Source organism: Hermetia illucens, chromosome 3 (genome assembly GCF_905115235.1).
Source record: "Hermetia illucens chromosome 3, iHerIll2.2.curated.20191125, whole genome shotgun sequence".
Lineage (NCBI taxonomy): Eukaryota > Metazoa > Arthropoda > Insecta > Diptera > Stratiomyidae > Hermetia > Hermetia illucens.
In genome coordinates, this window is record NC_051851.1 from 157,311,261 (window position 1) to 157,383,349 (window position 72,089).

At 42.8% G+C, this 72,089-nt stretch overlaps 3 protein-coding genes across 5 annotated transcripts in view; 1 reads left to right on the top strand and 2 right to left on the bottom strand.

Moving 5' to 3' along the window:
- Positions 1–15,656: 15,656 nt before the first annotated feature.
- Positions 15,657–43,420, top strand: LOC119650592 (aromatic-L-amino-acid decarboxylase). 2 transcript variants are annotated; one of them, XM_038053439.1, is made up of 7 exons: positions 15,657–15,936; positions 29,877–29,949; positions 30,104–30,189; positions 41,487–41,721; positions 41,870–42,119; positions 42,183–42,331; positions 42,390–43,420. In XM_038053439.1, exons 2-7 carry the CDS (start codon positions 29,884–29,886, stop codon positions 43,110–43,112), a joined length of 1,509 nt encoding a protein of 502 aa, XP_037909367.1. In that variant the 5' UTR covers positions 15,657–15,936; positions 29,877–29,883; the 3' UTR covers positions 43,113–43,420. The 2 variants fall into 2 exon arrangements, with proteins under 2 accessions (XP_037909367.1, XP_037909369.1); XM_038053441.1 differs by lacking the exon at positions 29,877–29,949.
- Positions 43,421–49,699: 6,279 nt separating this feature from the next.
- Positions 49,700–59,486, bottom strand: LOC119651697. Of its 2 annotated transcripts, XM_038055408.1 has the most exons (4): positions 59,091–59,486; positions 58,923–59,018; positions 50,732–50,922; positions 50,493–50,658 (listed from the first exon to the last, which is right to left on the bottom strand). In XM_038055408.1, the coding sequence occupies exons 1-4, from the start codon at positions 59,358–59,360 to the stop codon at positions 50,538–50,540; spliced, it is 678 nt and encodes a 225-aa protein (XP_037911336.1). In that variant the 5' UTR covers positions 59,361–59,486; the 3' UTR covers positions 50,493–50,537. The 2 variants fall into 2 exon arrangements, with proteins under 2 accessions (XP_037911337.1, XP_037911336.1); XM_038055409.1 differs by lacking the exons at positions 58,923–59,018; positions 59,091–59,486 and having other exon boundaries at positions 49,700–50,658; positions 50,732–51,048.
- Positions 59,487–59,837: 351 nt separating this feature from the next.
- The window catches only part of LOC119652978 (pre-mRNA-splicing factor ATP-dependent RNA helicase DHX16), a 15,259-nt gene continuing 3,007 nt past the window's right edge, over positions 59,838–72,089 (bottom strand). The window contains exons 2-8 of the mRNA XM_038057388.1: positions 68,008–68,144; positions 67,621–67,934; positions 67,341–67,557; positions 67,009–67,277; positions 66,395–66,941; positions 66,121–66,337; positions 59,838–60,532 (exon numbers count right to left, since the gene is read on the bottom strand). Coding sequence (XP_037913316.1) covers positions 59,905–60,532; positions 66,121–66,337; positions 66,395–66,941; positions 67,009–67,277; positions 67,341–67,557; positions 67,621–67,934; positions 68,008–68,144 — 2,329 coding nt within the window. The 3' untranslated portion in view covers positions 59,838–59,904. The remainder of the gene's footprint in view (positions 60,533–66,120; positions 66,338–66,394; positions 66,942–67,008; positions 67,278–67,340; positions 67,558–67,620; positions 67,935–68,007; positions 68,145–72,089) is intronic.

The window sequence follows — 72,089 nt, forward strand, 5'->3', positions numbered from 1 at the left end:
GCCACGTGATAAGTCTTTTTATCGAGAAGTTGCCAGAACGCATCTTCCTCGGCATGAGGTCGACCCGTCTGTGATGCCTACGTGGTGAAGAAGTAAATAGTGTGATCAACTGATATAAAGGTGAGCTTCATCAGCCGGTCATCAAATCGTTCGACTCCTTTAATGGCATCACAGAAACCCTCTGAGATGGCAATGCCAACACCGTATTGAGTGCGTGGGCTACCAAAATAGAGAAGTTTATAGACATTTTTACCGCGTTCGCGTTCAATGTCGCAGCTTTTGGTACCAGATCATCGGGTTTCTTGTAGAGCGCAGATATCAATGCGCCTTTTCCGAAAAGCTCTTGCGAGCTCCTCGGTTTTTCCAGTTAGGGTGCCATCATTTAGCGTGCAGACACGTATTTGTTTTATTCATTTTGTTCGAACTAACTTGCATACGTCCTGACACCGTCCATGCGTTAAGAATCCTTGCCCATTTCTCGACAGGACCGGGGCTCGTCCAGCCGTGTCGACTGAGGTGGACGCACTAGCATTTTTCCGAGGCTTATTACTCGATCCGATCATCTTGTTTCTAACGACATTGCATGCATTTTCTTGGTCGGCCTGTCGCGGGATCCGTCACCAAGAGAGATCAGGTAGGATTTAGCATAGTGGTATTAAGGAAAACTTTCACATCAAAATCTTGATTCAAAAAGGTCTCAGATCAGGACTTTCTCAACGTTTAGCTGTACTAGCCTACATCCAATAAACAAATCAGATAAAACTATGGACTATCTTATAGTTCACAATTAGGTCCACCTACTGTAAACATAATCATCCTTCGAAAAATGACCTTCTAGATGGTACACCAGAGTTAAACACAAGCTATATCTCAAGTTTGTAATGCGGCATCTTGTTTGGATAGTTTGACAAGTTTCCATCTTTTATTTGCTTCATTTTCTTTTGGATTTTTTATAGTTAACTTTTATTTATAGTAAAAAAAGTTTGTAAACAAAATCCAAACTTATATGAATTTCCCCTGAAAACAACCTACACATTGCATCAAACAAAGCTTAAATTATTGTTTGCCTTCGTTTGTATTGTGAAGTGATTCAAGGTGGAAAAATTTATGAGGCAAAATACTTTATCATAACAACTAAGATCGGACGTCATTTCCTCACGAAAAACTCCCTTACGATTGACGCCAACCGAAGTCTACCTCAGCCAAACTTACTAAGAACTTACAAGGTCTTCGCAAAACTCAAAGCTCCACATAACTGGTTTTCTGTTTTGCTCACTGTTAGCTTGGAGCGCGGTGACGATGGTATCAAACCAGCACGAGATACAGGTAACGTGGATTGTGTTTTTGTTTATATGTTACCTGTTGCGATCACTGATACTTGGAACCTTTTGCAACAGTCGCCATTTGACTTTGACCAGGTGGATTTTTGCACAAAAAATTTGGTTAGTCATATATCGACGGCAGCATCAGCGATGACCAGGGGTCATTGCGTTTTTGGGAAGGTCCATGAATCCACCTTTTTGTTGCATCTTCGATATCAAACTGGTTCAGTGGTTTGATCTCTCGCAACTTTGTTTGCTTGAACACTTATCGGGTGTTGTTGTCTATGCAGATTACTATGGATAGCTTTGCCATTTCTCTTAGCTCTGGGATTCCCTGACGTAGGTGATTTTTTATGTTTTCTAGTGAAACTATGAATGGTGTATCATTCGGACATAATAGGGTCGTTAAGACTAGTCACATGGCGCAAGCATGCCGTAAAAATACCAATTTGTTTATAGAGTTGAGTTAGAAAAGGTAGAGCATGTCATTATTGAGTATTGGAAGTGAATATGAATATATAATACATAGGAGACTCGGGACTTCTCCATAACGGAATAACACAAGTCAATGTCTGCTTTTGTTTGTAAAAAAACACTGAATATAATTTGCAAAAATAGGCGGCCATGAATAATTCTTTTGATCACATGTACCAACGTCGAAGTATTGAAATGAGTCAGTAGAACCAGAATCCCACTGATACTGATACAACTATCTCAAAAAAGACACCCACTATCGATGCAGTCAAGCTATTTTCCGAACAGTAAGAATTGATAAAAGACTTTGCAAAATGCAAAAATGCTTCTAAGAGAGGAACTGCACACATCAAACTATCTCGGATATCACATCACCGTATCTTCTTTTGACCCAAAAAGCATCTGACATATATGTCCAGTATCTATCATCGAAACGATCGGATTGTCTCCATCGACATCGCCTTCCCATCAGTCAGAGATTATTCGTAAATTAGCCACGTTATTAGGAGATCTCCATTGCTTCGACCCCTATCAGAACTGCATGTAGAATTAGCGACTAATACTTCATAAGAAGGCTAGGATATCGGGCCAGCAGAGAAGATTCCCTCTGTTTTTACACTGCTTACGTATTTTACATGCGTTTCAAAGTCTATTATCAGGGACAACTCTAGTTCCAATTTATTAGGGGTAATCACAATAAGAAAAGCTGTTAGACTTCATACCTATTTCTCCCGCTTTCTCGTAATTCGGCAAATGTTTTTCCGACGGCTTTCCACTACTATGGGATCTGTGTATATGTCCATATATGGCTGCCAGAGACCCTTATGTTCAGCATACCGCGCCAATCATAGCTACACGCCATTACTGCTGGTTCCTGGCAATGGACTGCAACTTACCCCACGATTTTCTGAGAAGCTTACAATCCATCTCCGTTGTTCTCTACCACTCGTGGGCCATCTTGGATTAAGAAGTTCCATTGCATAACATAATCTACAAATGTGCTGTCGCACTTACTTATTGCGTCACCAGTCCACTGCCACTTTCACCTACTCATCAGCACGTCGCCATGTATCTGGTCCATATGCCAACAAACCTCCTGATGAATTATTGTCTTAGGATAAAATACTACGACGACAATGTGAAGACATAAACTGATGAAAACTTTCAGCTTTTAAATAACAGGAACAGTTACTTGCCATATACTACTCCTATATATCAACCCTAACGCTGACCAGCCCCAATTTGATATTGGAGTTCAGATATTTGCACTTCCAAACATTGGATTTCCGGCAGTAAACCAGAACAAACAGCATTGGACTAGTGAAAAGACATGTGAGGGAGCGATACCGGGCGCAAGCTGCCACGAGACCGATTTGAAAGACTGGGACTATTTCGTGTATCGTGTCAAGTAGGCGAACTCGCTCAACGACCACCTCGAGAAATAGTCATTCGGATAGCCGCACGTCCCGGTCCACATTAAAATCCGGCATGTGGTAGTACCACCGTAACTTGGCGAATCAAGCCACGAAATGTACCATCCCTTGCAATTTTAACGCGACTACAAAAAACTGAGTCTTCCAGATACAAAAAAAAGTTGAATACCCCGAGCAGTAGATCCGCCAATGTGAAAATAGCAACTTATATAGCCCTGTCGGAATACCGTTGTATTCCAAATAATAATAATAATCATTGGCCACCAATCCATATTGGATCAGGGCCTTGAAGTGTGTTAGAGCACTTCATGCAAGACCGTAACCTCTAACCACTTAGCTATCCGGGCACGTATTCCAAGTGCTTCGAGGAGTCTCCCAACGTTCACCTACGCAACTTTCCAACCAGTTCAAACGCGATGAATTGGTCGTCTGCTAAGGAATCTGCCAGAAGTCGCCAATATATATTGTCTGTTCTGGAAATAATAGTACAAACGATTAGCATTTTCGGAAGTAGCACCCTTTTGCACCTATACACTGCTGCTAGTAAGCTTTCCAGTTTTCGTACGCCATTGCGCGCATGGAACATCTGGCGAGCCAACTTCAAAAGATCGTGGTCCTCATTCAAATTACGAAGAACATTCTGGCAAATCACTGTTCGATTGGCCTGACAACACTCTCGGCACCAACTTGGCGCAAGTTTGCTTATGACTGAGTTTTCTGTCGCGACCTCAAAAACTCAAGTCTGTGAACTAGAAAAGTACAGGGAGCAACCGTACCAGGCGCGCAAGTTTTACCAACAAGTCAGCAGGATGAAGCCTTATACACATCGATGCTCATCCTGCCGAGACAAAGAGGGAAATCTGATTTCCGACAGAATGGGCATATTAGAGCGATGGGTTGAGTACTTTGATGAGCTACTGAACAACCAGAACATCGGCGAGTTGGAGGTCCCGCCAACTGAAAACGACGGACAAATACTGCCACCACCAAGTTTAGGAGAAACAGTCCGTGCAATTCATCGGCTAAAAAATCATAAGTCGCCAGGAGCCGATGGAATTACAGCCGAATTGGTTAAATATGGAGGCGACCAGTTACACCAAGTGGTTCATCAACTTGTGCTCAAGGTATGGGACAGCGAATCAATGCCTGACGATTGGCAACGAGGCATTATCTGTCTCATACATAAAAAGGGAGATATCACACAGTGCAGCAATTATAGAGGTACCACGTTGCTGAGTACCATCTATAAGATATTCTCCACTATCTTGCTAGGCCGGATAGCCCCATACGCCCAGAACATAATTGGCCCATACCAAAGAGGCTTCACTCCAGGCAAATCAGCAACAGATCAGATTTTCTCTCTGCGGCAGGCGATGGAAAAACTGTTGGAATATGGACAACAGTTGTACCATCTGTTCATCGACTTTAAAGCCGCCTATGATAGCATAGCCAGGGTAAAACTGTACACGGCCATGAGAGAATTCGCTATCCCGACGAAATTAATAAGACTGACTAGGCTGACCCTGACCAATGTGCGAGGCCAGCTAAAAGCAGCAGGATCACTCTCAAGACCATTCGACATCAACAACGGTCTACGACAAGCGGATACGCTATCATGCGTCCTCTTTAACCTGGACCTCGAGAAAGTGATCCGTGATGCTGAGGTGAATGCAAGAGGTACGATCCTCTTCAAGTCCACCCAACTACTGGCCTATGCTGACGATATCGATATCATGGGAAGAACCACGCGAGACTTATAAACTGCCTTCATCCAGATCGAGCAGGCGGTGGTTGGCGCGAGATCTTGGGCTGCACATCAATGAAGGCAAGACAAAATATATGGTGGCAACGTCAGCACCGAAGACGAATCAACCAACAACATCAAACCGCACTGGTCAAACACAAACACGAACAAGAATAAGGATAGGGGAATACAACTTTGAGACCGTTGACAATTTCTCCTATCTAGGGTCGAAAATCACAACCGATAACAACTACGATGGTGAAATCCGCGCACGGTTGTTGTCAGCCAACAGAGCCTATTTCAGCTTGCAAAGACTGTCCCGCTCGAAACGTCTCACCATAGGGTCAAAGCTCTTACTGTACAAGACTATGGTCTTGCCAGTCCTCATGTATTCCTCGGAAACTTGGGTTCTTAGCAAGAAAAATTCCGAACTCTTGGCCGCGTTCGAGAGAAGAATCCTCCGTAGAATTTTTGGCCCCCTACATGAGGATGGACGATTCCGTAGCCTACACAATGAGGAAATCTATGAGCGATACCATGACCGTCCGGTTATGGATAAAATCCGGCTCAATAGGTTACGGTGGATGAAGATGATCCCACCCGGAAAGTCTATAAGGGCAATATCTATGGTAGAAAAAGAAGACGAGGCAGACCCTGCCTAAGATGGAGCGATGGCGTGGGCCAGGACGCCAGACAGCTTTTAGGGATATCGAATTGGTGGACCTCGGCCCAAAACCGGGATGTCTGGAGTTCCTTATTAAGGCAGGCCTAGACCGGATACCAGTTGTTGCGCCGTTGATGATGATGATGATGATGACCTCAAAAACTTGAATTTAAAAAATGCGCAAGTCATCAGCAATCATTCTGATACTCATCGAAAATTTTTCACGTGTGTCATATTTTCGTCAGTTTTGCTGGTCGAAAATCGTCCGTATTCTTCTTTCTCTACGCTCTCAGAAGAGCTTGTGCCACTCAAAAATACACGATCTACTCATGGGAGCATCACCGTAGTTCTCCTTGATCATGTGCTGAGTCTGCCCGTTTAACCTTTACACAAAATTTAACCACGTATCGCTACTCCAGTAAACTTTCCATGATTCTCCGTAACAAGACTTTTCAACAGGGGTTCAATATTCAAACGAGTTACTCTCTTCAATGGCCGAGAGCAGACTGCCGATTTTTTCCAGCGTTCCCAATATACCCCGCACCTATCCTGTGCGCGTAGACTGCCCCTTGTCCGGTCCTTCGCCCGGAAGAAAACAGTTCTGCTACTTTCACGTACGTTGAAGACTAACTTTCGTCTTATTTCGAACACTCATTGTAAAACAATAACATGTGAGGGGAATCCATGGGTTTCAACGAAGCCGCTTGATTGTGGCCAACTTCTTAGAATCCAACAACTTCACCAAGAAGTCGCTGTGTAAATGTCCATACCATTTGTATTGACTTCTGCAAAGTTTTCAATTTTACTGACCAGTCCTTGCTTCCCATCAAGGTCTGGTCGTATGGTCTACCATAGACTACTTTCTCCTCATTAAAATTCCACCTTAGTGGTAGAGTGGGTTGAGCCTACTTTGAGTGGCAGTATACCATCTTCATTCTTTCCCGCCATCGGAGGTCACCAAATATAAATCGCTTCCTTTTGTATGGTCACGAACTTGACGTGGATGAGCATTTTATTCAACTTGAAAGGCCCAAAAGTGGGTACGTGGATCAAAACAAGTGATAGCAAGATGCTCTCCATTAGCTCTAGTCCGAGATTAACTTGATATGGACTTAGTATCCCTCATCCCTCAACAATATGTTCGGTTGTTGATTCGCTTGAACTAAAATGCTTTCAATCAAACATCGAGACACTATCATGCTGGGGACGCCCAAAGTAAGTTATCATTTGATATTATTCATCGAAAGCCTTGATCATCCTAGTTGACTATTATTATCTACGAGGATAGAACTATTCCACAAACCAAAAGAGGGAAACAACTCCAAGAAAGCATTCGCAAGCATACACTTGTATTATATATTCCTTCGCTAGATAGTTCGGGGAGGTGCGTCAGGTCCTGTTGGGCTTCTTCCTTCCGTTACGTCATAAACAGAATCACTTTTATTTAATCTAGAGTATCGACCTTTCTATTAAGCTGAACCTAAACTCTCAAGCCTTTACTAATATTATGTCAACATTTATCTGACACGGCTGGAGGATACAAACATAAAGAGATGAGATTCGACTCCGCACACTGGACTGAACTATGCTGAAACCAAAATGTCGCAGTCTTGGGTGGAAATATCAATACGACGAATTATATCCGGAACTGATTCTTTTTCTCTCGCCTGAAATGTTAGTGAGGTGCAACCTATGGGATTTCCACTAGGCTAGCATAATAGTAGAGCTACATGCTCTTAATTTCATGGGTTGGACCCACGTTGGGCGCCATTACCAACAATATTCGGATATGGTCATCCCACCCATCATAGTCATTAGAACTTCTCCCCCATTTACTATCTGAATAATGAGCCTTTGACAGTGATTGTCTTTTACAAAAATCTTGGTGCGACGTTTGATAAGATATTAATTATATCGACATTCTCAGTCAAACTTCCACAATGTCTGGGTTTGCCATTCGTTCCTTCTGTCGATTTGTGAATGCCCATTTTACAACAATCCTTCGTCTATAATATTCTTAAGTGTACTTCAATAATATGGTCCCCTTACCATAATCATAATTCCCATGCTATTGAATCAGTTTAAGCGGAAGTTTGCTCCTTCCCTAAACTTTACAAAAATATCCTTATTCTAGTTATCCTGATTTGGTTTCTCTTTATCTGCTACCTCTACACACATTTTTAGGTACAAATAAGTATAATGAACCTTATATTCTTCTTCTTTAGCCTTATTCCCGTGTAATAATGGGGTCAGCTAGTTTAGATAGGATTCGCCACTTTTCTGGTCATAGGCTTGGTCCTTGTAGAATTGAGAAGCCCGCAGTGTATCATAACATATGCATATATAATATATATGTACCTTCATTATTCCTACATAATGATGCGCACTCCAGCTCCGCCACATGAAAGTCCCAGCTTCAGCAGACGCATGTGAGATTAGCATATACTATAAACCATTCTCAGTCTCTCCAGCTTTTGTGTCAATCTTATGAATATCTTGTCAATTATATACTTTTCTCGCTCACGTTCGCCTTTAGCACCTTGTTAAGGTTTCTTCTCTTGCTCACGAATCACATGTTCAGGATCTTCTGATATGCTACCGCTTTCAGAATAGTTCGGTAAATTATCCAACCCAAAGACGTGCAAGTGGTGAACTAATAGACAAGAAAGACGGGTATCGAACCCATTATGTTACCTTAGTACACAAGAGGGACATCTCGCGGAAACTGCTTTGAGGTTAATCTTTCCTCCGTCCCGTTAATAACACCAGCTATGAAATTGGCAGTACAGGCCCAGTTGAGAGGAAGTCCTGACTAGCGCCTGATCTCTTTCGATGGAAGGGCATCTTGCGACCCCGGACACCTTAATTATAGCCATGCTACAGTTCGCGGACATGTGGAGCCGAGGTTACATTCAAGGCATTCTTAAAGCGAAAAAGAGGGACATGGATAGGAGAGAGATGCTAGGGTAGCTGAGGCTCCCTGAATCCACGGGTTTACTGAATAAGCCTGGCCCGAAGTAATGTGTCAAACGATTCCGGCTTAAAGTTCTAGACGCTGCAGGGGAACGTTTTAGCCGGTTGTCTGAGACAGGAGCGCGGCACTTTGTGCGTAAAGGGATTTCACCTCCCTACCCAAAAAACCGGTTACCGGTATTTTTCTCTTCTTATCAAGACTGATTCAGTTGCCTCGTCAGCCAGAGGTAACCTGGCTTTTTCCAACCCGGAATTCGTTCTTCTCATTGTCTCCCTCTCGTAGAAATCCACATCCTTAACATCAACCACTGCAAAATCATCCACAGAGCAGACAATTGCACCTTATTCGAAGACAAGAATCATAAACACTCCATAATACATCACATTCAACAGCACAACATCCAGTACCGAGCCTAAGATATATGGTGAGGCTGTAGTGAAGTACTGTCTGGGACATTATCGGTTGCGTGAGGTAATTTTCGCCTGACTTAGCGAGGATCCAGGAGCAACCATTTTAAGCCAACGTGCATTTAATTTGACTTCAATTGAAGAAGTTGAATGCGTTTTGACAACCGATGCTTTTCCCCTATTGTATCAGCAGCAGCAAATCAGGTGATGTTAAGTCTCAAAATACATCTAGGAAGCAATACCAACTTTCCCTCCCTTTCCCTTTCATGAAACGACACGGCATAGAAGTTAAACAAAAAACAGAGATCAAATATGTGGGATTCACACTAAATCAAATCTACTCTAGAAGACGCGAAAATGAAAGGAAGAGAAAACTTTTCGGGAAGAAGTTGAAACCTCAACAGAGACAGCAAGTGCGAAGGAGAGTGTCTGGACTGAACTTCAGTGGACCTCTGCTTCTTAGTTGGTTTCTGGTGGCCAACATTCTTGTCGGTACTTGCTTTTCAAGGATGTCCCGACGTCGACGGCTTCGAGTTAGAAGTACTAGGGCTAGTATTCACTACACCCAACTCAACGGCAGCGGATTCTAAGCTGGTAACCACTAGTTTATATGCCGCCTTGCTCCGGAAGGTCCCTGCAGTTGGTTTCAGCATGGCGGTACTAAGGCTGACTGTACTGCCCTCGAAGACTACTATCCACTAGATGAATGCCAGCAGTTCGTCCACTCCAAAGATGCGCCTGGCATTACTGCCTCTTCTTACATCGTCTGTTTTCTTTGGTTTTTATTTGAGTCTATGGCTTGGTCTCACGAGTAGTCCGGGAAGAATGTCCACCTTGGCTAGCCCGGTCACCAAGGTAAAGGTCTTATTTCAAACTGAAAGTGTCCAATGTATTCAAAGTTCGCATACTGAAGACCAAGGTCCCCATTGCCAGAGCAGCCTTCGGCGTATGCTACTCCAGCTTGTCTTGCTAGCACCTTCAGTGCATGGAGGATGATCGTCGGGCTGTTATTTCGGCTCATCCCCCCGCCAGATCCACTTGTCCTTAACTCTCTAACTCTAACCCGCCTGAAAACGGTTTCTAGAGGCCACGTGTGTCGTGTGAGAACTTGCCAAATTATGCAACCTGAACCTGAAGCATAATCAGACCAGTGGGTGGAAAATTTAATGAGGGTGGGGTACGGAAGAGATTCCCCCCCCCCCCCCTTCCGTCCCAATGAAAACTCTTCCCGCAGGCAAAAAGGAAAATAGTATAAAGAGAGTATCCCATGATCTTGCCTCTAGAAAATCGCGGAATGACAGCGAACACCCCTCCCCCTCTTAAAAATTTATTATGTTTCAAGGGGGGTCTTTGGTATCATCATGTAAAGTTCAATTTGTCAGTGCCATCTACGGAGAGGGAAGAGGTAAAGAGGGGCAGTAAGAGGAAGGAAAAGGTTCCACCCTTTCACCTCCGCAAAACTCACTACTTTTTAAAAAGTTACAACCCCCGGAAAAGGGGCTACTTTCGTATCATTAATAAGCTTATTAGTAGGGCGATGCGGCTTCAAAGGGTGACCAACAATTCCTGCTTCTCCCTTCATACTCCCCACTTCGCCTGCGGGGATAGGATTCGAAGTTAAACCTCACCCTTTTGACATGAAAACAGCCGCATTCTGGGGCGATCCAACTGGCGGCCACAATTATTTTTAGCGATGTTAGAGATGGGTGACCTTCCTTTTCCTATTGCACATTTTCTACATCCTCTCTCTTTAACGGGTTAGAGTTCAAAATTCAAGCTTTATCATGATGATATATAAAAACATTTGGGGGGGGGGGGGTCCATTACTTTTCAAAAGAAGCTACCGCTACGGGTTATCACTCTCCATAAACTCCTTAACCCCTCTGTAAATGGGTTTTGAAGATTCACACTTCAGGGAAATCGAAAGAATCTCCTCACCAGCTCCACACAATGCAATGGAGGTGTCTCCAAGTTTAAATATTCGGAAATGGTTTTCCACAGAAATGCAAACCAAGTTATCAGCCTATTAAATTCAAAGTGGGCCTGTAAAAAATTAAGCCCAAAATATATCATAGTATCATAAAACTAATACTTATCTATGGAGTTGAAAACTGTGTTCACAAAAGTGATAGCACCTTAGAGTGTGATATTGCATTACCATCACCGGCCGTCATCTAAACATTACAACATCACCTAACATTACCAAACATCACCGCATTTCCTAGCATTATCACACTATACAGGCGATGTTATAATTATATCATATTTCAAAACATCACCTAATATTACCACTGTCCGTAGTATAAGTCCCGGCGGCAGTTCTGCATGCCGACACCAATATTCGGCTGGCTTTGATTTCGAGTGCATGTGAATATGGGGATACTGATTCTTAGCTTTAAGTATGTAATCATTCAATCAAATATTTTATTTATTTCTAACCAAGACCTAAACCTTAATAAAATTTTTTTTTTTTTAAATATGACAAAGAGAGTATTTCATACTTTCTAGTGAATGCTGGTTTCATTATTAGAATCTACCCCGACTAAAGTACATATAGTTCTTGCAAGGCCAATTGTTGCCACCTAGAATAATGTAGGATCCATGTATGTTGTCCAATTCTGTATCACAGGGATTACCTTACCTTGGAAACTTCGCCCGTCTGTTCTACATCCAAGAATTTCGAAACTAATCTTGCGTTGTAGTGTCCACCTCTTTATCCGCTTTAATAATATTTTGCCTCTCTGAATTGCACATTTATAATATTGGGTTGGGGAAAAAGAAATGTCGTATTTGTGATCGAAATTTGACGCTTTGTTTAACATACTTAGAATTATCCAATTTAAGCCAAATATGCGCCGTTTTGTTTGCAAACTTGTTGCCATTTAGAAGGCGACTTCATAATCCCCCCCCCCTTATTTGCAAAAAACTCAGACAGCCTGTTTTCGCAAGCCTCTTTTGAGGTCAACCTACTAACACCAAGAATGTTTTGCATGGACCGGAAGAGATGGTAATCACTTGGTGCCAGGTCCGGACTGTACGCTAGATGCAATAGGACATCCCATCCGAGTTCCCGTAGCTTCTGGCGGGTTATCAAAGATGTGTGAGGCCGAGCGTTGCGCTGGTGAAAAACAACACCATTCCTATTGACCAATTTTGACTGTTTCTGGTCAATCGCCTGCTTCAAGCGGTCGAGTTGCTAGTCGAGGGTCTGGCCATAATTGCGGTCGAGGGTCTGGCCATAGTTGGGCAGCTCATAGTGGATGATTCCCTTCCAATCCCACTAAACACACAACAAAACCTTCCTGCCCGTCGATCCTTGGCTTGGCGATCGTTTAGGCCTGCTCGTCACGCTTCGACCACAATCTTTTTCATTTGAGGTTGTCGTACGTGATCTACTTTTCATCACCAGCCACCATCCGCTTCAAAAATGGAAAAAGAAAGGTAGCCCAGCAGAATGTTCAAATTACCGTCCGATCCGGTTACTTTCCCATACCATGAAGATTTTTGAACGCATTCTTGACAACAGGATTCGCGAAATCGTTGAAATAACCGTGAATCAAGCCGGATTTGTCAAGAACTGCGGAACTACTGACGCAATACACGCTGCGCGGTTACTCATGGAGAAACACCGTGAGAAGTATCGCCCTCTTTACATTGCATTTCGGGATCTAGAGAAAGCGTTTGCCCGTGTGCCACACGAACTCATCTGGTATGCTTTACGACAACACTTCGTGCCAGAAGAACTCGTGCGCTGGGTTCAATTGCTCTACCACGATCCGAAAAGTAAAGTTCGAAGTCTCTGTTGGAGTTCATCAAGGAAGTGCCCTCTCACCACTCCTCTTTGTCCTTGTTATGGACACCGTCACACGGGATATCCAACGTCCAGCGCCCTACACACTGCTTTATGCAGACGATGTTTTCCTAGCATCTGGTAGCAAAAATGATCTCGAGCAACTTGTTCAAAAATGGAATGATCGCCTCATGCAACACGGTCTCAGATTGAATTTAAACAAAACTGAATTTTTGACGACCGATCCCCATGAAACAGGCACAATCACTGTCAACGACAGTGATCTGCCCAGATCTGAGCGATTTAAATACCTCGGGTCAATGCTATCAGCCAATGGAGAGCTGCGTTATGAAATTGCTTCACGCATTAACGCAACCTGGATGAAGTGGCGTTCCACAACTGGTGTCCTTTGTGATCGACGTATCAACGAACGTCTCAAATCTAAAATTTACCGCAATGTCGTCCGTCCAGTCGCTTTCTATGGTTCTGAGTGTTGGCCGACCATAAAAGACAATGAACGGCGTCCCGCGGTAATGGAGACGAAGATGCTACGTTGGACTAGTGGCGTCACACGTTTAGATCACATCCGAAATGAGGATATCCGCGATCGTTATGGGGTTACACCGATCGTGAAAAAGTTGCGAGAGAGGCGTCTTCGATGGTATGGTCACGCAATTCGTGCAAACGAGAATTCAGTTGCCAAGATTGATCTGAACATCGAAGTCGATGGTAAACGACCAAAAGGCAGACCTAAGCAACGGTGGCTTGATACGCTGGATGGGGATTTGAAAGCCTCGAGATTGCACCCAGATCAGGCATTCGATAGAGCCAAATGGCGAAGCCGATCACGACGAGCCGACCCCGCTTGTGAACGGGACAAAGGCTGAAGAAAAAGAAGTGCATCGCAAGCGTTGATTCGGTCCAAGAGATTTTTTGGCATCAACTCGTATGTCAAATAGCTGAGTGGTTAGAGCACAAGGCTGACGTACGGAAGGTCGCGGTTCGAATCTCACTGGTGGCAGTGGGATTTGTATCGTGATTTGACGTCGGATACCAGTCGACTCAGCTGTGAATGAGTACCTGAGTCAAATCAGGGTAATAACCTTGGGCGAGCGCAATGCTGACCACATTGCCTCCTACAGTGTACTGTTGTGTACCGTTACGGTCTTGAATGAAGTGCCCTAACATACTTCAAGGCCCTGATCCAATATGGATTGTTGCACCAACGATTATTATTATTATTAATCTTCTGCAAATGGTTCCAAACGGTTTTATGGTCTATACCCAGTTCCTGACCATTCGAGCGAATGCTCACATGCCAGTCTACTTGGATGATTTCGGGCGATTTTATCAGTTTCTACAACGATTGGCCTACAAGTACGGGGTGTATTTTCGACATCCACTACACCAGAATGAAATCGATCGAACCAACGCCGTGCTGTGCGAATCGTTACAGTATCGGGCCCATACACATCACAAATTTTCTCGGCCGCCTTCGTTGCATTTTTACCTCTCGGTGGACTCCATCTTTGACGCGCTATAATTTGAGACTGAAACGTACGATCACAACACTGTCAAAGAGACATTTGTAGAACAGATTGTCGTCTTCAAATCGCCACATAGTATGACCGGATGCGATAAGTACAACACAAGATATGTTTAAGTGTCACCATTTGTTGACAAAAAACGACATTTCTTTTTCCCCAACCCAATATGTTACACCAACAGGTAAGTGATATGTCGCAGCAGGTCTTGACATAAAGATATACTATACACTGACCAGGAAGCCGATTATTGTGGGTCCATCGTGACTTTGCTTCTACCGTACTAGCTAATGAACTATCAGACGATTATCCAAGGCTATCGTGAGAAAATGAATGTTGACTTAGAAAACTGGAGAAAGGTCACTGTTGGTCTTCCACAAGTTATTATCAAAAATAATTATTAAAACATTCTTACTCTATTGAATGGCACTAAAGAAACCTACCTAGCATCTACGCACAGTTGATAAGAAATCTTTCGCAAGGTCTTATTAGCATTCATGGTTTAATAGCAATATCAAGGTCCTCATAGTCGAACGCAATCATTTACTAGTTTTCTAATTATGTTTCGTCAAGTTTCGAATCTCTTACGCATATCATTGAAACATTCAATGATACACGGATTCCCAGTCAAGTACACCTGTGGTAGCCAACAGTAACGCTGAGTCACTTGCAAAACTCTAACAACATGAAGAAGAATTTCCCTGAGATACTAACACCAGTTCTACCTGTAGAGCTCTATATCTGCACGTTTCAAGTGCAATGCAAACTGCATCGGCAATCGTACATCTATATAACATACCCCCATATAGCTAATATCAATTGGAATCAAGTGAATTCACTCCTATTAATCTAGCATGCGCAAAACCTCCATTCCTGACAATACAAAAACTTTTGACCCTCTTAAGATACCCAACTACACCAGCTCCACGAAACATACCATACGATATAAATCACTGTTAACATACGGGTACTTTTACGAACTTACTATTCACAACACTTTTCCACTCGACAGTCTATCAACTCGCCACCACCAACCCACCCCCATTTGAAAGCTTTCTGAATCTGGTTCCGTGCTTGCATTTGTACAATACAATTTCCACTCGTATATGTCAAGCTCGAATGTATCTCTGCTGGTCCATGTGAGGTGAATATGCTTATGGATGACTGGGTATACTCGTGGTGACCAATACTTGGAAAATGGATCAGAAAATGTGGAAATCCCCCCAACCAAAAGAACTCAAAAGCATTTTTGCGTCACTGATTTCAGTTAGTGCGAAACCTTAAAAGCCTACCGTCATCTGTGAAAAGATTCAGTCAGTTATCTGTTGTCTTGCCATAAAATCGTTGGGAATAGATACTATAAGTGATAAAGTGAGGGTCGAGATTTTTTAAAAAGATTGTTATAACTTTAAAATTTTATAATAAATATATTTATTGTGATAAAGATTTCACTGTGTTGGAAGAAAAAATTTAAGATACTTGTTAAATCTATTTCGATTAATTTAATCAAAAAGTGTTAAAAAATTAAAGTGATCATCGAACAAACGAGTATTTTTGGATATTATCTTTGTTCAAACAAAAGAAGTGAGTACCCCACATTGTTATAGCTTCACTTCAACATCACTAAAAAATTATAATTATTCACTAATGTTAACATAAAGGAAATATAAAATCATAAATGAATATCTTGCAATAGTTTCCATAAAAGTCAGTTGAATTGATTAATATCTCAATGACCAGATGTTGGATTAATGCAATTCTAGTTAAATTTTTTGCATTTTTCAAGCACTTGTATCTTGTATCTCAATCAGCTCTATCTAGATTTTCTGAAAAGACATGAATGCATTGCCAAGTATATCATGCAGTTTTGTTAGGTAATGGTTCGTGCTAAATACTTTTATATTCATTTTGCAGTAACCAGTTATTGCCAATAATTACTTTAGTGGTATTTTCATTGTAGATTCTTGTAAAGTGTTGAAACATTGTGTAAGGTAGATGTGCATAATAATGACAATATTTCAGAGAAAATAGCGTGTTAGATATCCATCCTTCAATGTTAGTGAAGTATGTGGGCATTGTTTAAATTATCTGAAAATTCGAGTTGGTGGTTTAAGGACTAGGCCCGAACTAAAACTTATCTGGCCCTAATGGTCTAAACATTGAAAAATGTAAAACGAAATAATATCGAAATTAAAATTAGCATAATACACATCCTACTTAGGGCGAGTCGTAGCTTGCCACAAATCTTCAGGGATGAAATCTGAGCATATACCTTTATGAACAAACTAGGCCTCAAAATACAAGTCGTCTAGATATCTCTTTAAATAAATCTAAAAGCAGTACTTCCTTATATTTTGAGGTCCAATTTAGAAATCATCATTAAAACATAATAGCACAATGGAAAAGTTTGGTGCAAACTCAACTACTATTTGCAAAATTTCAATTGTCAAAAACTTGTAGTGCAAATTAATGGGTTTTAACAGAAGAGGGTTCTGGAGCCGGAGTCTACCTCTCGAATAAAAACGAGAAATGGGCTTTTCCTTTGGGACAATATGCAACGGTTTTTCAAGCCGAAGTTTATCCGATCCTAAGGGTGGCAAACTCGGTGATTGACGAGCGGTTGAAGGGCAGGCGCATTGCAATCTGCAGTGACAGTCAAGCTGCATTGAGGGCATTGAGCAGTCCTTTGATCACCTCGAAAATCGTTCAGGAATGCAGAAACCGTTTGAACTCTATGTCTAGATTCAATACGGTGGAACTACTCTGGGTACCCTGGCATAGAGGGAAATGAAATCTCGGGCGCTTTAGCGAAAGAAGGGTCAATATCCCCTATGCCGGTACCGGAGCCAGCAATTGGAATATCAGTAGCATTGGCTAAATCTGTTTTCAAAAACTGGGAACAAGTTTCCCATAATGACAGGTGGCAGAGCCTAAACGCTGCTCGACACACTAAACTTTTCTTGCCAGAACCGAACATACGTACCGCAAAGTTTATCCTGTCGAAAAGCAGGAGGACTTGCAGGTGTATTGTGGGCATTCTGACAGGCCATAATTAACTAGCTGGGTATATGTCTAGAATAGGAATTACTCAAGATGATACGCGTAACTCCTGTAATGAGGAAGCGGAATCCACGGAACATTTCCTATGTGAATGGCCCGCTTATGGACGGATCAGGCATCAAATCTTTGGTGCCGATGTTCTCCGTGATGCGACGGGTAGCATCACATCCACTAACGGAAATCCTGCGATACGTTAACGAATCCGGAATATTCCGTTAGACGGGGGAGGCGAGTACAATGGGCCAACACGGCCTGAGTGCTCAGAAGCTGTAGCTTCTCCCCCACCATACACACACACGCACAATGGGTTTTAAATCCTCATAAAGTGACTGCATCACATTAAATTGAATTTGATATACCAAAGTCGTATTCAGTAGCATTTCCAAGGACATGTACTTATGGAGAGTTACCCTCCCCCCTTGATATTTAAGAAAGCCCTTAAAATATGCGTGCATGCAGCGCCCAGTTTCCGATCAGCATTATTTTCTTTGCCAACATTCCGAACAGTCGATCATAAGATCCTTCAAATGGAAATAATTAGATACGTTTTCAATATTCATTAGATATCGGTTTTCAGCCCCCCTTTCAACAAAAAGGCAACTTTTCGCCATTTTCCAAGTAGTAAACGCATTTCTGGAAGACAAAAATTCGGATCTTTCGACTCCACCCATTAATTAAGGCATTTTTTGATTCTAGCACCCCCTATGATCGCACCAGATACACCACATAGCTTTTGAGGCATAAACATTCTGTTTTAGTATCAATGAACCTGATTTACTGCCATTACCCAACCTTTTCGTCGCTTGGGATTATCGTAGTATGTCCATCGCCAGTGAAGCGTAAAAACCAGTCCTTACAAGTTGTATTATACGGAGCATGATCACCGTAAATATTAACCAAGACGCAATTAATTTCAGCGTCACTTTTCTTCAAGAGTAAATAATAAACTTAAACATACCCAATATTTTGAGTCAAGTATTCTTCAAGAAAGGGGACTATTCCTCTCCTCGCTGGATAGGATTTTCTCAAACACGGAAGCAACTCTACTCAATCTGTGTTTTCAGATATAGAACATCAAAAATTATTTTCAGCAAAGCAATTACTCATCATCATCATCAACGGCGCAACAATCGGTATCCGGTCTAGGCCTGCCTTAATAAGGAACTCCAGACATCCCGGTTTTGCGCGGAGGTCCACCAATTCGATATCCCTAAAAACTGTCTGGCGCCCTGAGCTACCGCTCCACCTCAGGCAGGGTTCGCAATTTTTCTTTCTAAAAACCCAAGTCTCCGAGGAAAACATGAGGACTGGCAAGATCATTGTCTTGTACAGTAAGAGCTTTGACTCTATGGTGAGACGTTTCGAGCGGAACAGTTTTTGTAAGTTGAAATAGGCTCTGTTGCCTGCCAACAACCGTGCGTGGATTTCATCACCGTAGCTGTTATCGGTTGTGATTTTCGACCCTAGGAGAAATAATTAACGGTCTCAAAGTTGTAGTCTCCTATATTTATTCTTCCCGTTTGAAAAGTGCGGTTTGATTTTGTTGGTTGATTCGTTTTTGGGGCTGACGTTGCCACCATATACTTTGTCATGCCTTCATTGATGTGCAGCCCAAGATGTCGCGCCGTCTGCTTGTTCTGGATGAAGGCAGTTTGTACGTCTCGGGCCGTTCTTCCCATGATGTCGATATCGTCAGCATAGGCCAATAGTTGGGTGGACTTAAAGAGGATTGTACCCCTTGCATTTAACTCAGCATCACGGATCACTTTCTACAGTGCAAAGGCCCACCCTAAATAGGCAGTAAACAAAAAAAACATGTGGTTTGAAACCTTGCTTTTGCACACCTGCTTAGAACGCTCATTATACTGTCTTTCTGCAAATTTTTCGTCTTATAAATCTGGCGTGAGGGGTTCCTAGTCAACTATCGCGGACCTCTTCAGGTGATAGGTTGAACAATGCCCTTAGATATAAGAAGTACCGTGGAAATCAAATATCCGGGCAACCAAAACTAGGCAAACCTACGCGTAACGGTCTCATAGTGAGCAGCTTTCAGCTTTTCGGCAATTCTCCATGTTTTGTCTCTGAGTTCCCTTTCCGGTGAGAAATCAGAGTACAAATAGCAACCAGTTGTTGAAACTGTCCTCCACACTGCAAAGTGATGAATAAATTCTCATTACGCTCACACTGCAGTTCCCACACAGAAGTATTGTCAGACGCAATCTAATACCAGAAGCCAGACACTGTTCCACTGTATGAATATGTCGTCATTCTCCTCACAAAATCTGCAAAAGAGGTCAGTAAATTTCCCTTACTTCCCCAGGTGATAATTTAGCCTGAAATGACCAGATGCTACTCAGTTTAAAGAATCCTTCGAGCGCTTGGGTCTGTATCCCCGTATGAGCACCCTGCACTGTTCCATTCCTAATAGGTTCACACAATACAGTTCTCTCAACCGTCCCTCTCTCTCTTCCCACAGAATGATTCTGATCCATGTAGTGGCGTCGCAGCTCCTTTTCTGACCAGCTCATCCTTTGCCTCATTGCCTTCTAACCTAATGTGGAACCCACAGTATTCACACCTTATTTTGCGAGCCAAGCATATTTAGTCTATTAAGGTAGTCGCATACCCGTTTAAACTTCACTCAGTTGGACCTGAACCTAAGTGCCTTGATCGCCGTCTGACTGCTGGTGAAAATAGCAATGTTTTCCTTGGAGGTTGAACAAGGCATATATTTTCCACCGGAATATACTAGTGTACTTACCCATTGGTTCAAAATACGTTTGCCTTGGACCAATGACCCTGTGCCCGCTCCCTCTGCTGTGAAGGATTCATTAGTGTACCAGGTAATTAGTTGCTAGTTTAACCGTAGGTCACTGCCAGGCTGTTTGCCCTGATACTCTAACGGGTTTCAAATTTCTTCATTACATTTGAAATGAAACATGCGTGGTCATGCCATTCGTTGGTATCAGTAATTCGGGATACCGTCTAGAAAGGATACCAAACTTCTTTCGATTTACGCTGATATTCCGGCTGACATTTTGCCCGCCCTTTCGCACCAGGTACTATTAATTCTTACTCCAGTTTGGATTCTATCACATATCTGCCCTACAGATCAAAACAATGTCGTCAGCATAACTGTGGACATGTATTCCAGGAGTTCATCAACTACCATATTCCACATTAGCGTTGATAGTGTCCCACCCTATACACCCTTGAGTAGTGTTCGTGACAATAGAATTTGTGCCGGTCGGTATTTCTATTTGGCTTCTCTCTAACATCCTACAGGGCATCTCATATCTCTGAATGCGATGCCTCTGAAGCTTCCAAGCATAACCCTTTCGCTAGTTTCCTTTCTTCCCTTTTGTCTGTTATTGGGAGTCATACAAAACGTTATTGTTTTCCGCCGTAGGGTAGGACCCCGTGAAATTAGTTCTGAGAGCAGATGTACCCTGTCCTCCTTATTCTCGATAAATGTTCAATCTTCCATCTTCAGACAGACAGAAGATATCGCCGTATCTTTAGCCATAACTTTGTGTAGTCTGGATGCTTCTGAGGTTTGTTAAATCCATTCACTGAATTCCCTAAGCTGTTTAATTTTGCTTCGCTGATCACGTTGCAATAATTCATCAGTGCACTTTTGTACCTCAGGAAGACCCCAGGGTGTACCCCTTGATGAGGTGACTGTCGTAGCCAGAAAACTGGCCTCATTGGCCTCAACGACGTTTTCAATCACTCTTTTCAGTTCTAGTTTGCCCCTGGCCTCGCTTAGTGCTGGCCATTGGCTCCATTAGCGCGTGGAACTCTTCTCTAATGTCGAAGTATCATCCTGCTCCTCCGTCAAATAAAGCCTAGGCCGTCCAGCTTTTCACTCGATTTGTTTTCCGAAGTATGTGCCCTCGCTTTCTCGCAGTGCACTTGCACAGATATGCTGTAAAATCTGCAATTGGTAAAACAGTTACGTTTTTTCATTGCATCTAGAGATCGGTCATCTACCCAGATCGTGAGTAGTTTGCCTTTGCCTTCCTGCTTGTTTCTAAAGACTCCCCATAGTCGTGTGTGGAGATCTTTATTCTGAGCAATGAGGAGGCTCAATCGCTGTAGATTTGAGAAGGTAGGCTGTCACCATGTGGGACCCTGGTATATCATCCCCAATGCACCACCGTATCCTCCGCCGCACATTTGAAGTAATGTTACATGGCCGAAAGCATGTGCCGGTGGACACCCACTGCTCCCCTCTTCTGTTTTTAAAGGTGTAGGTCTATCCTGAGTCTTCCCAAGGGCCTTTTTGATCCCAGATATCTGATATACCGACTTCAGAAGTACTTTTGCTATCCCCTTCCTTCTGAGCAACGACCTTTATTGGTTGCGATCTTTGCAGTAGGCCAATATTAAGCTTAGGTTCACTATTTGAGTTTCCAACTTCACCTTTCTTGAGTGTTATCACCTAGTTCCCAGTATTACGGATAGGTACCTCTGCCTAATGGACCAGTTAGTGTGTGGTATGGGGTCCCATTTGTTTCTTGTTTTTCTTTTCTCTTGTCAATTTGCTCGTTCATTTGATTCCCACGAGCATGGATGTTAGGAGGCCGTCGTGCCATAGCCTCTCGTAGCACGGTAAGGTGAAGCTTACTCACTAAGGTGACTAGGTGTCAGTAAGACTCCATTCGAATACAGCCAGTGACTCCCGACTGCAAACTATACATATAGTGCGCTCGGTTCGCATAAAACCCTGGCTTGGTCAAGATTTTTTTCGACTCCTCAGTCTAGGCCCGTAAGGTTTTGTTGATAGAAGAATCACCTCGTTCAGGATGTGGTTTTCGCCACCTACTACCGGTCTTGGTAGACTAGAATTCCCTGGAGAGCCACATATCAACTTCAGAGGCAGATAGGTTGACCCCCAGAGATCAGTCGATTCTGCAGCTCACTACTTGACCCCATACACATAAATAGCCCGTACCTTCAGCGCCTATACGATTAAGCGAAAACAACCTGAAGAAAGACATAATAAGTGCTACTGATCAAAGGGCTAGCGTGCGAAGCGAAAGCAGATAATAGGCTGTTTCAACAAAACCAAAAGGCAAATAACATAGAATTTCGCAAACAAACAATAGGAGAGAATTCAGCAGCAAATTACTTGGTGATGTTTGAAGATGTTTTGTGATGCAATATCACACCGGCATCGATATTACTAAACATTACTTATCACAAGAGTAATATCATCATCACTCTTTACTAGGTGATGATGATTCGGTGATATTGTGTTAGTAAGTTATGCTATCTTAACTGATGCTCTGACCATGCTGAGATGACCTTTTTGTCGGTTATGGAATCTGCATTTTTTAGGATTGCGGAGAAGGGGATTCCTCTAGCTAATACTTTGTGGCTCACAAGAATTTTGTGGTTTATGTCTATTTCCTTAAGTAATTGTTCATTATAATATTTAAATTAAAACCTCTTAGTGATATTCCAGTGCAACGATTTTCCTTTATTGGAACCATTACAAGGGTCTTCATTTTCATATTTAAACAGGCAAAGTAGGTTACCTACATGTCGCTTTTCTTAATGCGCATTCAAAATCACCGTTAAAAAGAGGAAAGTTCAATTTCAAATCTCTTTCTATAATTTTCCATAAATTATTTGAAGCCCTTTACACCCTGAATTTGATAACTGAATGCATATTATTGAATAATTGATAATTGCAATGCAAACAATCTATTGCACGTCATGTTCTTATCTGTAATCATTAATATTTGAAATATCTAGCACTGACTTGGTAGTTATTAAATTTCGCTTGATAGTATAAGCGGCTTATTAATATAATAACTAATGAAATTCAATGGGTCTTTCTTATTGTGGTTGATCACAGTCGTATAAATTTTAAAGAAATCGAATTGCTGCAACACATTGCAATAAAAACACAATCGACAATCTATACCAACTACCAACTACTAATCTAGATACCCAAGGTAAAAGACTTCTGTGAATATTAAGGTGGAAGCCTCAGAGTCTTCTTCTTCTTGTCTAGCCTTTATTTCGTTCAGAAGCAGGGTCAACTTGTCTTGTTCAATAACTTGCTCGGTCATAAACTCGACTTGGATGGAGTCAAGATGCTCTTTTGGCGTATCATCAGGCTTTTGGTCGTTTCCCATCAACTTGTTTACACCAATCTTTGCAAGTCGGTTCACGTCAACGCGCAGTACAAGACTATACCATCGAAGACGCTTCTTTCCCAAATTTTCCACGATTGGTGCAACTTCATACCGATTATCCTTATTTCCAATGTGATCATGGCGTATATGGTCACTGGCCCTATGCAACATCTTTATGTCCATTATCTTGGGGCACCATTCATTGTTCTTGATAGTCTCCCAGCATTCAGAACTATAGAGGGCGATAGGGAGAAAGACTCTGCTGTAAATTTTCGAATTGAAATATTTTTTAATGCGTCGATCACAAAGAGCGTCAGTTGAGGAATGCCACTTCATCCAGATTGCGCTAATGCGTGATGCAATTCCATAGCGCATTTCACCATTGACTGATAGCATTGGACCGAGATATTTAAATCGCTCAGTTCTCGCCCGCTTCTTAAACCCTTTTATATCTTGTACCTGCGTGGGTCTACTTTCTCTAGACAAATCACTCTTAACAAGAGAAAAACTCAATTTTAAACTTCTTTCTGTAATTTATTTTAAGCAGAAAACTGTACCCAAAAATTCAATAGGAGTTTGCTCCAATGACCCTTTATTTGATAAGCAAGCAATGTTTTGCACGTCACGCTGTTATCTGTTATCATTAATATTGCACTATGCTGACCTGCACTAGCAAAAATAATATGCACTTGATAGTTATTAGATTTCGCTTGATAATATAAGTAAAGTGAATCGAAAAATGATACTTTATGTATAGCAAATAAGATTCGACTAGTCAGAAAAATGCAATCAGCAATCCACAACGTGATCAGGGAAGCAAAGCGAAACAGCTTAGGGGATTCTGTGAAGGGATCGAACAAATCATAGAAGCAGAAGCAGTAGCCAAAGACAAGGCAATATCCTCTGTCTATTTGAAGAAGGAAGATGGGACATTTACCGAGAATGAGAAGGACTGAGTATACCTGCTTCTCAGTACTCATTTCCCGGGGTCCTACCCCACAGAGACACGCGACAGCATTCTGTCTGACATCCCAACCACGAATAAAAGGGGAAGAAAGGAGAACTGGAAACTAGCAAAAGAAGTATGCTCGGAAGCTAGGGTAAGGGGGACAGTGGGAACTTCTAAACAACTGAAGTCACCCGGAGAAGATGGAACCTTCCCAGCACTAATTCACAGAGGCGTAGAAATAATCTTAGAGTCTCTTCTGAGGGTGGTAAAGGGCAGCATAGCCCTGGGACATATACCAAGGGCATGGAGACGGGAAAAAATGGTCTTCATTCCGAGAGCGGGTAAAAATGATCCTCTTCACCCTAAATCTTTTAAAACATTTTGTCTAACCTCGTTCGTACTCAAAACGGTGGAGAAGGTCATAGACAACTATATTAGAACTAACGCTCTAAAGTGTAATCCCCCACATCAGTGTCAACATGCTTACCGGGCAGGACGGTCAATTGAAACTCCTATGTATCAGTTGACAGGTGTACTACAGGATGCCATAGAAAGAAAAGAAATAGCACTGTGTGCGGTTTTGAATATTGAAGGCGCATTCGACAACACATCGCACACAGAGCTGCAAGATGCCCTGAGGCGCAAGGGAGTGGGAAAACCCCAGGCTTTCTTGATGAACAAAATGCTAGAGAGTAGATAAATAGAAGAACCGACAGGTACAAATTCTATTGTCATGAATACTACTCAAGGTTGCCCACATGGAGGGGTGGGGGGGGGGGGGGGGGGGGGAGAGTACTATCGCCGCTTATGTGGAGTATGGTAGTGGCCGAACTCCTGAACGTACTAACAAATACTAGAATACCCTATACCCCCTATAGGGGCAAATATGAGGATACCTTATGTCATAGAGTTCAAACTGGACTAAAGGTGGATTAGTGCCTGGTGCAGGAAGGTGGGACTGCGTATCAATCCAACCAAAACCACCATAGTACCATTCACTAGGAAACGTAAGCTTGAGGCCATAAGGTTACATGACATGAAGGTGAAACGGGGAACAGAGTTCAAATATTTGAGAATTGCACCCCGAAGATACTACTTTGAATACACACTGCAATCATAAGACGAATGATTACCTATGGAGCGGTAATCTGGGCAGAAAGAACTGAACTCAGCACACAAGCCATGGAGTTACACAAACTCTAAAGACTGGCTTGTGTGTGTATCAGTGGGGCAATGAGGATATGCCCAACGGCATCCCTGGAGATCCTTCTGGGATTAACACCTCTCCAACTGCACATACAGATGCAGGCAAAAGAGGAAATTTTCAGGATGACCGGGAGTATCAGTCAGGCGGAGAGCTGCCTAAATCGAAGGAAAATTGATATTCTTTCTAGGCGTTATCCCGAATTATTGATACCAAGAGATAACATGACAACGAGGTTTCACTTCGATAAGAAGTTTGAAACACGTTGCAGTAACAAGACGAATTGGTAGAGATTGATTGATTGACATACAGCTTAAACCAGCAACTGATTATTTGGTGTACTGACAAATGGGAGCGAGTGCCGGTGTCATTGTTCCAAGGAAAATGTACTCGGAGCCAATGGGCTCACTAGCATATTCCAAGCGGAAATATACGTCATAGACAGATGAGCCACCTTTAATCTCTAAAGGAACTGCAGAGGGCAGGACATTGCTATTCTTACCGGCAGCCAAGCAACAATCAAGGAACTTAAGTCCAACCAGGAAAATTCTAAACGGGTATGGGAATGCCTTGAGTGACTGAATATGCTCGTCTCGTTCAACAAGGCTTGGATACCCTGGGTTTCAGGCCTTATTGGATTGGAAGGCAATGAGGCAGCGGACGAACTAGCCAAAAAAGGGGCAGGGACACGTTTACACGGGCCATAACTCTTCTGTGGAATCGGAAACGAGTTCATGGCTATGACATTAAAAAGTAAAGAGGCACAGTTGAGGGAACTATATTGGGTAGTCCATTGTGCTTATTGGGGGATACGAACCCAAACGCACAAAGGATTGCTTAAAACTCACCAAAAAGAACCTCCGAATAATAATGGGAATTCTCACTGGTCACTGTCGGAAACTTAGGGAAGCTAGGGATATCTACAGACACTGCCTGCAGGTTCTATGCGGAGTGAGATTAAACCTCTATACACATTCTGGGACAAGTGCAAAGCAGATGGAGGCATCTGGGAGAACACTTAATACCAGATGCAAATTGAAAGAAGTAGGGAATATTCTAGAATTCCTAGCTGTTATAAAGCTCGAGATACTATGATTAATAGGTACACTATACCCGCAAAGGGGGCACAATAGTTCTTTAAGGACGCGGTGCGACTTCCCCTTAACAGAATAATAATAATCTACGACAGCTCATCATGTCATTTAAGCTCCACAAATATTGATATGAAAATATAAATGAACAGCTATGCCGAGCCCGTATTCAGGCGATACGTTGGCTCCCATAGCTTACATGAAAATACAAATGATAACGGACTGTGGTTCACAAACAAACGTGAGCCCCTTCAGACGGGACCACTTTCAACCAAATTGACGACGTGTTTATCAAACGCCGCCACCTCTCAGCCTTGATGAATGTCAGACCATATTGGGGGGAGAATATAGACTCGGATCATCATATCTCGTCGACATGGTGCTCTGAGCTCGAACAACAACACCACCTAGAATATCCTCTGACAATCAGGTGAGAGTTAACATTGAGACCATCCACAACACAGCCTCCCGTAACACCTACAAGGGGGAAATGCATGCAATAACCGCAGACAACAGAGATCCTGGAGATGAAGCATCAACAAATGACCTCCACAATTACCTGAAGAGCCTTATCATAAATACGGCCACAAACATACTTGGCCCCAGCCGCAAAGGCAGTCAGAATGGCTGGTTCGACGATGAATGTAAGGTAGACACAGAACGGAAGAATGCGGCATACCGAGTAATGTTGCATTCTCAAAGAGCGCGGGCACGTACGGAGACCTACCAAGAACTCAGTCGAGCGGAAAAGCGGTTTCACAGATGGTGAAGATTTGTAAACTCGAAAAGTACAGGGAGCAACCGCGCCAGGCGGGCAAGTTAACCAACAAATCAGCAAGATGAAACCTTATACACCTCGATGCTCACCCTGCCAAGACAAAGAGGGAAATCTGATTTCCGACAGAATGCGCATATTGGAGCGATGAGTAGAGTACTTTGATGAACTGCTGAACAACCAGAACATCGGCGAGTTGGTGGTCCCGCCAACTGAAGAGGACGGACAAATACTGTCACCACCAAGTATAGAAGAAACAGTCCAGGCGATTCATCGACTTAAAAAGTCGCAGGAGTCGATGGAATTACAGCCGAATTGGTTAAACATGGAGGCGACCAATTACACCAAGCGGTTCATCAACTTATGTTCAAGGTATGGGACAGCGAATCAATGCCTGACGACTGGTAACGAGGCATTATCTGTCCCATACATAAAAAGGGGGATATCACGCAGCGCAACAATTATAGAGGAATCACGTTGCTGAGTGCCATCTATAAGATATTCTCCGCTATCTTTTTTAGATCGGATAGCATCATACGCCCAGAACGTCAGTGGCCCATACCAAAGAGGCTTCACTCCAGACAAATCAGCAACAGATCAGATTTTCTCTCTGCGACAAGCGATGGAAAAACTGTTGAAATATGGACGTCAATTGCATCATCTTTTCATCGACTTTAAGGCCGCCTATGATAGCATAGCCAGGGTAAAACTGTACACGGCCATGACAGAATTCGGTATCCCGACGAAATTAATAAGACTGACTAGGCTGACCCTGACCAATGTGCGAGGCCAGATAAAAGCAGCAGGCTCACTCTCGAGACCATTCGATATCAACAACGGTCTACGACAAGCGGATGCCCTGTTATACGTCCTCTTTAACACTGCCCTAAACAAAGTGATATGTGATGCTAAAATAAATGCGAGAGGTACGATCCTCTTTAAGTCTACTCAACTACTGGCCTATGCTGACGGTATTGACATCATGGGAAGAACGACCCGAGACATACAAACTGTCTTCATCCAGATCGAGCAGGGACGGTTGGCGCGAGATCTTGGGCTGCACATCAATGAAGGCAAGACAAAATTTATGGTAGCAACGTCAGCTTACAAAAACTCTCTGGAAATGTCTCACCATAGGGTCAAAGCTCTTACTTACAAGACAATCTTACCAGTCCTCATGTATTTCTCGGAAACTTAGGTTCCTACCAAGAAAAATTCCGAACTCTTGGCCGCGTTCATGAGGATAGGCGATTCCGTAGCCTACATAATGACGAAATCTATAAGTGATACCATGGCCGTCTGGTGGTGGATAAAATTCGGCTCAATAGGTGGCGGTGGGCGGGTCACTTAATCCGTATAGATGAGAATGATCCAGCCCGAAAAGTCTATAAGGGCAATACCTATGGTCGAAAAGAAGACGAGGCAGACCCTGCCTGAGATGAAACGATGGCGTAGGCCAGGACGTCAGACAGCTTTTAGGGATATCGAATTGGTAGACTTTTGCGCAAAACTGAGATGTCTGGAGTTTCTTATTAAGGCAGGCCTAGACCGGATACCGGTTGTTGCGCCGTTAATGATGATTAATCTTGATACCCTAGACAGAGCACGTAAGTCTGGACATGTGAGAGACTTCCGTGAATATTAAGATAGTAGGTCCAGAGTCGTAACGAAAAAATCGCGACCCGGGTTGAATTCTGTAAAAGTATCTTATCCGAGGAGACAGGTCCGGATTAAATCATTGCACTTTATGCTGTGCAAATGATAAGCTTACCATAGAAGGGCAAACACAAAGGCTAGTAAAACACTCATGACGCAACTGGATTTCAAACCTAGCGGAATAAGATCGAAAGGTTGACATTGAACCAGCTCCAAGTTATTCATTTCGAGGCCTCACCGTCAGTAGTCAGTACTGTTCTTGCCTCTAATTTTTCTTCTTCTTTATAAGGCAATGCTGACCACATTGCCTCCTAGTGTACCGTTACGGTCTTGAATGAAGTGCTCTAACACACTTCAAGACCCTGATCCAACATGGATTGTTGCGCCAACGATTATTATTATTATTATTTATAAGGCTTTATCTCATTTGTCCTATCTGGAGAGGATTCGTCTCTTTTCTAGGTCATAAGCTTCGTCCGGTTGAAATTGAGTTCTGGTAATTGCATAGTCCACAATGAGGTGCATATTTTTAAAAATAATATCATTTGAAAAAAAAATGTTGATTCTATTGCAAGATATTCGTAAAAGGCTTTTTGCTAACTTTCCTAATTAATATTCTCTTAAACGCTATTCTATCAAGCACAAAAATGGCTTCAAATAAAGCACTTGAAGAAAGTCTTGAGATTTTGAAGGGCGCAAAAATTGATGAATCAGTGAGTAAAACAATAGATACTATTGTTAACAGTGTCTTATTGCTTTTGCATGATTATAGATTGCACGTTTATTTTGTAGATGTAAATGAATAGCCTTCTGTGTATATATAAAGAGGTAATTACTGGAATTAATTTCAATTTCTCAATCCATTAGATCGACATGGAAGCACCAGAATTCAAAGACTTCGCCAAAGAAATGGTCGACTACATTGCCAACTATTTGGAAAACATTCGTGAAAGGTAATTAGTTTTACGTTAACTCTGAATTAAGTGCGTAACCAGAAGCTTAAAACAAATTAACGAGCGCTAATGTTAAACAGAGCCTACCAGAAATAACGACCATTTAGAAAAAGCCACTGTATCCATTAGAGGTCATACATATAAATTGCAGGTTATGTTGCAACTACGTCTTGGATCCAAACTAGCTTCAACCACCTCTCGGATCCAAGCCTGATATTCAGGTAGCAGAATTCAAGCAGAAAATTTTCTTAGTTACGCAATATTCGGTAGCCAAACGAGTGGCCAGGTGGGTCAAGGTCTCCCGTCGACCATAAGAACAACATTAATAAAACACGTAATTGCAACAAAAGCAAATCATTTGAATTATCACGATTTAATTAAATTGCGCAAAAGATTAGATATTTCTGAGCTCTACTAGTGGATACCATTGGGTAAAACTACTTTCAATCTTGGAAGTGAGCCAGCGCACTATTGACTATCACTTCCTTCCAGTTGTTTGGTGTTGAGTGGCATTGAAAGCTAATAGATGCAAACATAAATAAGTATATTTGCATAGAAAATAACAGTAGATACTTATGCATCTGGTGGATACTAGTAAGTTAGATATATCTACGTACATGCGACTATATGTAGTATAAGCAGAAAATCTCGAAAGGTGGGGCTGTCCAGTTCTCTGACAAGACTTAGAAGGATTAAATAAAATTAAAGGATTATTTATATTTTAAACAAAAAAAAAATGTTGCTTTTATCTTATGACATATCTGGTTTTAATTTCATAATCCAAAATCCATTGGAAAATTCGGTATACTTTTGAAATGCTGATTCATTTTCCCCCAAGGTCTCCACAGGCAATAAAGAACATGCGCAACATTTTTTGTTACCAAATGTTTGACCTGTCTTGTGTAATTGATGGACCTGACTTACTAGGAAAATAACCATTCTATTTTTAACAAGGAAATAAATAGAATTCTTAAAAAGAAAAACAAGTTTAACTTATTTTGCGCATAAATTTCGAATACTACCTTCGAGAAAAACCCAACTAAAAATTATAATGAATCTACTCAGATATGTAGATATTGTGCGATGACTAGACCTTATATCGTTTAGATTGAATCGAAGATACATTCTTAGATCAACTTAAAGATACTTTCTTGGAACCATTCTTCGATCTGGAGCGCAAAAAAATCAAGGCGCTGAACTTCGCTGAAAATACAAAGCCATAAATCTGTTAAAATTTGAAGGGATATCTTTTCCAGCAGAGAAAACATCAGTGGTCATTTTATTGCTAAATTGAAATGTATTCAGTGAGAAAAACACAACCAGATCAACAGTGTTCTTTACTTAAATTAATTATTCGTTTTAGGATTAAATTAATTAGTTACTGTGTTTGTTACTGTGAATTTTTTTTTATTTAAATCAGGCTTAGGTTCATGCGTTTTAGATCTACACGGATATTAGACGTTTTCTGGGTCAGATTGTTTACTGAGCGGACACTTTTATAATATCTCTTGATGGTCTATCCGTTACTGCCTAATAGTCAGGAATTAGTAATCAGGAATGAAAATTTGACTTTAAGATAATTCCCCAATAATTACCATATTAGCATTCTTCGCTAATTTATTAATCTAAAATCAAATCTGACAATCAAGCATCCATTTATATTAGCTATCAAAATTGGAGCATCTAGAACAGGATTGAGTGGTGGATTCCCAGTCATAGGATATTTACAGTAGTTTATTCATTTTAAAAATAAATAAATTCCTGACGTCAAGTCAATGTCGGTTAAAATAATTTATGGATTTCCAAAATAAAAAAAAAATGTTGCATATTTTAGAATTGATGAGATGATTATCACCAACCAAATTCCCAAGAAAGGTGGTTTTGGTCGAACAGTTACAAAATGCGAGTCAACCTAGTAACTTGCCATGATTGGACTCCATTTTTGAATGTCTGCCTTGATATTTAAAGGGAAGTTTCTGGCACGAAAACCCTTCAACAGTCCCAATCATATGATCCAGTCTTCAGAGGACGGAAAAAATATAATCCTTTTTGGCAAAAGACACCTTGCCTAGCGTTTACTGCTTAAATTTGACATAAGATTGGTAGCTACCGAAAAATTATTCAATATTATATGAAACTCTGATTCTACATGTTGAAGGGAATTCTCAACTTAGCCACATGGTGTTCCATTTACTACAACCCTGTCTATATCTTTCAAATTCCAATACCGAGTACTGCCAAATGAGCACACCATGTTTCTGAATATATCATCTTTTTCTTCAGTCTTTGCCCCGTTCAGAAGCATCTTCGGCTCGTCTTAATCAGCTGCTACATTTTGCCCTGCCAAAGGCTTTATCTAGATTCAGTCGCGGGACTTTGAAATCACCATCTTGCGTATCAAGGCACGGTTGTTTCGGCCGACCTCTTGGTTGTTTCCCATCAACTTGGATGTTCAGATCAATCTTGGGAAGTGAATCCTAGTTAGCGAGAATTGCATGACCGTACCATCGAAAACGCCTCTGTCACATTTTTTTCACAATCAGTGTTATCCCATATCGATCATCGATATCCTCGTTCCAGATGTGATTGTAACCTGTTACGCCACTGGCCCAAAGTAACATCTTCGTCGCCATTGCCGCAAGACGCCGTTCATTTTCTCTTATAGTCGGTCAAGATTCAGAACCATAACGGGTGACAGAGCGCATGACATTGAGGTAAATTTCTGCACTTCGTGCTGATTCCGCTAATGCACAATGTGTATCACACTTCAGAGGACTCCAGCAATTTTTTAAATTGACAGCAGCCTTCCAAAAAATCACACAAGATTCACAAGATTTACAAATAAACGCTTGCTCGAAAAACATGATTCTCCATTTATTTAAATTCAAAAGTGAACTATCTTCAAATCAGTTTCCCGGTTCAGTTTGACTAGAAACACAAAAATAAGGTCAAACTATCTACTGAGGTAGGTAGCGAAAAGGGGATTTTAGTTAAATCTTTTAAGGCTTTACTCCATCGTTAATGAAGTGGCCAAAAATAGAAAAGTTAATATATCTATCACCACCCCTCTCCCTCCACCATAAAGTACTTATGCCATTCTATGCCAAAATCACGCTAACTTAACATTCTTATCAGTGGATACGATATCCGTCCAACACTGGTTCGGCTAAAATTGATAGACAAGGGGTAGCTTCCTCCAAACTAGCTAGACTACAAATCATCATCATCATCATCAACGGCGCAATAACCGGTATCCAGTCTAGACCTGCCTTAATAAGGAACTCTAGACATCCCGGTTTTGCGCCGAGATTCACCAATTCGTTGGCAAAAATTTCTTCGGAGGATTCTTCTCTCGAACGCGGTCAAGAGTTCGCAATTTTTCTTGCTAAGAGTCCAAGTCTTCGAGGAATACATAAGGACTGGCAAGATCATTGTCTTGTACAGTAAGAGCTTTGACCCAACGGAGAGACGTTTCAGATTCTGTAAGCTAAAATAGGCTCTGTTGGTTGACAACAACCGCCCGCGGATTTCCTCGTCATAGCTGTTATCGGTTGTGAATTTCGACCCGAGATAGGAGAAATTATCAACAGTCTCAAAGTTGTAGTCTCCTATCTTTATTCTTCCCGTTTGGCCAGTGCTGACGTTGCTACCATTTATTTTGTCTTGCCCTCATTGACGTGTAGCCCAAGATTTCGCGCCGCCTGCTCGATCTGGATGAAGGTGCTTTGTACGTCTCGGGTCATTCTTTCCATGATGTCGATATCGTCATCATAGGTCAGTAATTGGGTGAGCTTTAAGAGGATCGTACCCCTTACATTTAGCTCAGCATCACAGATCAATTTCTACAGGGTCACTTTGAAGAGGACGCATGATAGGGCATCCCCTTCTCGTAGATCGTTGTTGATGTCGAATGATCCTGAGAGTGATCCTGCTGCTTTTATCTGGCCTCGCACATTGGTCAGGGTCAGCCTAGTCAGTCTTATTAATTTCGTCGGGATACCGAATTCTCTCATGGCCGTGTACAGTTTTACCCTGGCCATGCTATCATAGGCGGCTTTAAAGTAGCGTTAAATTCCTCAGCGATTTTCTAGGAAGCTATGTGTCTACATATTCGTCTCAGAAGATATCGGCATGCATCGGCAATCGTGCCTTAAGACCTCAACATTTTGACGACCATCAGAAAATTATTTTTATTATAGATAGATACGACGACGCGATGGTTGAGAGGGTAGAGCGTCAGCCTCCCAATGTCGCTGCTTTTTGTTCGAATCAGTCGTCATGGGTATCTGTGTTCTTCTTGTCTTGTTTGTCTCGCTGCTGTGAGCTTATTACTTGCACAGGGTTAATTGTGATGGTAGTGAAACTGAAGGACAATCTGACTGTGTGGACGGCCTATACTCCAGCAAGAAGTGAACAGGAAACACTATGGATAGATACAAGTTTCTGGCTGGGTATACTCTACGAATAATACCTAAAGTCGATGCAAAATTCTAGTTAGAATCACTCCCTCTTTTACCGGAAATTTAAATATAATCCATTGCCTTTTCGCTCAGGATTTCCTAATCCCTACGGAGTCCTGAAAAAAATAATATCTCTCGTAATAACATTGACTACCTGCAAACCCACCACATCCGCATATAGGATCGCTCTGGAAGGTTCGACTATCGGGTCTACCAAAAAAAAGTATTTGCCAAAGTAATTGTTACAGAAAGAAATAGTGCTAGCTAGTGACCATTTTTGACCAAGACTGAGTACTTAAATCAAATGAAAATTGCTAATACGGAGTCTTCAGTATTCAGAAATACTAATAACACTGATAGAAATACCATACTTTATTTAATAACGAAAATGCACCGATATGTGTACTTTCACCGTTGTTTCCACCTTGGTCAGCAGAAAATCCATCAAATGCTTTCCATGAGTAAAACGGAAACTAAATCGGTAAAGATAGAAAGCACCATCCTGGCTTATGCTTATTTGTACTTAGAACAAGCCTTCAAGTCCGGAGATCTAAGCAAACTACCTAAGGACTCGACGAGGCTAGGATCCCAGAACATATACTAAAAATGACTGGGTGATCAGCGACTACTTTTCTTAAAGACCAAATCTCCTTTTCTGAAAGTGACAGGGTCCTTACTCTATCTGACGCAAAATCTAGTAATGAAACCCGCTTATGTTCAAACTATTATATATGTATAATGTGTAAGGAACTTCAATATTGAGGCTAAACAGTACAAAAAAAAACAGAAAGAAACTATTATCATCTATACAGCTAATAAGTGGAATAGTGTCCTATTTCATTTTCAGGCAGCTCGTCATCAATTCGAATCGGTGTGTCAACAAAGCACTGTCCACAATATTACATTGAAAACTCCAACCATCATCATATATGCTACCCTCGTGAAAATTGTTCGAGTGAGTAGTTATTTCGTTTTTAAGGCTTAAGGACTTCTCGATTCCACCCGGAATAAGCCTTTGGTCGAGAAAAATACCGACCACGTTCTATGCGAACCAACCCCTTGCCAAACGGAGCAACGGCTAAAGACACATTGGGTACAAAGTGAAGTTTGCGATTTATACGACGAACCACCTGAGTCGATTCTCATAAAACTACGGCAATTTTAGGAGTTTCATTAGGGTCGACTATGGTTATGCAGGTACAAAGAATGGCTGAAGCGGAATACCTACCCGTACATGAAAAGAGAAAGTCAAATTACACAGAAGTGTACTACGCAGAATATGTCCTGGACAGCAGATCACTTTTGAGACTGATTAGCTGGAGGACGCTACCATTGAAACCAGAAAGCTGGATATCAACTATCCCAGTGGCCAAAAATCTATTTGATCTATCAAGCGATCTCCTGGAAAGAAAAAGGTTTAGATATCAAAACTGCCAGAAAGTCTAAGGATTGTATTTACACTGATTTACTCTAAAGTCATCATCATCATCAACGGCGCCACAACCGGTATCCACCAATCCGATATCTCTAAAAGCTGTTGGGCGTCCTAACCTACGCCATCGCTCCATCTGAGGCAGGGTCTGCCATGTCTTCTTTTTCTACCATAGATTGACCCCACAGATTTTCCGGGTAGGATCATCCTCACTCATACGGATTAGGCGACCCGCCCACCGCAATTTGTTGAGCGGGATTTTATCCACAACTAGGCGGCCGTGGTACCGTCCATAGGTTTCATCAATATAGAGGCTGTGAAATCATCCACCCTCATAGAGAGGGCTAGAAATTCTCTCGAACGCGATCAAGAGTTCATCATCATCAACGGCGCAACAACCGGTATCCGGTCTAGACTTGCCTTAATAAAGAGCTCCAGATATCCTGGCGCCGAGGTCCACCAATTCGATATCCCAAAAAACTGTCTCCATCGCTCCATCTCAGGCAACGTCTGCCTCGTCTTCTTCTTCTATCATAGATATTGCTGATCTTTACCTGTACCAGTTCATCACTTGCATTTGGATGGTCCGTGCCTGTGGAGAGTCGTTCACCATCATCGTGGTATCATTATCATTATACTTGAGAATCTGGATATCCAGGCAATCCAATTTTTTAAGTGGCTATCTCCACTCATATGGGTTTACTCCATTTCGTATCGGACGTGCCATAAATATGAAAAAAAAAACAGAATCCCCTTACGACGCGTTTCGCGTTTATCCGGATAAAGGAAAAGCAAAGCTTGAACTGCTAATTCAGTTTACATGACATCGGCATTATATTTTTCATGAAAGTTTGAAGAGGAAGCGAGCAACCTTCTTCGGTGAGACTTAAACTTCCAATTCATCCCAGCTACAGGGCCTGTAGAGAGAAAATCCCTGGGGCCCGGCAGGCTAACACATCCAAAAAGGGGACCGCAAAGTGCACCAACAGAACTAATGACATTCCAGTTTCAGAAGTAGGATAGATTAGTCCAAGTAAAGGGAGACCAAGCATAAGTTCGTTGATTTGAAGTAGGTTAGTGCGTTTTAGGTTCCAGAAAATTCAAAGTGTTGAGATCCGGAAAATAAGATGCGTGGAGATCCGGAACACCTAGCCGTAGAAGCTGCTCCGTGGTCCCAAGATAGCTGATATGGTGTGGAACGTATAACTCTTCTTATTATCTACTATACACAGCAAACCGTTGGAGTGCTGAGAAGTAAGGATAGGTCAATGCAGAGAAAGGAAAAGAGGAAGGTAGGAAATACTGTGCCGCGAGACTGTGAACAGACTTCATATGTGCTATAGTCTGACTCTAGCCTCGGTAAGGAAATATAAAAGGCCAACAATCATGCAGGAATTTCTGCTCAAAAAGATTTGTTTAAGGCTAAAAAACTTATTCGACCATCTACACTTAACCCGAACCCGGGAACGGAATGGTGGCTCTTAATCAGCGTCAAGACCTGGTGTAAAGGGTTGGTTCTAGTCAACCCCAGGTATCTTCTCGGGATACAAATAGATATTGAGTTGAGTTTGTTTTCAAAGTACTTCGGATGGTTCATGGTGAAAGTGGCGGAATATTCTATAATGACCCTAACCAAATCTATAGAGATTAATAGCCTCTTTTGGGTAGGAGACCCCAAGAGAAACCGGTTGGAGCATTCATCAACCTACCAGCTTTTAGAGTTTCAGGAATGATAAAGTTCCCTTAGACAGTACGTCCTCGATATCTCCCTACCTAAAAAGATAGTAGATTTAACATGAGCGAGGGTATGGCCATCAATTTTACTGAGCAGGAGATAAATTTTGGTTAGATTAATCGGTAGGCCCGATTTATGGGTTTCAGCAACGAACGCATTCACCTAGATTTGCAAACATTCGAAGGTCGATTCCAATTATTTCCAATATGAGAAAATCGTCCCCATATTGGAAGATTTTAATGCTATCAGAGCATTTTTTGTGGCGGGATGTTTGAAAATATTAACCAGCATTAGACTTAACACGCATCCTTGGGGAATGGCACTGCCTCCTTGCATATCATCCGGATCTAGGCGAAGACGTATATTGGACATTCTCCTTGCCACCTATAGAACAATCTCACAGGAAAAGAGAACTTTGACATTGTGTCACTTAGCGTCGCCAGATTAATTTTCTTATAGGCGTCCTTCACATCAAGCGCCATAGCTACGCCTATTGATCTTTACAGTTGGCGATCAAGATGTACAATAAGGCATCATTGATGCTGAAGGATGTGGATTTACCTGCAGAATAGGCATAACAATTTGTGGGGAGGATTTTGTATTCTTCAAGGAATTAATTGATTCGAACATTTATCATTGAATCAAGCAGTTTAATAAAAACATTGATAAGAGCAATTGAACGGTAACTAGTCAAAAGTTCCGGGTCCTTAGGCGGACTTACATTGCACCAGATAACCATCGACCTCACCGCTACCTAAACCTGCTGCAGAAAATATGTTTATCAACCAAACGTCGTAGCCATAAAGTGCGTCTCTATAATTAGTAGTATTCGCACTTTCTGCTCCACAAGTTTCCGTCTTCAACTGAGTACGATTCAAAATCTTCATATAATTTGTAATCACAATCAACACTATTTTCAGCTTAATCCATAGCTGTGCATGCTTGTTGAAGTATGAGCACAATAATTTTACATTATACTGCGCAATAATAGGCACGCTCCCTGATGAATTTCGTTCAACAAAGAAAACGTGCTGTGTGCACATGCCGGTGGTCAAGACAAGAGAGAGCGGCTCATCTCCATGCGGTATTTTCCTGTCCCAACTAACGGCACCTTCTCACAGCTAGTCCTCCACACCCGTGGCGAGTTCTAAATAGTGGAGAGTTCGGCGCGCCATCTATTTGCTCGCATTCGCAACATTCGAAATAAATTTCGAATGCTGCGAATCCTGCCGCGCCACATACCCGCGCAGACAATATACTTTCTAAATTCATCATCGGCTTCACACGAAAACTTCCCTACCTTCCGGTATCTATCGACAACTATAACTAGGAATATTGATTACTGCTAAAGACCTCCAAATTTGCTTCCAGTTGGCCGAATTTGATGTATTCCTCACATCTCTACATTTTCAGCCAAATTGTTAACCAATTTATTCGTTTCAATAGTGAGGTCGCTTGACGGAGATCAAACTGTCAATTTGAACTCTTCCAGACCATGAGCTATCGAAAACACATCATTAATAAAACGTGGGTTCGTTTGGAAATTTACCAGTTCCAGGTACCAACGCATATTTCTGACACTCACATAATACAGAAAAGATCTCCTCTTCGATCTATGCTCTGTACAAGTCAGAAAATCTGTCCAATTTAGTCTTTGCCAAAACTTTGAAGACTTCATTAGGTTTCCTTTTCTCATACCCCAACTTAAATTTGCAGCTCCTCCCTGATTATTACGAGTACATCTATTATCTCCCAAGTCTCTGATGATATGACTTTTTACAGGAGATTAGTGTACATGGTCCATGAGAACGCATGGCGTTTGAGTGGCCACATCACAAGTCCTTAGAGACTCACCAAAAACTTACATTCCTCTCTGAGCGGAGTCCCTTAAAACATCCACCTCGCTATACGCTATATTTGCTCTTCCTTTCGTAATCAGTTGTACCTGCCGCCATTCGACGATCATTTAACTCTATAGTGACCCGAGTGACCTTTACAAAAATTTATTTGTCGATCGCTTTTACTGACCAGTTTGAAGACCCCCCCCCCCATTTTTGGATTTGCAGCAAGAAGACTGCAAGACACACAGGCGGAGTGAATCAAGTTTCTAGGGGGCTCCAATGTCATTGCGTATTAATAGGGTAGATACGAAGTAGCTTACTGGCCTGTGGCCCTTGTGGTTCATATACTGGTACTAACTCCAGAGCAAATATGCGAAATTTATTACACACTAGTATCGAAGAACGTCAAACATGTGCAATTCTTTCCTTTCAACACACAAATTCAAGCAATGCGGCGGAAGATGAATCTCCTGTGTGTAGTCTTCTCGGTTTTTTGACGATATGATATACCAAGTGGGGAGGTCTTGATTGGTAGGCATATGATACAATACTTGATATTCTTACAGTGGTCCCCAATGTATATTTTTACCTTTCACTATTTGATTGACAAATTTCGTGATCAAATCTGATATGTTCTAGCAGAAACCTTCAACTGGAAGAACTATTTTAAAAAAATCCAGCCACGTGTTGGATTCCCAAGACGAAAGCAACAATCTGATGTCAAAACAATCACGGCTTAATTCGGAACATGTTTTTAACTCCCCAAAAAATAGAAATGCATCTTTCATGTCCGACTTTTTTTGGCTGACGAATGTACAAGGTTAGCTGAACAATACTTTCAAAAGTAGTTGAAGTTCAAATTTGCAATTGGACAAGTCTTTTTTTAATCGAATCTTATGGTATACACAAAACATACTGATCAGAGATAGATAGTGATCAGATTTCATTGATCATCACACGTACTCGGAACTGGAAGACTAATGACTGATAGTAATCCGAATAAGTGCTAAAAATAATTAATTAAAATTGACGGTTCTTACTATGAATTAATAAGCCAATCAGTTATGATAAGCAAATACGCTGGAACTCAAAAACAGCCAAGATACTTGCCATTAATTAACCAGAAAACCAAGTTTAGGTGGCATGAAGGTTACCCCATGCCCTTAACATTGAAACGAGCCACTTGCTTGGTGATGAACCCAATCTACACTCAGTAAAAAGCATCACCTCAACAAACAAATAGCCGGGAGAAATTTAACAACAAATATCTATCTCAGTCAATCTAGATACTTGTATTATTAATGGTGCCAACTAGTCGTTTGATTCGCTGTGTTTATTGCTGTCTACTAAATTTGTTGCATTAATTCAAGGTCGCATTACAAAGCACTTTCTGTTTCAGCAACAACTGAAATCTCGTTTCAAATATAACTAATGGCCATTAAGCCATAGGAAATGCGGAAGTATCTGCTTGTTGTGTCTAGATACACCGCTTTAAGTCACCTTTCCGCTCGGGAGTTGTTCAATGGACGGTGAAATAAAAAAGAAAAATCTTTCAAAGTCAATTGGATAAATTCATTGAGTTGATATTGAACCATTTGAGAGATGCAGGGAGAACAAATCTTGATTAAGCAAGGCGATTAGAAAGGTTACAGAACGGTTAGCATACGCACTTGATGCTGTTCGTGCCCCTGAAAAAGTTGCTCTGCTATTTTCAACTCCGCTAATTGAGCAGTAAATGCTAACTTGGATTTATTTATATCTCGTTTTATACGTATACATCCTCATTGCTAAGAGTTTAGTATAAATTGTATTTCTATTCTCAATTTCAGACGTGTCCTTCCCGAAGTCAGTCCCGGATATCTGCGACCAATCATTCCAGATGAGGCTCCCATTAAACCCGAAAGCTGGCAAGCTGTTATGTCAGATATTGAACGTGTTATCATGCCCGGTGTCACCCATTGGCACAGTCCTAAATTCCATGCATACTTTCCCACAGGCAACTCCTACCCAGCGATTGTGGCTGACATGTTAAGTGGAGCCATCGCCTGTATAGGATTCTCTTGGGTAAGTACTACGGGATTATCTATAGATTTCATATAGACAGAATTCCATGGATAACTCATCTGTGTAGTGATTCCATTCTACATTTCATATCCTCCATTCCTTCTGCTTGTTTAAAATTGGCTAAATCACCTTGAAAATGTGATTGCAGATTGCTAGCCCGGCATGTACTGAATTGGAGGTAGTCATGCTTGACTGGTTGGGAAAGATGCTTGACTTACCTGAGGAGTTTCTTGCTTGTTCAGGAGGACGAGGTGGTGGTGTTATTCAAGGAACAGCTAGTGAGGCTACTTTGGTCGCATTACTTGGAGCCAAGGCCAAAAAACTTCAGGAAGTAAAGAAAGAACATCCTGACTGGGAGGATAGTGTAATTCTCTCTAAATTGGTTGCGTATACATCAGGTAAGATGATTTTTATATCCTTTTCAATATAAGTGCCTAATGTCCTACCTCAAACTTAATCAGCTCAAGCCCATTCATCCGTTGAAAGAGCTGGACTCCTTGGCGGCGTGCGATTTAGACTAGTTGAACCCGACGAGAACTTCCAAATGAGAGGTGAAGCTTTAGAAGAAGCCATCAAACGAGATATCGAAGATGGACTCATTCCCTTCTACGTAAGTTTTTACAGCGATATATTCCAAACTAGAAACTAATAAGCAAAACTACTTCTAGGCTGTTGTCACTCTTGGAACCACAAGTGCATGCACATTCGATCGATTGGATGAATGCGGACCAGTAGGAAATCGCTACGGGCTCTGGGTCCATATTGATGCTGCTTACGCAGGCTCAGCTTTCATCTGCCCTGAATACAGACACTTAATGCGAGGCATCGAGACAGCCGACTCCTTCAACTTCAACCCACACAAATGGCTGCTTGTAAACTTCGATTGCAGCGCTATGTGGCTCAAGGATCCAACTTGGCTCGTAAACGCTTTCAACGTCGACCCATTATACCTGAAACATGAAATGCAAGGATCCGCACCTGACTACCGCCACTGGCAAATCCCATTGGGTCGTCGCTTCCGTGCTCTTAAGCTGTGGTTCGTCCTTCGCTTGTATGGCATTGAAAACCTCCAAGCACACATTAGACGCCACTGCGGATTCGCTAAGCAGTTTGAAGGACTCGTTCTTAAGGATCCCCGTTTTGAAATCGTAGCCAAAGTTCAAATGGGATTGGTATGCTTCCGCCTAAAAGAGTCCAACGAGCTCAATGAACAGCTCCTGAAGTCCATCAACTCCCGTGGAAACGTACACATGGTACCATCAAAAATAAACGGAAAATACTTCCTGAGAATGGCGGTTTGCTCAAGATTCACAGTTTCAGAGGATATGGAGTACACATGGAATGAAGTCAAAGCAGCGACAGAAGAGACTCTGGCGAACAATAAGCACTGAGTTGAAGGATAATTGTAGATTTTGATGAATAACCTGTGACAAATTGTTGCGCTCTGATACAGCTCTCTGAGAAACAATAATATTATAGAAAATTGATTTTGTTGTAAGTTTTAAGGCTTAAAAAGTCATGACCTATTTAGGGACCAGAATAGAATCAAATATAGATTTTGTGTTATAATTTTAATTAGTGAATATTGTAAATATGCATCGAGTATTTAAGTTAAGTTATTTTTGCTATTATTTTATAAAATATATTTTATCATACATATAAATATATTTAATAAATTATTGATTGATGTTGCATCGAATCTGAAAAGATTTCATTTGTCGCCACTGGCAATATAGTTGCCATTGACCCCTGCATAGAGTCCAATGAGTTCGGACGCAAGGAAAATTTTCTGATGGATATCTCCCTCTTGGTAGCCCTAGATAGCCATTGGCTCACCTAGTGCTCCCCTAACGTGAGCGACGACGAAGACGACCCAGCATGCGAACGATTAGAAATATGTTGCATATAAGATGACAGCTGTGGCATTCTACAACCTTAGCATAGCAGCGTGGTATATCGTGAAAACGGTTCTTAAACTCTCTCTTATCAAAGCTAGCTCCTTCAAACCTATAACCCCATTAGGTTGATAAATTCAGTTGACATGGACTATCGCCTCATGCTGGCTCTGAATACAAACTATCATAAGGACAGCACGAGAAAAGCGATATCTGAACCACATGATAACTCCTTGTCGGAAAAAGGTAAGTACTGATGAAGTCATCATTCAGTTGGTGGCGCATGTTATATAACCAGAGGAGAAAGGGTTACTATTTAAAAGGAGCGCTTTTAAAAAAATGGAGGCTATCACCAATACTTGTCTACACGCTAAATGTTGGCATCTAAAGGCGCATTGATATCTGCAATCTGCAAGAAACCCGATAGTCTGGTGCCAAAATGGCTGTAAACTTCTCTATTTTGATTTGTTTGACTCCCGGTTCGATACATCTTCGGACTACCAACTCCTCATCGCCAGAGAGCTATCCTAGAACCGTTTGTCACATTACATCGGGCTAGTCCCCGAACTCTCCCGCCTTGCGGAGCATTCAAATCAAGGAATTCCTTTTACCAACAGGAGGGGAGAGGAGGAAGGGAACTGTCAGTTCAAGGAACCCCCTGCCATCCGGCTCCTCCACTGGTCGAGCTCTATCTTCTTAGCAACGAGAAGGACCCGAACGTAATGGGCAACATGACACAACATCATCATCAACATGACATCCCATCTTCCACAAGAAAAAAGTGTGATGGGCGTCGTACACAACTCCATTGCAAAACACACAATCCGAACATCGCGCTTTTCCAATATTGTGCACGTAAGACTGAAAACCTCCATGCCCGTTTAAAAATTGAATAAGGAAATAGTCAGTCTCACCATGCTTCCGATTCAGCCACGCACTTCAGTTGCCGATAAGTCGCGCAGTCCATCTGCCTTTAGTTTCATTTTGCCAAGAGAGCTGCCACTCGTCTAGAGTTCGTTGCCGTTCTTCATGAACAATAACCTCCCTTGGCTCATCTCCCTTGCGCTTGTATATGGCCTGACGCTCCCTAGCAAGAAGGGTAACGGGGATCACTCCAGCGATCACCATCACGGCCGGTTCAGGGTCAGTGCAGTACGCAGACGCCACCCGCAAAACTCCCCGTCTCTGTACTTGCGCGAGACGTTTACGATATACCTGCTTGCCAAGAGCGTCAGCCCACACCTCTGCGCCATAGAGCAGGACAGATTGCGTTGAACTCATCAGGAGACGTCGCCCGCTAGACATAGGACTCCCAATGTTTGCCCTTAGCCTACTTAACGCCGAAACTCCAGCTACAGCCTTGTTCGCTGCTGCTTTGATTTGCTTAAAAAAGCTCATCTTTAAGTCAAGAGTTAGCCCGAGGTACTTTACCGCTGGTTTTGACTCGATTATCGATTCACCGAACGATATGGGACGCAGGGTCGAAATTCTCTTTTTAGTCAGAATGACTACTTCAGTTTTTTCTAGCATGTCGAGTTTAAGTAGACTATCATAGATAGCGTTCCAGAATTCCGACGCTGGGATGGATCCCTGTGCTACCCCCGACATGACTCCATCCTCCTCTGACCCTCTTGTGTTTCGTAGAGCAAGGAGCGCTTCCTCAGATAGTCCCTCAGTATCCGTAAGAGATAGATCGGCACGTGGAAAGTATTGTCTAGTGTGCCTAGAATGTCTTTCCATCTTACGGAATTAAAGGCGTTTCTGGCGTCAAGCGTTACGAGGAGCCCCACCCATCGAGTTCGGTAGCTATGTGCCTCCGCTCGTCGAACGGCATGCATGACAACATCAACTGTGGATCTCACTGCTCTAAAACCAAACTGCCGGGGAGATAAATCTCCGGCAGCGCGTATCGCTTCAGCGAGTCTACTTCTGATGAGCTTTTCGGCGCTATGAAGACAACAACTCGGGGTCGCTTTTCCCTTTGTGGATCTGCGCAAGCCTCGCCACCTTCCAACGAGCAGAGAAATTGCCCTCTTTCAGGCAAGCGTTGAATGCGCCGAGCAGTAAGTCTGGCCGGTGTTGGAATACCAGCTTGTATACCTCTACTGGAATACCATCGGGTCCTGGCGCCTTCTTGCTTTTCATAGAGAGGACTGCCTGTTCCAACTCTTTTATAGAGAAAAGTGGACAGTTCTCTGCGCTCTCTGCGTGTCATCATCCCATACGGGGTGCGCAGGGAATAGTGCCCTTACAATGCGGTCCATCTGTTTGGCCTTACGTAAACATTGTTTCCGCAGAGCTCCGATTTTTCGGGTTACCAGTTTGTAACCGAGTCCCCACGGGTCCCCATTCACCTCATCGACCGAATCCTGCCAGGAACGAACTTTCCTCTTGCTTATTGCGCTGCGGAATCTCCTTTCGATTTGTACTCCGTCACTATGGTACATGCCTCCTCCCGGTCGCCTAGACGTTGTGTTAAGCGGCGGAGCCTATGACACTCCTTCCGGAGCTCTGCGAACTCCACTGTCCACCAATACATAGAAAGTTTGCCACGTCTCAATGCCTTCCTGGTCATGGAGGCTCCGCAAGCCGTCGTTATCAGGTTCATAACTGAATTTACGACAGTGTCGACTGCAGCGTCACCGCCCCCAGGAGTACCCTCCAGCGCGGCCCCACCTGTTTCAAGAGTTTCAACAAATCTCCCACTGTTCACTTTCGCGACGTTCCATACACAGAAAGAGCGCCGGGGTGGCGCACACCGCGAGTTTGTGTCCACCACTTCGAAGGTAATACATATATTGGTGGTCGCTTGCGAGAAGTCTTCCTGAACTCGCCACCCTACCAGCGACACTAGTGATTCCGACGCGAAGCTTAGTCTGGAATGCTTCCCTCGCAGCCCGGGCGCCGGATCGTTGCGGTGGATCCGGTGTTAAGAACTACCAGTCCTGTTCTCGCCGTTATTTCCAGAACTCGTTTCCCTCTGGAGTCTGTGTGAAGCATACCCCATTCAAGTGTCCTAGCATTGAAGTCACCCCAGGATCCGCCCATCTCTGCCTAGATAGCGTCCTCCAAAACATGAAGCCTACATCGAAAGTCCAGCATCGTCTCATTCGGCGTAAGATAGACACTAAAAAACTTTATCCCTGAACACCGAATCCAGACAAAGCCACCCCGTGGCCTTGGGTAAGAATTTTAAGGAGGGTGCCGTCCCGAACCCAGACGGCAGAGATACCTGATATATCAGGGTGCCATGAAACTGGATCCTTGTTTTGGTCCTGCTCACTGATGAATACTAGATCAGCTTTGGTCTCCGCTGTGAACTGCGCTAGCAATTCGTGAACAGTTGCACTACGGTGCATATTGATTTATAGGATGCGAATCATGTTGACCGCGTCCTGGATTTCCACTCTACGGTCCTGAGTAGACAAGGAAGAGGTAGAGGAGGCGATCAGACTGGAGTACTCCGATTTAAACCATTTCAAGGAATCACAACCAACTTGGAGCTTCAACTTGGGCCTATGATCGCTTTACTAGAGTAAGGGGAGGGTACGAACAAAAGTACTACACGTCACAAGTGAATAGAAAACCAAGATTCATGCGGTGAGTGGTTATCGCTACACTTCCTGTGAAGTGATGAACGCGGCGGAAGGTGAGAAAAAGCTGTATCTCCAGGGAGATCCACGCTGGACGCACCGGACTTTTCAGTTAACGGCGGTTTTCATATTAGACTACACTTATGTCTACAAACATAAGCCTTAGTCAAACTAACCTGCAGCATGCCAAAGCCTCTTCCTACCTACTGGCGGCAAGGCTGGCAAAATTGCAGGCAAAGTTGCAGATCTGCCCCTATATATTTCTGGTTCAAGAGCCATTGATTCGTTTTAACAAAATCTGTGGTATTGGATCAACCAAGAGGACTAGGATCTTCTTCGATGAAAGATCGTCGAGACCGAGGGCCTGCGTTCTGATGTCAAAATTGTTAGAGGCAACCATGCTGAGACAAGTCTGTTCCCAGGACCTTGTTGTGGTCAACTTACAATACCAGATTAATGGTAAGAGGAGAAACGTTATAGTTGCCTCTTTTTACTACCCTATGACTCTTTGTGTTCTCCGCCGACGCAAGAACTAAGGGATCTGGTAGAGTATGCAGAATCAGGTGGCCTTGAGCTCTTAATAGGTTGTGATGCGAATGCTCAGCATATTTAGAAAATGCAATCCTAGAGGAAAGAAGTTATTTGATTTTATCACTTCAGCCTACGTTAGAAAACCAGATGGTATTTCACAAATTGAGTCTATATAGACTTTCTTGGAAGTATACCAACTGGGAGAACAGGTCTCAGAAATGGGAGGAAGAGAATTGGCGGTTTCTGCAAACCTTTCAACACGAAATTGTTGCAAGGGGTTGGTTGTTACCAATGAAAAGACATGAGCTGCTATTCTATCATTTGGACACTTCAAAGCACCTGGTATGGATGGCATCTGCCCAGTGATGCTAAAGGAAGGTATAGAGCACTTAGAGCGACTTCTAAGAAATATTTTTTGAGGATGTCTTGCACTGGGCTACGTGCCTTTCTCTTGGCAGAAGGTTACTTAAGTCTGGTAAAGATGACTATTCAAATCCAAAAAACTTGAGGCAAATCAGCTTAACATCATTTTTGTTGAAATGTCTGGAGAGACTGATTGAGCGTCACATTCGCGAGAAGGCGCTAAGGTCGCATCCACTAAATGAAAACCAACATGCTTACCAACGCGGAAAGTCCTGTGAGTCTGCTCTTCACTCTTTGGTTTCAAAAATGGAGGGCGCAATTCTGAAAGGCGAGTATGAGATGGAGGTGTTCGTGAACATTGAAAAGTCGTTTGACTGTGCACCCTTCCAAAAGCTCTGTGATGCTGCCAGAGAGCATGGTGTTGTTGAAACTTTAATTAATTATTTTTTTAATTAATGTGTTGAGGTGGGTGTTGAGCGCTACTTAACAACGGAAGTGACGAAATGCTTCTCTCTAGGACGGGTGCTATCGCTACTTCGTTGGAGTATGTTGATCGACTCGCTACTAGACGAACTGCAAAATCTGCCAATAGACGCTCAAGCTTGTGCTAATGACGTGACTGTGCGACCTACTGGTCAGGATCTTAGAACGGTATTTCTACACAACGCGCCGTTAATTTGATTGACAATTAGTGCCACAGACATTAAATTTCAGTAAATCCAAATAAAATCGTATTATTTACAAAAAGGAGGAAACTCTCTCTCTCTAATATTCGTGTACGGCACTCGTCATCTCTGCATCTGAACCAGACCCTTACCCCCCGTATTTGCTAATTCACCTTCTTCGACCAGTGCTTCATCTGCAGGACATCTAGCAATAAACAAGGACCCCTGATTGAATACAATGACAACGATATCGAGAAGCCGGCGCTCAATGCAGCCATCGCACTGTCAAATTAACAGGAACCAATTACAACTCAAACGCCTGACTGAATATCCGAACTCATCCTTTAATTAATTCCCTGTAACTTTGATGGACCCTTAATTCATGGATATAAAACTTACCGAAAACTTCACACTGGGCACCCAACATCCGTAGCCCTATGCTCCGTTCTATGCAGATATTTTTTTTCTACCGTCTCAGAACGATGCTGATCTCCAGCAACTTGCTCAGAAAAGGAATCTTTGCTTCATGCAACACAGTCGGAGACTGAATCTCTATTGAACAGAATTTTTGACGACCAATCCCCATGAAATAGGCACTATCATTGTCAGTGACAATGGCCTGCCCAGGGTTGAGCGATTTAAGTATTTCGGGTCAATGCTTCCAGCCAATGGTGAACTGCGTTATGAAATTGCTTCAGGGATCAGCACAACCTGGATCAAATGGCATTTCATAACTGGTGTCCTTCGTGATCGACGAATTAACAAACGTCTCAAATCCAAAATTTATCGCGGTGATATTCGCTTGTTTCCCTCTATAGTTTTGAGAGTTGGCCGACTACAAAATACAATGAACGGCGCCTCGTGGTAATGGAGACGAAAATATTCCATTGGACGAACGCAACACACTGATATCAATCAGTTCGTCTTCAACAGTTTATTCACGTGTTTATTATTTAAATTATTAAAAAATACAGTTCATGTATCAAAACACTTATTCTAACCCACAAAGTCACATTCAACATACACAAGGACAAGTAAACGTAAAATTTAAAACCTTTCAATCCGCCCAAGTACAGTCATCCAGTCCCGATTTCAATGGTTCCTATAAGAGCAATTTGCAGTTGTCCGACGTCTTGTCTGCATCGGATATCTGCATGGATCATCTTTCGGTTCAGCATCCACTGGCGGACAACAAACTGGCTTCTTCTCATAGCACAACGGCAGGTTGCCCCACATTCTTTTTACTTTCTCAACCAACTTCCTGTAGGAAGAAAGCAGCTTCCTTTTTGTCGAATAATAAAAATCCGTAGCCAAGGCAGTATTTACGAAAACGAAAATACTACAAAAGATCAACATACCCCCCGTGAGGAAGTCACCGCCCATATCGTAGTACATATTCGAGGACTTCTCCAAAAGAATGCACTTGAGGAGGCGGTGGAAGGTCCTCTCTAAACTGCACCAAACTACGACAGTACTAAACTCGATGAGAAGAAGGATCATCACCACTTCGGCGAACCTTTGACAAGGCACCGGGATGTTGGTGTATCTTTTCGGGTAGATGTTGTAGTCATAGATCACCATTAGTGTTGACGCCAGATATATCAGGCTTGCCAAAGTTGGAGCGCTGGAGCAGTTATTCGTAGGCTGTTCAATGAATATCGATACTCGCAGAAGGATATGTATGAGCGTGGCTAGGATAAGAGCTGTTTTTGTTGCCATATTTTTTCGGAGTATTTTCAGCAGATTTACAATGATGAAGGTCAGTAAATCTAACAAAAGCACCAACGCCGTTTGCTTCTACTACGCCGACTCTTCTTGCTCTTGGGCCTGTATATCGACCGTATTTCTTTGAAGACAGGCGAAAGGAAGTACTCAAAGTAGCATCGAATTCTGAAAGGAAGGACGAATTCGGTACTTTCAATCTCAAGAAACCAAAAGGAAAACCCTAAGACAAGATACTCACTTCCGATAAATCCTGTACAATCGAAGATAAAATCTTGAATAGATTATACCAAATATCAACTGAACATATGCTAGGGCGAGTCGAGCCTGTTGGAATCCTTCTTCGGTTGACGAAATTCTGACAAATTTTTTCACAGGTAAATATCCGTCAAAAAGGTAGAGAAAGAATAGATATCGGTCAACAATGTTCGCCTGAAAATGTCCCAAATGAATTTTGATTGTTTTTAAACTTTTGACTTTCAATGTAGAGAGAAAAATCGAAAAATGGCAATTATTATTTAATACTGTGTCATTGCTTTATTTGTTAGGATCTGACAAGTGACAAGTGTTGGTTTACTCTGATTTTCTGGCTTTGGTATGAGCCAGGTTTTCTGGAAACCCTTTCTGTATTTAAAAAATTTACCAAGGAGCATCCTTCAGACTCACCAATGGCTTTAGGGTGGCTACTTGCTGACCTTATTGAAAAACTGGGTTCTGTTTCTTAATAAGCCAACAATTCCAGTAATAGAATGTGGACTTTCCTAAATGTGTGACCTTTTCACTGCCCAATCCGTCTCTTAATCTCTCCACCTCTCCCACCATTTGAAATAAAATTTAAACTTACTCAATGTTTTATGTTGTTATTTTTACTTTTAAAAACCTTGCCCCATCTGTATCAGTTCTGCGTCTGAATTCGTAACTAATATGCGGAGATCTTCCTATCTTGAAGACAAGACAATCTTACTCCCAATTGCCAACCATTGTCATGCTACAAATTTCAAGACCGTTCATTGAGAGGGAATACTCTGCTTTATGGTGTACAAGGTTCAAAAGAATAGTTGAATAGTTGAATATTGGATGCACAGAAAAATGATCAATTAGAAACTGGTCGAAAGTCCCCACAGAGAGCAAAAGTTGTCCAGCAGAAGGAATTAGTTCACCCCTTAGGTGGTCTGAAGTATATTATGGATCCCAAGATGCGCATGGTAACAAAGTGTGAGTAGACGTGGAAGCAGTATTGCCAATAGGTTGAGCAGCGAAGTTTAAGTGCTTTGGGCACCATATGATCAATTTTAACATAGAGAAGCTTCTCGATAGAAGAGAGATTATTACAGCTTGTCGAGATTAACGACATATGCCCACATACAGAACCGTGGGAATAACAGTACTGAAATTGAAAGAGGGACGAAAATGGCTATAACTCATCAGACACTGCCTCACCTCTGCCCTAGGAACAGCGTGACCGAAGCGGCTCGCCGATGTTGTACGCTCCCTTTTATAATTCGCAAAGTACGACAAGGGAGCGAATTATATTCAACGTAAATCCGCCCGCAGTTGAGACCAAAACTTGGCCGGAACTAGACAATTTTTATTCAGTTGTGTCAATATTTTACTCCTTTTTAAAAGAGAGCGTATAACATCTGCGAGGCGCTTCGGTCATGCTGGACCATAGCCAAAGGTGAGGCCGCGTCTGATGAGTTGCCTCTGCCCTGGTACGAAAGCGTAGCCATCTTCGTTCCCCCTTCAATTTTTTTGAGTGTTAAAAAAGTGGGATCAATTCAGTCCGGAATCAAGTGGATGCGGACTCATGCCTCCTCAATCCTCAAACAAAAACAGTACTGACTTTTATTTACGAGCTTCAGCCCATAAAAGCAGGTTTTGTGTTAGTGACGATATGAATAACATTATCAGCTTAATCCGTTCACACAGCATAATTTCAGATGACATTATATCTAGCCTCAAGGGGCTCCGTTGATTAGGAGTGTACCCGTCAGGCTAACACACAAAAAAACCCCAATTCTTGCATCCCAAAGCTTTGAAAATAATTAACCCACTGGAATCCTTCTAAAGAGCCAGTATCCCAGGGCAATCCGCCTCGGGCGGAACCAAAAAGACAAAACCAAATACCAGGCGACTATTGCCTCATTGAAAGCCCTTAAGGAGGTAACCATGCTTCACTTACAATAGCGCTGGTGAATGGTAATTCCAATAGTGGCAAACTGTTGCCCTCCTGAGATTTTCTCGGTTTTTGCGTCTCTAAGACCTGCGATGCCTAGAAGAGCGTAAAGTTCTAGGGCACATATTGCTCTGGTTGACTAGCAGTCAATTAAAAATGCGCAATTTCCAGACCCAAAGTGCGCAATTTCACAGCCCTTCCTATGGATGTTTGGGTGGGGTTGAAAGAGGAAGAGCCCCAGAAAAATAGCCTAAAATTCTTTTGCCTGGTTAATGGAAAGCGCCTGGAAACAATGTGAAAGACGGCCCACAAACTACGATTTACCTTAGGAATGGTCAAAGGGTAGTAGGGTAGTAGGTTCCAGGGCGAAACGTGGATTGGTAATCACGATGGAGTATAAAACCTAGGAAACGCCTGCTCAACCAATACCAACAGCTCTACTACCAAACCCTATCTCCACCTCCACGTGGTGACCGCTGGGAGCTCTTTCTTAACGAAAAGCTGCAGACGGAGAAGGATGAAGGCGAGTCTCCCGCGTCTAAAAACTGGACAAATTGTACCAACTGGTCCTCCAGGATGAGGGTTGGGTATGCCTGAAAACCGTACACGGAAAATAACTTGTTACGAAACCACAACAGGAGCCTCGGACTGGACCGATAAAACAACGACGAACGCGGCAGGGACAATGGAATAACGATTTGCGCACTTTCTCATGCAGCGTACGCTCCCTGTACAGAGATGAAGCTGCTAAGCAGCCAGCCGATAATAATAATAATCGTTGATACAACAGTCCATATTGGATCAGGGCCTTGAAGTGTGTTAGAGCAATTTATTCAAGACCGTAACGGTACACTACAGAACACTGTAGGAGGCAATCTGGTCAGCATTATGCTCGCCCGAGATTATTACCCTGATTTGACTCAGGTACTCATTCACAGCTGAGTCGACTGGTATCCGACGTCAAATCGCGATACAAATCCCACTGCCGCCAGCGAGATTCGAACCGCGACGTTCCGTACGACAGCCTTGTGCTCTAACCACTCAGCTATCCGGACACCCTGGCTAGCCGATACCCTGTCCCAATATAGGGCTGGTGTAACAGCGTTACAGGAGATGCGTTGGACAGGGACCAGTTTCCTGGAGAAGAGTCACTACACCATATATGATAGCGGTCATCCAGTAAACCATGTGCTCGGAGTAGGTTTCTTAGTCAGCTAAAAAATGAGACCTGCTGTTATCGGCTTTGAAAACATAAACAAACGGCTATGCACTCTGCGCTTGCGAATCAAATTTAGAAATATAAGCCTCATTAAAGTTCACGCCCCTACAGGGAAGACTGCAGAAGCCTGTCCCAGATATGATATCAAAATCATACTTAGGGATTTTAACAGCCAAGTAGGGAAGGAGACCGTATTCAGGCGATACGTTGGCTCCCATAGCTTACACCAAAATACAAATGATAACGGACTGCGGATCATTCAATTAGCAGTGTCACACGAAATGATTTTTGGAAGTACCTGGTTTGCGCGGAAAGCGGTCCACAAACATACATGGGCCTTTCCAGACGGAACCACTTTCAGCCAAATTGACCACATGTTGATCGAACGCTGCCACCTCTCAGCCTTGATGAATGTCAGAACATATAGGGGGCCAATATATACTCGGATTACTATCTGTTGGCATGATGCTCGAGCCCTCTAACACCTATAAGGGGGAAATGGATGCGCAATAACTGCAGCTAACAGTTGTCCTAGATAAAACCTGAATAAAACCGTTATCATTGATAAGGCCACAAACATACTTGGCCCTAGCCGCAAAAAGAGTCGAAACGGCTCGTTTGATGATGAATGTAAGCCAGCAACGGAACGGAAGAATGATACATACCGAGTAATGTTACATTTTCAAAGGACGCGAGCACCCGCGGAGACTTATCACGAACACCGGCGAGCGGGGAAGCAACTTCACAGACGGAAAAAGGAAGCCTGGGGAACCAACAGGTCTGGGAACTCGAAAGGTACAGGGAGCAACCGCACCAGGCGTGGAAGCTTTACCAACAAGTCAGCAGGATAAAGCCTTACACACGTCGATGTTCATTCTGCCGAGACAAAGAGGGACATCTGATTTCCGACAGAATGGGCATATTAGAGCGATGGGTAGAGTATTTTGATGAGCTACTGAATAACCAGAACATCGGCGAGTTGGAGGTCTCGGCAACTGAAGACGACGGACAAATACTGCCACCACCAAGTATAGGAGAAACAGTTCGTGCAATTCGTCGGCTAAAACATCATAAATCACCAGGAGCCAATGGAATTACAGCCGAAAATCACTACGGACAACAGCTATGACGATGAAATTCATACACGCTTATTGGCAGCCAACAGAGCCTATTTCATTTACAAAAACTGTTTCGCTCGAAACATCTCACCACAGGATCAAAGCTCTTATTGTACAAGACTATGATCTTGCCAGTCCTCATGTATTTCTTGGAGGCATGGGTTCTTAACAAGAAAAATTGTAGGCTCTTGGCCGCATTCCAGAGAAGAATCCTCCGAAGAATTTTTGCCCCCTACATGAAGATGGACGATTCCGTAGCCTACATAACGATGAAACCTATGAGCGATACCATGACCGTCAGGTTGCGGATGAAATTCGTCCTAATAGGTTGCGGTAGGCGATCAATATCTTTGGTAGACAAAGAAGACGAGGCAGACCCTGCCTGATATAGAACCATAGCGTAGGCCAGGACGCCAAACAGCTTTTATGAATATCAAATTGATGGACCTCGGTGCAAAACCGGGATGTCTGGAGTTCGTTAGTGAGGCAGGCCTAGACCGGATATCGGTTGTTGTGCCGTTGATGATGATGATGATGAAAGAAGCTCGACAGGAGCAGGGTGAAGGTGGTCGTTTATGCCGACGATGTGATAATATGATATTAAATATGCTTCCTACCATTATCAGCGAGAGAGCAAGACTTGATATAGATAAATAGACCCAAAACTAGTGTCAGACTATTCACAACTAAGACGAAGATAAGCGTGTAAATACTGTCACGTTCTTTCACTGTAAAGTATCTTAATGTAATCCTAAACATGAGAACTGCGGGAAGCCGGCGTAGCTTTCTACGCTTGTAAAAAGTTGTTCGTGAAAAAATGGGAGTTTTGTTCGAAAATGCTTCTATGGATTTACAGAACGCAGTTCCTCTAATTGCCTTCTATGGTTTTAGTATGATTGACTACGGTAAGCAGAGAATACAATAGAACCAAGCTTAACATCTATACGGGCCGCCCGGAAGACGCTCTCAATGTATTTCTGCAACCCCATCCACTCAACCTCCATGCATTATGTAAACGAACTAAGATATTGAACAGCCAGGCCTTGCGTGCGTAGTAGCATCTTGAACTCATTACCAGAACAACTTTGGGAATCTTCATCGAACTACGCTACATGTAAGGTGATCTTCAGGAGAAACTTTGCTACAGAATTCCCAACCAGAACCCCAGCGAGGTTATGACAACGTATTTTTCACCGACGGATCAAAAGTGTTCTGCAATATACACATCACATCTGAACCGTGGTGCCTCCCAGAATATGCTAGCGTCTTTCCAAGCTGAGATACTGGCAATACACCAGCGTGAGTCAGTGTGCAGGAAGAACCTGAACTAACTGGGTGATTCGCTTAAAGTTTTTCTTCTCTGAATTCTCAACCACAATACTATAGCGGGAAATGAACTGGTCGGAAGCAGTTGCGCTCTTAGCGGTGTGCTTAGCCCAAAAAGATTATTCCTTCCTACAACGAAACCCAGACTTGGGAACTTATAAGCCAGAAAAGTACAAATGCTTACAGCGATCTGCGCAGGTCATTGGAAGACAGATACCCGCAACGCCAGACTCGGCATACCCTTTAATACGCATTACCAAAGTTCCGGTGTTGATGGTGAGACCCGCATGCACTTATATTGCGATTATTCAGCAATAGAGAAAGCTCAATCACCATAGACCAAGAAAATCGTTTTTTTGGCCATCTCAAAGAAATCTCAAGAGGGTTGTCCCTTTCAGAAGCGGCAGGGCAGCTGACGCCAGATAATGATTGAATAATTAATAGAAAATCGATCAGCCTGGATTTCAAGGCTTCCAATAAGTGACTCCCCAGGTGTGATTAGAGTCTATAGTCGGAAGGTAATAAGATCTTATGTAGATTCTGTACAATCGTGATTAGTTTCAAACCGCATCAACTGTAGATATGTGTTTCAGAAAAAGAATTTTATGTGGAATTATTCTATTAAGGGAAAGTTGCATCGCGTCCTTAAAGAACTATTGTGTTCCTTTTACTGGTTATAGTGTACCTGTTGATCATAGTATCTCAAGTAAGCCTATAACCGTCAGGAACTTTAGTATGTCCCCTACTTCCAGATCTTTCAACTTTGCATCTGTTATTAAGTGTTCTCCCAGATGCCTCGACCCAGGACGTGTATAGAGGTTTCGTCACACTCCTCACAGAACCTCCAGGCAGTGTCCGTAGATATCCCTAGCTTCCCTAGGTGATAGTTTAGCCGACAGTGACCAGTGAGAATTTCCACTAAGATTCGGAGGTTCTTTTTAGTGAGGTTTAAGTAATTCTTTATGCGCATGGGTTCGTATCCCCCAATAAGCACCCGGGACTGCTCCATCCCTGGTAGGCCCGCCCGGTATGGTTCCCTCAACCGTTCCTCTTCATTTCATAGTGTCCAGCCATAAAACTGTTTCCGATTCCACAGAAGGGTTCTGGCCCGTGTAAAGGCGTACCTCCTCCCTTATTGGCTAGTTCGTCCGCTGCCTCGTTGCCTTCCAACCCAGCATGGCCTGGAACCCAAAGTATCCAGACCTGGTTGGACGAGCCGAGTGTATTCAGTTTCTCAAGGCATTCCCATACCAATTTAGAGTTCACCTGGTTGAACCTAAGTGCCTTGATTGCTGCTTGGCTATCGGTGAGAATAGCAATGTTCTGCGCACATCTGTCTATGGCGTGCATTTCCGCCTGGAATATGCTAGTGTACCTGCCCGTGGGCTCGAAGTGCATTTTCCTTGGATCAATGACACCGGCACCCGCTCCCTCTACTGTGAGGGATCTGTCAGTGTACCAAGTAATCAGTTGCTGGTTTAAGCCGAATGTCGCAGCCACGCTCTCCTAGTTTTCCTTGTTACTCCAACGTGTTTCAAACTTCTTATCGAAGTGAAACATCGTTGTCATGTTATCCCTTGGTATCAGTAATTCGGAATACCGCCTAGAAAGAATATCAATCTTCCTTCGGTTTAGGCAGCTCTCCGCCTCACTAATACTCCCGGCCATCCTGAATATTGCCTTCCTTGCTTGCATCTGTATGTGCAGATGGAGAGGGATTAATCTCAGAAGGACTTCCAGGGATGTCGATTGGTATGTCCTCATTGCCCCACTGATACATACGCAAGCCAGTCTTTAGGGTTTGTGTAATTCTTTGGCTTGTGCGCTGTTCGGATCTTTCTGCCCAGGTTATCGCTCCACAGGTAATCATTGGCCTTACTATTGCAGTATATATCCAAAGTACTATCTTCGGGCTGCAACACCATTTTTTTCCTGCTATGGATCTACAAGTCATCAGAGCACTCGTGGCTTTCCGACATGTGTCTCCCAGAATAATTTTTGGTCTAGCGTAATTCCCAAATATTTTATCTCTGTTTCTCGTTTCACCTCCATATCATGTAATCTTATGGCTCTCAGGTGATCAAGCTTACGCCTCCTAGTGAATGGTACTATGGTGGTTTTGGCTGGGTTGATCCGCAGTGCCATCTTCCTGCACCAGGCACTAGTAACCCTTAGATTATATCTAAAATCTTTTATGAGAAATACATTCAGCTAATTATGTAGATACATTTCCTATGCTTTCAGCGTTTATTACCGAACCAATCGCGATGAAACGAAGGAGGAGACGAACACACGAAAAGTTCCCAAAAACGTAAAATAATCCTGTGCAGAATTATTAAACACAGTAGATAACGAATCTTTTGCAATTTCCATATTCATATTCCAGGAGTGCAGCTAGTGTAGGTATGTACCAATTAGGGATGACTTCTACAGCTCAATATAGTTCACCTAATTGGGCACGGACATTTCTTTATCCTTAATTTTTTTGTTGAATTCCTTTGGCCAAAATGAATTCAAACGTTCATTTTAAATAGATTTCAGATATTTGTTGACAGATTGGATCCAAAATTTAACAAGAACTAATTTAACTTACCACATAGCCTTTCAAACATGCAAAATACAGCAAATACTGCAGAGCCGTGCCTATGGTACGTACCAAGATATCAACAAGTATAATTTGAACAATAATCTGGAAATAAATAAAATTGCATCTAAAATCGATAAAAATATCGAAAGAAGAAACTGAAGAACTGTACTTCACCTGCACCAGCGTATCCCAATACCTCGATATAGGCCTGTAACGTTCCGGCAAAATATTACAAAAATGCAACAACGAGAAACTCATTGATGCCGTGAAAATGACAGTCACAAAATCTGCTTTATAGGGTACCGGATTCCATGTGATCAAATCGATAGCACTATACTCAAAATAATGTAAAATTATTGGGAAACTCCATTTGAGAAATTTGGTGAATTGACGCCATCGTGGCCACCAGATCGTCAACAATCCAGTACAATATTGAGCATACATAATTTGGGAATATTTCAATAGAGATAAATTGGGGACTATTCAATTTTTGGTTGTAAGGAAGGATTTAGAAGGACTGTTCTACGCAATGATTTACAATGGGAATTTAACGACGCCAGTTTGAAAGACGCTTGTCAAATATTGATAGATTGAAAGCTAGGACTACGATGGGACGAAAAATTTTTATGTTTCTAGTAAATGATGAATTTTATTTAAGTTATTTTTAAAAAATAAGTACTTTAATCATAATAGGACCTTGCATGGAGGATTCATTGAAAGTAAAGAACTGTTTTAAAACGACCCCCTCTTGGGCATACAGAGAAATGCAGGAAATGCATCAGCCTCTGTCAGCGTATGACTGCCACCACATTCCAATCAATTGCTTAATCTTGTTCAAACAACTATAACAGTACGACAACTTCTTTTTCTTCAGCATTCATCCTATATATGGTATCTAATATTCAAAAATAACAAAAAGGATCACATCATATCTTATTTATTTAAATCTTCCTTAACACTCAAACATAAAATAATAATTGCAAAGTCTTCAAACAGTCATTGTTGATCGTCCGGCTGTCTTCGGCATTTTTTTATTTGTCGAGTCTTCCAACTCTTTGGCTTTATAATAATGCGGTGCCACCTCCAACAGCCACTTACTCTCAATCTCAATCACTTGCCTCATGTACTCCTTTGTCGTGAAAACCAACTCATGATACAGCACCCATCGTGGTAATTCCTCAAACAGTGACGAATTTGGATGTATCATGACTGTTTGATTATGTTTTATTGTCTTATAATTTCCTCCTTTAGATAGCCGAGCAACATGGTAAAAATATCCTGCAGTGATGGCCTTTCGAATAGGTATCGTCTCAGGCAGGGAAGAGACCATATCGATTTCGACTCGTTGCATTAGCCCGACTAACTGCTCCCGGACGTCTCGGGCTCGTTTCATGGATCTGTACTGGATGAAGTTTTCATAACACCATTGAACACTGAAATCTGTCTCCGCCCATTGATTGTAGACTTGCAGTAAACTGAGATGGTCACCGTGAATGTGATTGAAGTTTTTACGCGCTGTATCGGCGTGAATGATTTTATCCTTGGGACGATAGAAAATTGCGCTGTTGACGGAAAGCATGGCTGCTATTGTGACGATTTCTTCTGAACATTTATACCTGAAATCAATGAAAATGTAATTTGTTAATCATGTTGTGAAAAGTACATTAGAGATAATTTGATGAATACTTTGATAGTAAATTTGTATTTAAAATATAAACATTTTCGCTGCTGCTGTTATAAATGAATAATAATAATCGTTGGCGCTACAATTCATATTGGATCAGGGCCTTGAAGTGTGTTAGAGCACTTCATTCAAGACCATAACGATACACTCCAGTACACTGTAGTAGGACATGTGGTCAGCATTGCGCTCGCCCGAAATTATTACCCTAATTTGACTCAGGTACTCATTCACAGCTGAGTCGACTGGTATCCGACGTTAAATCACGATACAAATCTCACTGCCACCAGTGAGATTCGAACCGCGACCTTCCGTACGACAGCCTTGTGCTCAAACCTAACTCAGCTATCCAGACACAGAGACAAAATACCAAGAACTTTTTGAAGAAAGTAGGCGATTTGGGTCCCTAAAGGCATTTGTCAGAGACTTAAGTGAATTTGAATGCCAGCAGCAGTTATTAACGAAACCTTAAGAAAGGGTAAATGCGTTAGATTCCTACAAATGTAAACTGTCGGACTAACAACTATACATCTCTTCGTCATAAGAAAACTGGCCTGGAACCGTGCTAGTCCTCCCGTTCTCCCGCCATAGGGAGGCTTCAAGTCAGGGAATCCCTTTCACCATGGGGAACGGACAGGAGGAAGAAAAGTTGTTTGTTCAAAAGAACCCTCTGCCATTAGATCCACCCCCGGTCAAACACAATCTCCTTTGCGAGAAAAAGAACTCAAAAGTATGGTACAACGTGACTCCATTGAGTAACGCCTCTTAGCATCTTTATGACAACATTGTCCGGAAAAGATCCCTGCATCTACGTAAAATTGCTGATGAATTCCACCCCACCTTTCATAAGAAATAAATTTATGACCGGCTTGGCATCGTTCCCCAACCCACCGGCCTTACCGATCTCGTACAAATAAAATTAAACAGCTCCATGCCCAATTAGAAGCTAGGGAAATAATCAATCTTACAATATTTTTGGACCACCTACGAATTAAAGTTTCCAATGAGTTACACAGCCCCCACTCGACTCGTTTTCCGAAGAGAGTTACCACTCATTCAGTGCATGCTATTCCTCACAAGCCACTACCACTTTTGAGTCCTCTCCCTTGGACTTATAGATAGCTTTGCGTTACCAGCAACAAATGTCACAACATCATCTGTACAACCAACCAGGCGTGTTTCTTCTGGCATATCGAATCTTAGTAGACTATCGTAGGAGGCGTTACAGAGATCCGGCCCTAGGATGAGCCCCTGTGCTATTCCCGACATGATCCCCATTCTATGCTAACCATTCAACGGTTCATAGAGCAGGGAGCAATCTTTCAGATAATCAAGATAAGGCAAGAGGTAACCCGGCACATACCTGCCCATCTGAGGCAATTAAAGGCCTTTCTGACATCAAACGTTGCAAAAAAATGCCCACCAATAACGGCGAAACTGAACTGCCTTGGGTATAAGTTCCCAGCAGCAAGTTTTTCACTATTTCAAGCATACAACTGATCAGCGCGAGCCTTGCACCTTCTAACGATAAAAAATCCTTTCAGACAAGCGTTGAAGGTACCGAGCAGTAGGGCCACCCGATGAAGCTAGGATTTTGTCCGATTCTGACGCCTCTTTATTTTCCAAACAGTTTTTCATGTTGGAAAATTGAAGGCCCTTGGCGTCTTTCATGTTATTGCTATCAACACGAATGGGATGCTCAACGAATAATACCCGTACGATGCGGTCCATCTGTTTAGCGTTAAATGAACACCGCAGGACCCTGATTTTTCGGATGACCAGTCGCAAATTGGTAATTTTTGTCCTCCACTAGCACTTAGAAGACTTGGCACGGCTAGGTACCCTCCATGGCATAGAAACCCCTAAGCTGCTGTTATCATTTTACAACAGTTGGAGCCCTCCATCCCTGAAGCATCATCTAGCGCGGCTCTGCCTATATCAAGAGCTTTGACGAATCTCCCAATGATCACCTTGGTGACATTTCACACACAGGGCGAGTGCCAGGCAAGTGTATGCCGAGAGTTAGCGACGATCAATTTAAATACGATGTATTGAATTTTCCAGAACTCGCTACACCTCCACTGACAACACCAGTTATTCCACCCAAGTCCTCATCATCATTTCAAGGATATGTTTCCCTCTGGAGTCTCAGCGTGGCATACCCCAATCAAGTGTCCTAGCATTGAAATCTCCCCCAACATTCGAAAGTTCAACATCATCTCATTTGATGTCAGAGAAACTCTCAAAAACCAATACCAAATCTAGACAGAGTTATTCTCTCAACCTTGGACCAGAATTTGGTGTCATGCTCCAGAATAGCAACGATGCCTGGGTCGAAATGCTATGAAGCTGAGTTTTTATTTCGATACTATTCGCTGATTAGCATTACTAGATCCGCCTTTACATCTACAGCGAATTGGGTTCATTGAACACGTTACAAAAAACGTAGACAATGACATGTAACTCAATTTCTAGAGGTCTGACAAAAGTGGCAATATTAGTTATTAACCGAACCCTTCATTTTCGCCGAATTCACGAAAGACCAAGGCAAGCCTTTGCTTTCATTGAACAAACACCGACGATGCCACCAGCTCCCCGATCGACCTTCAGAAAAGATCAAGGCTTCCCATCTCATTTCCCCATAAAGATCGTAGGGAATTTCGTGACAAAGAAAAAGCTCCTAACTTTTTCTTTTAAGTCAATCAACCACTTTATTACCTCCTTTAAGCCCGCACAAGACCAATAGAAAATACGTAGGGCAGATATATGTTACCACCGAATCAGAAGATAACTTTTGAAAAGTTCACTGCAATGAGGTGTAAAGCTACCTTCGTTCATTGTCGAGGACGCGTAACATAAAATAGCAAAGCCAAGAAATTTCTAGAAGTATCCAAAGCCAAAATTCATATACCAGTAGCTTCCTCCAAACTACAATTTTTATTTATCGTTGTAGATATATATTTCGGGAGCAACCCCCTTCATCAATGCAAAGCTACCTCTTATCCAAAGCCAAGCGAACGATGGCACAAATATCACAAAGCTTGACCAACCTCACCGTCTTTCATGTCCAAGCCATTAACGAAAGAAGTGAGCCTCTCTTTGGTTTTATTGTTAACAGAAACCTATCAATGTGTAACAGGAGCAATACACAGACTTATATTTCTCCAGCTCGGAAAATTGTGACGATTGGTAGGAAGTCTTTGATATCACCCTACTAACCGGCAAAGGAGTCTTTGAGGTCTGAGGAATATCTAACGAAAGATCCTTCTCAGACCAGATTTGGATACTTTTCAGCCTAAGGTATACAAATATCTCCAACCCTTTCAGAGACCTCAAGAGGATCCACTGGAAGATGTTTGATCAAGTTATCAAGAACAAAATCTCCGTTGCTCAAATTGGCAACATTGGGGCGCTGGAGCTGAAGTCAAAGATCAGGGTTCTGGAACAGGTATTCGAGGCCGCCTTCAAAGTCTCATGCCCTGCTAAAACAGGAAGAAGACATTCCATCGTTGCCGAATGAAGATTTTTCCAGCTTCAGGAAGCTGACAATTGAGGTCTTCAACTTCTACTACAGGCACGATTTCTGGCAGCCATACAAGGACTGCCTTAGGAGGCGCAAGTCGGCTATCAAGACTGCCAGAAAGCGGCCCTGATTGGACCATATGCTGCTCCGCATATAAATCTCTGGACCCAAATGGCATAATACCGGTCATACTACAGAAATAGCATAAAAGAGTTGAAAGTCCTGGGGGTTTAACGTAAGTACCTGCCGTGTAGGCATAATCCCACGGTCCTCTTCGGAAACGGATTGATTTTGGGACTACAATCAGAGCACCGCCATGCAAGCACAGCGGACCTGGTTTATACTGAGTGCAGGCTCAGCACTCATACCAGTGGCTGCGAGGCCTATCTAACACCTCTGTCGCATCTAAGGGGTACGGGACCCGAGTTGTACAGCGCAACTCCACGCCCGAGCTCCGAAGAGCTCTGCCCGCGATGTGGGCATAACCACAACCACCATGAAACTCCCGCTAGGGGGCCAACCGCAAATAACCGGACCGAGAACACATCCTCCAGGAATTCTCCTGGAGCATATGCTCTCAGAGGGCCATCCCGGTTCCCATGGTACCAGATAACCTCCGGTGAGGCTTCGTGGCAGAGCCACTTCAAATGACCCTTTTGCAAACTCGGGTCTGATCGCCCTCCTCGAGTACGTGGGGACGGAACTCCCCAACGGGTAGCAGGAAAGGGTTGTGTCTCTCACTCTTGGAGATGCGCGCGCATGGTTTTCATACTGAAAACGGGCAGACGCGGACATAAGTCCGCGAAGTACTTTCGGCCAATCAGCTTTAGCTCTTTCCTGTTGAAGACCCTAGAGCACGTCCTTGACATTCACTTAAGAGGACCGAAATTCAAAATATTTACCTAGTTACAGCAAACAGAAGAGCATGAACCATGTTGGTGTGCATACGAAACGAAAACTTTAGACGCGTTTTTTTCAAAGCTACATTTTTTCAACTGATGGAAAGGACAACTAAAATTCTGTTGAACTGATCGGGCTGAAATTTTTACGCAATATTTTACACAACCGTAGTTCTGGTCTGGATTTTTGAAGATTTTATTTAACTACGCTATTTCAATATTTAGTACGGTAAAATTATGTTATCGTGGTTCGGACGATACACACCGCATAGCCGAATCGTACGGTCTCCCAGGATTCGTCAGTGTATTCCAAGCGAAAATACTGGTGACACTGGAATCTTGTCGAAGTCAATTGTTGGAGCATGATCGGAACCCCACGAATAACGCAGTAAGATTCTAACCGACATCCAAGGCGCCATTAAGGCGTTTTCTCAATGGTAACATGTTCCAGGCTTCCTCGGTTCTCCTACAATTTGTATTGCTGAAGCTGTGGAAAGGAGAGAGAAACCCTCGGACACTTCTTTCGCTAGAGACATGCTACGAACACTAGGTAAATCATTCTTTGAGGACCGCAAGGAGATCTCTAGTTATAGGGTGGGATGGATGCTATCCTTCATGAATGTCACAGGTTGCTCAGAAGGTCTGAGCCGGCTGGACTCTGAAAACTGAAGAAAAACTCTCAAATGCCTATAATGTAAAAACCAGGGAAATCGACGAGGCTTTTCATTTAGAATCGCATCGTCCTTGGTTATAGCTGGTTGTTTAGTTACATGGATTCGCACACACAGAAATGCTATAGAACACAATACATAATTCATTAACATTTGCGCAGAACGCACTGAGCTCTTGACTCGGCCTCAAACCGGATGATTAATTTTTTTTCCAGCTTCATTTGACAAGTTTCACCTCCTGTGTATAGTCTTCTTGACCTACGGAAGGTAATTGGTAGTCGCGACATATCTCTCATGCCTCTCTCTAAGTTGACTCTGAACGGATTATATCATCAGTTCGTATCGTCACTGGATTGGATACTTTTTCTCCACGTCTCATGTTTTCCCAAACGAATAGACATAATATAAAACGATGCAAAATTCTACTCACTTTTCACTAGCCAAAATCATTTTAGCCATCATCGGATCAACTGGAAATTCAGCCATTCGCCGCCCTAATTTCGTCAACTCTCCATGGTGATTCAGTGCTCCGAGTGCATAAAGTTGTTCTAAAGCCAAAACCAATGTTTCATGGGGCGGTGGATCCAAGAAATCAAAATGGATCAGATCGTTGATTCCAAGGGCCTTAAGCATCAATACAGCATTGCCTGCCGGGGATGAATTTTCAATTTCAATTGTCGCAAAAGAAATTCGATATCACCTACCTAAGTTAATCCTCTGAATTTCCGGAATAGTATTGTCCTCCAACTCATGCTTATAAGCCCAAGCCGTATACAGTCGGAAACATTTCCCAGGTGCTGTTCTCCCCGCTCGTCCAGCTCTTTGATTGGCTGACGCTTTGGAGATCGGTACCACCATCAAAGATTCCATTCCTGTCCTTGAACTAAAATTATTTTGTTTTGCAAAGCCCGGATCGATAACGTAAATAATATTATCGATTGTGAGTGATGTTTCTGCGATGTTTGTAGCCAAAATGACTTTACGAGCATTTGGTGGTGTCGGCTCGAAAATCTTTGCTTGCATATCACTTGGTAGATTAGCGTACACGGGCAGAATGACTAATTCTTTCAATTTTGACCCAAGCCTTTTAACACGATCTTGCAAAACCTCTTGGCAAGTTTCAATTTCATCTTGACCTGTTAGAAACACCAGTATATCTCCCAAAGGTTGGGTAGCGTGGATTTGTAAGACTGATACGACACAAGCATCAATGTAGTCAGCTTCAGGAGCTTTTGTGTAGTAAATGTCGACCTATTTCAGTTCAAATAAAAATTGACTTAGAGAAAGAAACAAAGTAAAGTATGAATAGAAAACCTACCGGAAACCTTCTTCCAGGAATTCGGAAAATCGGAGCATCATCAAAAAATTGTGAGAATTTCTCAGCATCCAAGGTAGCACTGGATATCAGCAATTTCAGTTCTGGCCTGAATCGGGCAATGTCTTTCACGAGACCAAACAAAATATCAGTGTGAAGTGTGCGCTCGTGAGCTTCATCGATTATCATTACACTGTAGGACGCCAGATCCGGTTCTGATAGAAATTCTCGATGCAAAGTACCATCAGTCATGTATTTCAAGATAGTCCGCTCTGTTAGAAAATAATCCATGTTAGATTCGAAATTTGAACTAAATTTCTTCCATAAATACACACCTGAAGTGCAATCTTCAAACCGAATACTGTATCCAACTTCATTTCCCAATTTCACACCCATTTCCTGAGCGACACGAGCTGCAACGGACATCGCGGCCACTCGTCTAGGCTGCGTACATCCAATCTTCTTATTGTCTTTTGTGAATCCAGCCTCATACAAATATTGTGGAATTTGAGTGGTTTTTCCAGAACCCGTCTCACCTTCAATAATTAAAATCTTTATTGGAATATATATCGCGTACTGTTTCACTGATAATTTTTCCCATTAAAACAACATTACCTGATGCTCCTGAATTGCCGCTATCAAATCCTCTCTGAATGGATAAACTGGAAGTGATTTTTTTGTTTCCTCAATGTCCATTTTGTGCTTTTCAGTCTCTGTTATCTCAGGTTTCTTATCTTTCGATTTGGAACCTTCCATGGTGAGAGCTTGGATGAATTCAATTTGATCGTCCAGAAGGAGATCATATTCATCTTTGATTTTGGCATCCTTGGCACCAAATTGGAACATAGCAGAGGCTAACTGTTCAGATTCCCATTTTTTCTGTTCGGAGTTGGGCTGGCGTTCACGTTCATCGACTTCGACGTACTCCTCTGTGATAAGAGAAAAATAAAAAAAGAATTGGTTACAATGTCGTCTAAAAATCCTGATTGTAAGTTGGATTACCTGTTTCGCCTTTTTTAACATCTTGAGGCATATGATACCTCTGAACGCGTTCCAATTCCCTGGCTTTTTCATGTTCCTTGGCAATAGTAAGTAGTTGCTTCTTGTACTCGCGCTCTTTCCGTTCTCGGTCCGTTAAACTAAGTGATTAAAAATAATTATTTGTTTACCTCTACTCGTGATCCTGGTATTTATATATGCTTAATTTAGTAATGTTCTCATTATCGGCTTTGAAACTATAAGCGAAAGGCTATGTACTCTGCGTTTGCGAGGCAAGTTTAGAAATATAAGCCTCATTAACGTTCACGCCTCTACAGAGGAGACTGCAGAGTCGGAGAAGGATAACTTCTACGAGGCAGTAGAACGAACCCTCGAAGCCTGTCCAAGATATGATATCAAAATCATACTTGGGGATTTTAACAGCCAAGTAGGGAAGGAGCCCATATTCAGGCGACACGTTGGCTCCTATAGCTTACATCAAAATACAAATGATAACAGACTGCGGATTATTCAATTAGCAGGGTGACACGAAATAGTTGTTGGAAGTACCTGGTTTACGCGGAAAACGGTCCACAAACATACGCGGGCCTCTCCAGACAAGGCCACTTTCAACCAAATTGACCACGTGTTGATCGAACGCCGCCACCTCTAAGCCTTGATGAATGTCAGAACATATAGACGACATATAGACCCAGAATCCCCTTTGATAATCAGGTGAGAGTTAACACTGAAGCCATCCAAAACACAGCTCTCCGTGACACCTATAAGAGGGAAATGGATGCCGCAATAACCGCAGTCAACAGAGATCCTGGAGATGAACCATCAAGATCATTATCTTCACAATCACCTGAAGAACGTTATCATAAATACGGCCACAAACATACTTGGCCCCAGCCGCAAAAGGAGTCGGAACGGCAGGTTTGATGATGAATATAAGCTAGCATGAAGTCCGACGAGCGGAGAAGCGACTTCACAGACTGAAAAAGGAAGCTTGGGAGAATCAACTGGTCTGTGAACTCGAAAAGTACAGGGAGCAACAGTACCAGACACGCAAGTTTTACCAGCAAGTCAGCAGGATGAAGCCTTACATACCTGCCGAGACAAAGAGGGAAATCTGATTTCTGGGTTGAATGGGTTGGGTACTTTGATGAACTGCTTAACAACCAGAACATTGGCTACTAACTATAGAAGACGGACAAATACTGCCACCACCAAGTTTAAGAGAAACAGTCCGTGCAATTCATCGGCTTAAAAATCATAAGTCGACAGAAGCCGATGGAATTACAGCCGAATTAGTTAACTATGGAGGCGATCAATTACACCAAGTGGTTCATCAACTTGTGTTCAAGGTGTGGGACAGCGAATCAATGCCTGACGAATGGCATAGAGGCATTATCTGTCTCATACATAAAAAGAGAGATATCACACAGTGCAGCAATTATAGAGGTATCACGTTGCTGAGTACCATCTATAAGATATTCTCCGCTATCTTGCTAGGCCGGAAAGCCCCATACACCCAGAACATCATTGACTCATACCACAGTCTGGCTAGCACAGAGGCGTGCAAGAACGTATCGACCGAGCACTTTGATGGAGCTTTCACGCTGATCAGCAAGGGTAAAGGAGACCCGGAGTTCCCGTCTGCAAACCGACCGCTGTGTATGCTTGACACGGCCGGGAAAATGTTCCACAAACTCATCAGGAGTAGACTCGCTGAAGTGATCCGCGCTGTCGGGGACTTATCCCCAAGGCAGTTCGGGTTCAGAACAGGGAGGTCCACAGTGGATGCTATTATGGAGGTCGTAGATGCGGTTCATCGAGCAGAGTCACACAGCCGCCGATCTCGACGGATAGTGTTCCTCATAACCCTTGATGTAAGAAATGCCTTCAATTCCGTATTGAGGGATTATCTGAAAAACCGCTCCTTGCTCTATGAGAGCACCAGAGGAGGATGGAAATCGCGTCAGGGGTAGCACAGGGATCCATCCTAGGACTAGACTTCCTACGATATTCTGCTGAGACTCGATATGCCCAAAGAGTCGCGCGTGGGCGGTTATGCAAACGACGTTGCGGCACTTGTTACCAGACGCACAATTGGCGCAAAGCAGACTTGACATATTGATGCGATGGGTAAGCGAATGGATGACTGGTTCAGGTTTCAGCCTTGCGCTGAAAAAAAACGAACTTGTCATCTTGACCAGAAAGACCAGATAGGCGAGTTGACTATAGAGTCAAAACCAGCGATTAAATACCTCTCAAAGATGAGCTTCTTCGAGCAAATCAAAGCAGCAGCGGACAGGGCTGTAACTGGAGTCCCGGCCTTGAGTCGGCTAATGGCTGGTATGAGCTGATGCTCTTGACAAGTAGATGCATCGTAAACGCCTTGCTCAAATGCAAAGTCGGAGAGCTTTGCGTCTACTTATCGCACTGTCTCAGAACCGGCAATAATGGTGATTGCGGGAGTGATCGGCGTTGCCCTTCTTCCCAAGGAGCGTAAACTTAAGAGAGGTGGTTGACCGTGAAGAATGTCAATGCACTCTTACCGAGTGGCACTCTCTTGGTTCAACCGAGCACACGGTGAAATTGATGATTTCCTTACCCAATTTCTAAGCGTGCATGGAGGTTTTAAGTCTTATCTGCACAGGATTGGCAAGGCGCGATCTCCTGATCGTGTGTTCTGCAATGGAGTGGCGGACGACGGCCAACACACCTTTTTTCTTGTAAACAGGCGAGCTCTCTGACACAGGGGAGCTCTCTCCAGACAGCATTATCAGAGAGATGCTGAAGAGCTCTGGCAGCTGGACTCGTGTTGAACATTATGTTCGGGTTCTTCTTATTGCAAAGAAAATTTAACTCGACCAGCGGAGGGCCTGGATGGCAAGGGGTTCCCTGAACTAACCACTCTGAAGGCTTCCAAAGCTGGAAGAGCGGTAGGGCTTGTCCGAAGTAATGTGTCAAACGGTTCCAGGCTAGCTCTTTGATAACAGGGAGGTGATAATATAAAAATAAAACTAGGTTGCTTTTTCCTACTACAATATATTTTAATAGTTAGTAAATACGTATTTCGAAAGCTACTTACTCTCTTCCTCAGTACTAAAGCTGAGGGAGGTGTTTACTTTGTAGTCCGACAGTGTACTGTTGCGAGAGCCCAACACTCTGTGCGTAAACGCATTCATCTATCCTATTCCCACAAAAGAAAATGAAACTTCCACCGAAAACACATACGCGAGGAATTTTCCTAGGGCATATGAACTCGGAGGGTTATCCCAGCTCCCATGGTACTAGATGATGGTGGTTTCGTTGAAATTCTCCTTGACCACTTTGTGTTGATTCGGTTAACTGGGTTGCTGTGCCGTTTGCCTCCTCGCCACTCAGAGCACCAGTAGATATGTACAGAACCGCACTGGCAGTTTCCGCATCATTTTGCCGATCTTTCTTTGTATTTGGCCGTGCGAATCCTGAAGCCTCTCAGGATATTCTAGCCCTTGATGCTTCCTTAGCTGGGCGCAGCCAACTCTGCCTCCTTCTGGATGCGGAGTTTATTGCATTAGGCGAAGCCGTTTGTCCATTCCGTCCCTTCCATTTTCTCTTCTTTTTCACCGCCCTCCCCTAACTCTGCGGAAATATGTCACATGAGGAGGAATCCGCGAAAGGCGCGATGCTGCCGCTGGCACCAGTCGCGGTTAAGATGCCTCTCTTTTGGTGATGCAATCCAGCAGCGTGGTTCCGTCATGGCGGACGCCACCAGGTACAACCACGCACTCATCAGTCTCGACGAGGAGATCTTTGGACTTGTCACGGACGTGCTGGAGGAGTGCTCGTACGTCCGCTTGAAGGAGCAGCTGATTCGGCGGCTTTCAGTGAGTGAAAAAGCAAAGGTTAATCAATTGCTGACGCTAGGCGATCGTACCTCCAGCCAGTTGCTACGAGAAATGAAGCAGCTGGGTGGGGATAAGGTCGGATCTGAGCTGCTCAAGCATCCCTGGCTGCAGCAACTCCCGGAGAGCACCCGCGCCATCTTGGCCTGTTCGGAATTGCTGGAGGTGTTGTCTGCTTCCCCAAATGGGCGTTCGGGTGGTCATACG

Bases quoted from the DNA above. Each gene is read 5' to 3' on its own strand.
- LOC119650592 (XM_038053439.1), top strand. From the start codon at position 29,884: ATGGCTTCAAATAAAGCACTTGAAGAAAGTCTTGAGATTTTGAAGGGC. The intron at 29,950-30,103 runs GTGAGTAAAACA...TCAATCCATTAG, and splicing joins GCGCAAAAATTGATGAATCA to ATCGACATGGAAGCACCAGA. The intron at 41,722-41,869 runs GTAAGTACTACG...ATGTGATTGCAG, and splicing joins CCTGTATAGGATTCTCTTGG to ATTGCTAGCCCGGCATGTAC.
- LOC119651697 (XM_038055408.1), bottom strand. From the start codon at position 59,360: ATGTATGCTCAATATTGTACTGGATTGTTGACGATCTGGTGGCCACGA. The intron at 50,923-58,922 runs GTAAGTTAAATT...GGACATTTTCAG, and splicing joins CATGTTTGAAAGGCTATGTG to GCGAACATTGTTGACCGATA. The intron at 50,659-50,731 runs GTGAGTATCTTG...CCTTCCTTTCAG, and splicing joins TTGTACAGGATTTATCGGAA to AATTCGATGCTACTTTGAGT.